Source organism: Saccostrea cucullata, unplaced genomic scaffold (assembly GCF_032062105.1).
Source record: "Saccostrea cucullata isolate Sc308-1 unplaced genomic scaffold, CSIRO_AGI_Scuc_v1 ctg818, whole genome shotgun sequence".
NCBI lineage: Eukaryota > Metazoa > Mollusca > Bivalvia > Ostreida > Ostreidae > Saccostrea > Saccostrea cuccullata.
In genome coordinates, this window is record NW_026921316.1 from 16,859 (window position 1) to 88,947 (window position 72,089).

Consider the following 72,089-nt stretch of genomic DNA (forward strand, 5'->3'; position numbering starts at 1 on the left):
TATACGACATTAGTGTTGGCAACGAGTACCCGGTTAACGGTTAACCGTCGAACGATGCGAGTATCGGTTAGTAAAATTGCTATTCGGTTACTTGGATAAAATGCATCTTATATGATATATAGCTAAAAAATAAAATGCTAATTTGTTTATCAGCGTACAAATAAACATTTCTCTTATTTTATTTACGGTTAGACTTAATGATCTACGGTTTCACTAATACGATTAATTGGTTTTCACACTAAATTGATAGCTTTGATTGCCAAGTCATAATTATCTCATTAAAAAAATTAACAAGATGCCGCCAAGGACGTCTATACATGTAGCTTGGAAGTATTTTAAAAGAACAGCTGATTCCATACCTGTAAAATGTAATTAATATGAATTGGAGTTATCGTGACTTCAAATTTCTAAATAATTATCTTGCTTGTTCTTGACATATATCGGGGGTTGAAAAGTAAAATTGATGAACGCCATTGTAAAATAGTGTGAAACATTGAAAATTTATTTTTCTTCTGATTTAATTAATCTCTTGATTATAATTATATTTAAAATTCAAGATATTGCTTGCGTGTTCTTTTTAAGTTTATAAATAAAGTTAATTCACAATACCTTTGTGTTATTTTAAAAGATGAGATGATTAGAAGATGAGATAAATGATACATATGAATAAATCATCCGAGTAACCGGGTACTCGATCGGAAGGTTGAGCGAGTAACCGGTTACTAAAAATCGTCCGATTTGCCAACACTATACGACATACATACGTACATGGTCATACAGCTTATAAGTTATTTTTATGATTATCTCCAAGGTGTTTTATAAAAAATATTCTATGCATTCCAAGTAAAATTTAACAGTAAAACCATGTCACATTAACAAAAATTTTATAACGCGCTTATTTAAATGATAGTGAAAATATTACCCTGTGAAGATTTGTACAAATTTTGCACCTCATATTAATTGAATTCATTTACAGATTAATTAAATATGATTGTTTTACTTATGCCGCCCACTAAAGACTAGTATTGTGCATTTAACAATCAGGAAGTGACATGTCCCTCCAGTTTATGTCATTCCTGTTACCAAAAAGAAAATGTTAAAATAAAAAGTATCTCAGTTTCCTAGAAACTGTTTTCATGATCCACAATATATCATCATTTTCTGTTGTCTCAACATGCTCAAGTTTATGAGCGCCATGATTTGAAAATGAGTAAAGAAAGGGTTCAAAGGTAGATAAGTTTGTCTTATTGGTAGAGTATAATGAAAATATGTCCTATCTGTTACCTTCATAATATGCAAGTACTGTTTAAATTGTTTATTCTGCTAAAACAATCAGATTAACTAAGTTACAAAAAACCTGTTTCAATGCCTCGATGATGCAAAAAGAGTACGTTATACTAACTAACTGGTGATTTATATGAGAAACGTCCATTAATATGGTAACAGTAAGGAAAACTGGACTTCATATCTTGAGTTTTAACAATAAAAACAATTACTTTTATTTTTCTAAGTAATATAAGTTTAATAACACATGTTAAAAAACTTCGTAAATCATATTGAAATAAGTTAGTGCTTCAAATAGTGCCATTATTACTTAAACATGCACTGTTGTAACAGAATGGACAGAAATTGTAACAGGAGGGACACATTATCCTGATATTTATATACCTATTTAAGTTTCATCATTTTTTTTTTCTTAAAATTATAAAAAATTCTTAGTTTTGCAACAGCGTAGAGTACCTTTAATAAACAAAAATTGAACTGAAAAATATTTTGATAGCACTTTACAATTAAATTCCGTAACAGGATGGACATAAATGTCTTTTATTGTCTCAAATTTGCCAGATTTGACAAAACTTTGTTTTTATTCTACATTTATTTTTCTTTTCCTAACCAATAAAGTTTTAAAAAGTCAATTTTTATTTAAAATGTAGATTTCATTGTCCATCCCGTTTCACTGTTTTGTCCAACATGTTACTGTTGCCTGAGTCCTTACTGTTACCAGTATATTTTCCTAATTTAAATTGCTTTAGCAGAGCACCTGTTTAAATAACTTTCTGTAACTGTTTATTCTAATCACAAAAATAATGTACAAATAAGTTTTTTTTTTCAACTATAGCATATAAACATTCCGCTATAAGGCTTTTCATGAAGAAAAACCCGTAGATTTTGCTTTTGTTTGGTATAAGTATATAGATTCACGTGCTTTTAAACGCTCTATATTAGATGAATGTCAAAAATTTTGGCATTCAATGATAATTTTTTCAGTTATTAACGGTATACAAAAGATAATTTGATGAAAATTTTGAAATAGAGTTTTACAACTCTTTTTATGAAAGTAACAGGAAAGACATTAAAGTTTAAATGACTAAGATAAAAAATCAATATTTTTTAAAAGAAATATTTTCTTTTATGCAATACAGTGGATTTTTGTAGTTTATTGCTATATTATTCAAATAAAGTTGAAAAAATCATAGTAAAACCACTTTCATTTTTCAAAAATATGTCATTCCAAAAATGGACTTTTTTGAAAATGACCCATATATATGTTCCCACCTAATTCCGTCCATTCTGTTTGCTCTATGAACTACAGATTTAATTTCTTGCACGAATCATTGATTTTAACTGCCGGGGAAGGGGGGCTATTAGCTGGGGTAAGAATTTTCGCTTGCTTCGCGTGCTAGATTGAATTTCTCTCTATTAAATTAATGTAAGAAATACGGTAGGTATTTACAATTAGAGGGCAAGCCAAATATCTTTTCTTTGCGTGGGACCCACTACTGCACTAATGCGAAGTTTCACGGCCCACTAGTAGCCTGATTGAGAAGAAGTTACGAACTTTAGTAAGATTTTCGAATTTTTTTAAATTTATATAGCCAGCAACCAAAGAAAGAAGATTACTTGGAACCCGACTTTGAAAAGGCCCTCAATTTGGATGAGTGAATTAGTTTTTTTGAAAACAAATGCTAATTAATGAAAAAAAAAATTGATTAATTTTTTTTCGTATTTTTGTCGAATTTCTGCTATATCACTCTGCGAATACAAGTTTTCTTAATGCCGTAACGGTCATATTCAATAAGTTACACTGTAGCACACAGTCTGTGTTACGAAACAATGACTGTAAACAAAGTTTTTCATCGATTGAATAAAAATTTTAAATTCTAACTATTTCGTTGCCATCGAGTCTCTTATGAAGGTGGAAGAATAAATTATTTAGGTTTACTTATTTTTTACATTAGAACTCGATACTTACATTCAACTCACAATATTTATCAATGTTGTTTATACTGCATACCGGTATTTAGAATAAATTGAAAGTTAATCTTACAATCATAGAGGCATGGACAGATAAAAGAATTTCATTTATTTTGGATACTTCTTTTTCTTGGGTCTTACTCCTTTTACTTTGAAAATAGACCCCGTTTTTTCAAGTCTCATTCGAAAAACATGTAGAAACAAGATATGTTTGTGAAACACTATGCGCCCGGCGGCAACAAAGTTCGAAAAAACTATTTTTAATATATAGATCACAGTCAAGGTCGTTGGTGTCGTTTGAAAGAACATAATTAGTGGAGTGTGCATACCAAATATGAACTCCCTATCTCTTTGTTCAAAAGTTATGACAAACAGTGGAAAAAGATATTTTTAGCATATAGGTCACAGTCAAGGTCACAAGGTGATTAACCTTCATGTCATTTTAAAGAACTTTATAAGTGGAGTAAGCACCCAAATATGAAGTCTCTATCTCTTATGGTTCAAAAGTTTTGGTAAAGGTTAAATTTGACAATAAACAAACAGAAAAACAGATAAACAGACAAACAGACAGGACAAAAACAATATATCCCTGGATCAATCGATCCGGACGCATAAAAAGCAACTATCTATAGGTTAGAAATGACGGATCGCAAGAATGGCCCGATCACAAATTCAATAATGTAAATTTTTTAACATTCAATGAAAAAACTGCCTAAAAATCACATATTTTGACAAATATTTCAAAATTAACATCACTGACACCACCTTTTTCTTTCATTATTTTAAACTACATAGAATCAGACATTAATCCATATCTTCCTAGTTTATGATCAAGGGTGTAAAGACGAAGACAATGTAGGGAAACGTACGTCTTAGTAGGTGTATTCCAGTTTTAAATTTTAGAAACACAGTGACAAATATCAAAATTATTAAAAGATCAACATAAACATTGAACAAATATAGAAAATTATTTAAAACAATGCAAAAAGGATATGGAGATAACGAGCAGTATTCAAGCTCAAAGTCCATAAAACAATACAAAACAAGAGCAGAGCATACACGGACCCCCGAAAATCAGAGGCGGGATCAGGTGCCATGGAGGAGAGAGCATCCGCCGTGTGCTCCTTGTCATGATCAGAAAATAACGTAAAAAATCCGTCGTCATTTCAGTGTATAAATAATGGACTAACAATAGGTATAAAAACATCTGTCAGCATTTGACTCAGTGATAAATTGTATTTGCAGACAAGGGCATTGTATCGACCATAGAACTTACGAAATGATGACTTTAAACAAAACTGTTGATATTCTGGTTCATCAACTTGCCTGTCAATAATTCATCTCGTTTTAGAAATTGTTCATACGTAGAGCATGCTCTTGCGTATCGAATCAACTAAATATATATACTGTAGACGTCTTCAATTTCACGTGTCTAAAATTTCACGGTTTGTTAGAAAGTTACCTTTCACGGTGGTTTTAATTTCACGGAGAATCGTTTGTAAATATTCAGGTACTATGACTGTTTCTAGGTAGAAATGACGTGAAATAATAATCACGATGGTTTAAAGTTCGCGGAAAATTCTTAAATCTTGAACATAGTGAAATTAAAAACACCGTAATGTTTTCCACTTCTACAGTATACCTTGTATGCAGGTGATGAAGGTATATTGCTGCATAAGTAAGGGAAGTCGACGATAGAAAAGTTAAAGTCATCACGTTTATCATAAAGCTTGGTTTTTAGATTACCATTAGTGTCTTTTTCAAGTAAAATATCCAAGTATGAAACAGAAGTGTCGGACTTTGTGGTATCTTTTATCTCAAGCTCACGAGGATATATTGTATCGACGTAGTAATGGAAATTACAATTATTAATTGACAGTACATCGTCGATATATCTAAATGTCGAGTTGAAGGCCACAGCAAGCGTTTTCTTCTTTTCACGCATAAGATTTTGCATACATGTAAATTAATTACAATTAATTTTAAGTGATTAAGGGAAAGGTATGAGTGTGCAGAGACCCGTATAACAAGTTTTTTTCCTCCTTTTTCTGAGTTTATGTTTTAAACATTATAATCTTATTTTAGATGCCGCCCCCATTCCACATTTCTGTATTGCTGTAAGTTTAAACACTGAAAAGTTAAAGTTTTTTTTTGGTCGAAAAGTCTACCAAAATGTAAGAACGCCCACACAAGCACGTGAAATAGGATTTTTAAAAATGAGTTCGGAAACTCTGAACAATTTAGGCTTTTATTTCGCTTGTCCGATTTTTTTAAGCCACTTCCTCCTCCCGACACTTTAAACAATAAAACTTTTTCAAGACCGACTGAATTTTTTAAAAATAACTAGCGAAAACTTGCAAGTAGTTATTTAAGTATGCATTTCAATACACTGCAATTGTCATGTTTTTAAATGCTGTACATATTTTACACACGGGTACTTGACGTTACATAAAATTACCGGTATATCATTTAGAAAAAAACTCCTTACCTATAGTCTACTTAAATATATATTTTTTGCATATACGAGGGTTGATCCAAAAGTAATGTCACTGTGTCTATATCTTTAATATTTGGCGTCATATTATCAAATATAATGCACCAAAAGATGCATAAACATAAATCTAATCAAAATTGAAAATTTCATTCAATAATGTTCAATTGAATTCATTTTATAGATGTTTAAAACATTAAACATAGGGGGTGTCGCCGCGTCACAACTAAACGTCACGTTTTAAAGTTAATATTGTTAGAATGAAAAAAAAACACATTTAAAAAAGCATCTAAAAAATCGTCTAATCGTCCAAGATTTTAAAAGACAAAATTTACGACATTTTCTAATCATTAGTTAAAAATTAAATGGCAGCATTGTGTTTTTTTCATCATAAACAGTATTGTTTATATCTGATGTATTGCATAAAGGAAATGTCGAAATGAAATGAAACACCGAAACGAGTTGTAATGTATTTTTCCTTCAAAATTGAGAAATCACAAGTAGAAACAGTTATGATGGTAAATCAAACTCGCAGAGGAAAGAATGTTGACAAGAGACTTGTTCATAGATGGTTTCAGAGATTTTGGGCGGGTACTAGGTAAATAAATGATCATTTGGGGACAGAAATGCCGAAAAGATAGGAGGTCGGTTGGAAACGTTCAATGGCGTCGACGTTGTAGTAAAAGAGATTAGTGGCAGTCTAAGTGATATGAGACACTTTTAAGTTTGTCGTATTGTATTGTTCAAAGAATTTTGATGAAGGATTAAATTATAGATAAAGTGTACAATTAGTGCCAATTGTTCTTAAAGAAAATAAAATGGGTGAATGTTTTGTGAATATCATATTTCTTAGTAAAACGATGGGAAGGCGTTTTTTAAAAGTGTGTGACGGTGCATATCCGTTTTATGACGTTATTTAGGTGCGGCGACTACCATAATCGCACTTTGTGTTTGATTCGATATTTTGAAAAGTATAAATCATCTTAATTTCATTTTTCCAGGACTGATTTAAAATAAATATAGCTTCCTTCATGTAAAATTTTGTTAATTTACGTCGACTAGGAGATATTTTATCGAAGTTGTGACATTACTTTTGGATCAACCCTCGTATAAATGTAATTTTTTAAAGGGTTCAGTCGTCGTAGAATTTGTTCTTTATTTAAGGAATGAATTTAATAGCTACCCATTTTTACGGTATAAACTGGGTTGGGACAGTTTACGCTTTATAAAACCGTTCCAACCCAGTTTATACCGCAAAATGAGTAGCTATTAAATTCATTGCTTATAATTTTGAAAATTAAAAATTTCATTCAATTGATGTAAGAAAAAAAGATGATTGTTCTAACAAAATGACATTTTTTTGCACAAAATTTGAATTTACGTCAGACGGATTGATATGTTTTCGACGCAAGTCATTGTGATGTAGACAACCGATTTTATACAATATAAAGTAAATTTTAAATCACATCCAGAATTAAATTTTTTTTCCCATTTTCTGCAAAAAGTGAACCTTTAGGCGGAAAGTATTTACACCTTTATCTACATTGTATATGACGTCACAGTTACGTCACATCATAGATTCAACGTAATAGAAAACTGTCACGTTGTACGTAATTTGAACTGAAAATCTGTACGGCAGCGAAAAGCAACGCATGTACGAAGAGAACTGCAGTCTACTGCACATTCATTCGACAGAATCATTTGAACTCACAATGCATCACTTGTATGGCGTTCTCGCAAGAATCGCAGCAAAAGTTCAACTAAAAGTAAACATGCCCTGATTTGATGAATAAATATTAAGGATAAATAGTAAACGAAACGTTCTTCATTTACTTTCAGCACAGTTCAGGGCCTGTTTTACAAAAGAACTTACGACTACGACTAAAAACTTCAGATTATTGTAAAAGTTTGCAAACTTAATAATTCTGTTTGAAATTATCTTATAAAATATCTTACCACATTCTTTTTTAAAAATTTAAAATAATTTTCGATATAATGTTAATAACAAAGTTATATGAATAATCAAACTTGGTAGTAAGTCGTAAGTTCTTTTGTAAAACGGGCCCAGGCTTCTTTTTGGAAAATGTAACTTACAAATGATAACAAAATCTACGCACGCCATAACGGTCGCACCGTCAACATATTATGAAAACAATACCATATATTTTGGTGGATAACTGGTTTTATTTTATAATTCATATAAAAAATGTTGCTTTGCAGTTCACAAATCATTGCCTTGCACTAACAAAAAAGTATGTCAAAAATGTTCAATATTGTTAAATTTTGCTTGAAATTTTTAACTCTTTTCTAACCTAATGGAGGCATATCTCTGGCATCGAGAAAAAACGCCATTTTAAAGGAACGTTTACACTATATTTCAGTAGGAAAATATTGATGTAACTTGTCGCCCGGTAAATAAATGAAATAAACAATAGAAATAAGTCTTGATCATAAAACCGCTTCGATGTGAAAAGGCATGTGTCTAAATAATGGAGACGATAGTCGAGAATACCGGTATTTTGAAAGTCGAATGAAAATCGAACAAAAACGATACCCTTTTAAACTTTATCAATTTCTCAAGTATTTAAAATTATGGCTGCATGAAATAAAGATCGAAACCAGACACATGCATCAACTATTTTCAGAAATATATTTCACTTTAAGAATATAAAACACGAAATGTGTTAAGTTCTTTTTAATACGATGAGTAAAATTCGATGTTCTAAAAAAGGGACCTGTCGTTTTTTTTCGATAGTAAATGAAAAATAACCTAATATATATGTATCAAATATGAAAAACAGATTTATTTCTAAATATTCACTTTATGGGAGAAAATATATTATGTATCTCGTTATTTATAAGGGGAAAGAACATTCTGATTAACAATCTTTTTACTGTTTAAGAAACCTTTCATTTTGAATAACTTCTCACATCTCAATCCCCATATACCAACACTTAACTTATATGTAAAAAGCAGCCCGGTCCTCTGGGCTGCAATAAAGCCTTTTTTGATTTTGAAGTAAAAAAGATTCACTCTTTTGCCTTGGGTCATTCTTTGATGAAAATTATTGCTGTTACCCCGCCATTTTAGGAAATACATGGTTAAAATAGATTAAACATTTTATATAGTGGACAGTTCATGTTGAAATCTATGACGTTTAACTCAGTTATTTAATGACGGTCCTTTCAAAGAACTCATTTGATTCATTAGTGTAATGTAAATTATAATGTTATTCCTTTTTTAGGTCATGACATATAACTTCGAAGCCAATGACCATTCACGGTAGCTCAGTCGGTAGAGCGCTCGCTCCGTGATCGGGAGGTCGTGATTTTGTATCTCGGCCGCGACTGACCTAGTCGTTAAAATTGGTAGCAACTGTTCCTTCGCCATACGCTCGGCACTTTGAAGTGAAAGCTGCGGTTCCTTCGGATGAGACCTTAAAAACCGAGGCCCCGTGTCAACGGCAGGCGTTGGCACGATAAAAATCCATCACTGCTCAATGTCCCTGAGTGCCGAGTAAAGGTCAAAATTTGAAGCCCTTCACCGGCATACTGTGACGTCTCCATATGAGTGAAAAATTCTCGAGAGGGACGTTAAACAATAAAAAATCAATCAATCAATCATCGAAGCCAATGTAATAATGTTTGGGTAAAATTAAGATAACGGCTATAGAAAAAAATGTCAAAAATTTGTAAAGACAAAAAAACATGAATAAAGGTTACAAGGAATTCGATAAAGAGTAAGACTACAGTAACCGTGAGCAATGAGATCACTAAATTATACCTCCGCCTCCTATATGATTATAAAGGAAAGGTCCATTTTTTAACTGCTCTTGGAAATCCGAATAGTGTCAGATCAAAACGTAATATAGGAAAGGCACAATGCCATCATATATATACAGAATCTGTGGAAGTATCATTTAATTTCATCCACTAGTATAGGAGGAGTTGCAGAAAAGAAATAGGCACCCTCCGATATTACAGAAAGAACGGTAGTGTCCATGTTTTGATCTGGAAAACCCAAAATATGTGTCCAATCAAAGAGAAAAAATAGAAGGTGCACAATAGCATTATGTAACAAAAATTCTGTGAAAGTCTCATTAAATCTCTTAATTGTATAAGAAGAGAGTACTCCACAGCGTAACAGACAGACGGACATACATCCCGATCAATATATACCTTTTCAAGTATAGGAACAATTTTGAGACGATTCTATATTTTAGAGCTTGCCAGTTCAATTTTTAGACGGTGTACTTGCCTCGCTTGAACAGATAACAATTGCCGAGGGAAAAGAATAAACACGGAAGATATTTTTTTTAAATCCACGAGTTTCTAAAACATTCCTTAGTCCTTTTGCAGCCATTTGTCATATAGTACGTTAACTCTGTTACATCTTTGTATTTCTTGTAAACAGGATCTCACAGTGTTTAATAGAAAATCAGCTGTCCAAATCAAATCAACAAAATTTATATATTTAACAGTTTCTACCCTACAGGAGAAATTCAACATGGATACAAAATTTTCAAAAATAGAAATAACATAGAAATATAGGTAGGGAAATGTACCAGAAAAAATACTTTAAACCTAGTTGATTAACATAATATAGTGATAGTTATTCCTAACCAGTTAGTCGGATGTAGAACAAAAATGAATGTTTGTTTCCGTCGATTTGAGTCAAGTAGGTGCTTGAAAAAGCAAGTCACAGGCCTAATCACTACCTCCGCATATACAAAAAAAAAAAAAAAAAAAAAAAAAATTCAGCTCGGCTAAAATTTTGACAAATATGGTTTATTTAGAAAGCTAACATATTCTATTTTTTTTTTATCTCATAACCATTCTCTCCAATTCCAGTGCTGAGATGTTCGAATTGAAAGGAGAGATTTAGGGATTATTTTTAGTCAGCCATTTTGTAATTTTATTGAACATTTAAGGAAACACTGCAATGGAAATTTCATGATATGTAGATCTAACTATTAGGTGAGTCATTTTCGTGTTTTTTTTTTGCAAAATGTTAAATTGAATATCATATATGAATCTATATTTCCGTTTAACAGCAAAAATATTTTTTTTTGAATATTTGTTGGAGTTATAATGAACGCAGTTAGGACATTACAAACAGGCCTACATTGTAATAATCGTTTGCTTCTTTTCCATTTTCGAAAGTAACTCCTTACCCGTTTTTGCCATCTTCTATAAAATTTGTCTAATTCAGAGGGGTTCTCTCTTCTTAAAAATGAATGAGAAAATCTAAAAAAAAAATATGTTCCTTTGAAAATATGAACTAATATTGATTTTCCCAATGAACGCCATCTTGGATGAAATTAAGAGTCAATAATATATGTAGATATTGCAATAAAAATGCTCCATTAAGAAAATGCTCCATTAAGAAACATTTAAAAATACTTTAAATTTATATATAATTTATGTTTTGTGTGACGAAACAGAACGTACGAGATGTTGACATTCAAATACCCTTAAACTGGGTGGTAACATTGGTATTGCTTAAAATATGGTGCAGAATATCAAACCAATTATCTATATACATGTACTCTATACTATATACTATCACAACACCAGGTAAAACCAATGAACAAAAGAGTTAATAAAATACATATTTTAGATAAGTGAAATGCAGAAAAAAAAGCTAAAGACACTATAACCCCACTCCATTACATGTATTTTGTTTTTAAATTGCTCATTCATTTTCATTTAGAAAGATATCTTTTCAACACATCAAAGTAAATATTCTCACTTTTAGTACTTTACTACTGTCCTGTCATAGAAATTTATTTTATTCGACTATTTCATGATTTTATATCCTTCGGACTAGGAGTGCGTTTTGCGATGTCTTATTTTAGCTTTAATGATCGAACGCGATGACAAATGTGTACGTATTTTTCATCAGATTCCTTTGTAAAATGTTAAATTGTCTTCACCAACATATTTGGCATAGGTCAGAAATGCTTTACACACAAATTTTCTAACAAAGCTGCATACGTATTAGTTTAGTGTTTTTTCTGCAATTCTACTGACAATGATGTCGTTTAAAAAAATGGAACAATCTTCCAATATGCCCGTGGGGATCCGGGTTAGAATAGTTCCTCATTACCCCCTTGCTTGTCGTAAAAGGCGACTAACTGGGGCAGTCCTTCGGATGAGACCGTATAAACCGAGGCCCCGTGTCGCAGCAGGTGTGGCACGATAAAGATCCCTCCCTGCTCAATGGCCGCAAGTGCTGAGCATAGGCCTAACTTTGCAGCCCTTCACCGGCAATGGTGACGTCTCCATATCAGTGAAATATTCTGGAGAGGGACGTTAAACAGTACACAATAAATCAATCAATCCAACATGCTTCCCATTTGCAGCTTGGCCCTGATATTAATAAACCACTTGAAGCTTTATGTTAATATTCATTTCGTTTTTTCTGACAACCTCACCTGTCTTATATTTGACGCATTCATTTCGTAAGTTCGATGGTCAATGCAATGTCCTAGTCAGGAAATACAATTTATCATTAAGTCAACTGCTGACTGGCGTTTTCCATACTTATTGTTAGTCCATTATTTATACACCGAATTGACGACGGATTTTCCTGTCATTTCCAGATCATGAGAAGGAGCACACTGCAAGTGTGACAAATCTGCAGGGGAGGCTTTATCCTCCGAATGAGTCAACAGTGACCTACCATTCAGGACAATATCTAAACATTTCAAATAAAAAAAGTTAAAAATCATTAAACATTGTCAGTTGAGGCATTTTAGAGTTTCGGAGTATGTGCACCAAAAGTAGATTGTTGTGACTTACTTTTGGAATCTCATAATGTGATGGCTATATCTGAACATTTAAGATATATGTATAAAATACTTTAAATCATCATTTAAGATATAAAACACATTTAATCATCACACTTTTCAGTTGATTTTTCTTGAGTTTTCAGAGCTTTTGTAAACAAAATGTAGGTAACGAAGACCTACTTTTGGAATTTCATAGTTTTATCTAAATATACATGATACTTAGAGGCTTCAGATAGAACTGATAAGTTGTACAGTTATTTGAAGTCAAGGCCCTTGGGTCTCATTTTTGAGAACTCTATGAAGCCATTAGCTGATTTGATAATAAAGAGGTGGGTTAACAAACTCCATTAAATGGCCCTGTCATTATCCCAATTACAACTGTAACTGACAAAGTCCATTTGTCCATTTCGAAAATAAACACAAAGTGGAGACTTTATGCTTTAATTTCCTTTAAAAAAGTTCCTTTAAGAGTCAATGTTTTGAAACTCAAGCTTTGGTAAACTGCAATCTTTCTTGAATTTTGTAAAAGATGAGTGAATTTGAGCATCTTCAACTATTACAACATTTTAGCCAACCAAGTCATTCATTTTTTTCATGGATTAGAATCTTCTGAAACAGTTATTTCATTATATAATAGAATGTTTTAGATAAAATTTTTGGGGTATGCAAAATATTTAAAAACATTAAATTTTTGGCTTTTTTTAAATAAATTGTCAAGATTTGAGGAACATTACACGTTAAGTCTTGACGTCATAATACATGAACAAAAGAAAAATTATGTAATTTTTATTTGATTTGCAGACTGCAGTCACCAAGGATCTAACTGAAATTTAAGTTTTTTTTCAACTAAAACTTAGCATTTATGATTTTTACGAAATTTACATTCTGTAATCTTGCGGATTCTAAATTTTCTATGTTACTAAACGCATCTAAGATTGTTCTTTGATCTATTTCACTTCCCATTTTCTTTATTTTTAGCTATGTCCATTGTCTTTACAAGTATTCATTGAGTACACGAAAATTACCTAACGATGTAATAATATTTTTCTGAATGAATGACAAACGAGGAAGGGTGCAATCGATTGCCATTCTTTGCTGTGCTTCTTTGTCTTTAAAACCCATTTTTAAGGAATGATTGCCTAGCCTTGTGTGTTATCTGTCCAACGAAATGTGGATCGAGAGGGTTTCATGTTTATTCTCGTATAAAGGGGATGCTATTTATTTTTGCAAAAAAAAGTTGTTTGTCAGTCAAATTTTATCTAGTGATTTATCAATATTTTAAATTCATGTATAGATAGCGTTTGGATCAGTTATACATTCTATGTGTAAATGGATCAATAATGTTTTCAATCTAAAGATACTTCGGAAGACTGCTTGTTGTATATCCCTCACTTTATTGTATGAATTGCATTTTAAATTTTTTTCATCGTGTGTTCGATCACATTTTTTAAACAGAAATAAACAGTTGGTTAATATTTAGGTTACAAATTCCCCATAGGCAATACTTTACATGTATATATTTCGAAATTCTATGTAACAATACACCCTACAAGATGTTCTTGACCTATACATAACATTTAGTGTCAAAAGGTTTTATAGGGAAAAAATCCAATAGAAATAGATACGAGCTGAGCTGTTATTTGAATAAAAGCAAAAGAATTTAGGAAAAAACTCAATGATTAAAAGGAAATCAAACAAAGCGCAACAGGAAACAGCAGGAAAGGAAAGAAATATATGGCTTAACGGGAATCGAACCCACAACCACTGCATTTCTAGTCAGGTCTTGCACTAACTGAGCTATCCAGGCCAACATCCCCTACCCATACCCTCTTTAAATTGTCTTTGCTCTCCAAAATTCAATCCATGCTTTAATTTGCCTCTGGCTGAACTTTCACATGCTAGATCTAGGACGTTCAGCGGTAGGGATTTATGCAACCGGAAGGGAGAAAGTGTAGGACTTTATCGAAAATCAAATACGGGACTTTCTAGGTACTATGCTTACTGAACTACAGGCCGATAAATTCGACCCAAACTATAATACGGGCAAATAGTTTATATTTTAGGTTATATCATTGCTTTTTATAAATATTGATATTTGTAAGTATATCCTTTCAATGTTTACGGATTTTTGATTTGCTAAATCATGACATGGAGCACTTGGCATGTGTAACCAGTCAGCAGGTGACTACTCCATCACATCTGATGTGCTTGTGTGCTCGACCCAAAAGCTGTATTATTTTAATAAACGTTTAAGATTGATTAGTGTTCGTTATCTTTATATTTCTTGCACTAAATCACTTTGCTACCTTTTGCATTGAAACACATGCTGATTACAACTGTACAGTAATATTTCACTTACATTGGTTGCACTGGGATTGATAAAATCTCCATGATATTAGTATGACATTTAACGTTTGTGACGTAAAAATATAATGACAACTCAGGTGACCTATTGCTATCCGTTTTCGTCCGTCGTCGTCCGTCGTGCGTCGTATGTTAACATTTGAACATTTTCAGCTTCTTCTCTAAAACCACTGAACCAATTTCAACCAAATTTGGTATACAGCATCTATGGATGGAGGGAAACAAAAATTGTGAATTTCATGATCCCCACCCCCTGGGTCCTAAGGGGTGGGGCCAAAACCACTAAAATTATTGCAGTCTTTAAAAATCTTCTTCTTTACTCCTAGACATCAAGCAGGCAAACTGTTGTCGTGAATGTAATGAGCATTGAGTCCTCTACCCAAATTGTGAAATTCATGGCCCCAGGGTCAGGGGTTCTAGTGCTAGGGCGGGGCTCTATAGATTATATAGTGAAAATGCATTATTTCTTTGAAAATCTTCTTCTCTGCTCCTGGGTATTAAATAAACTAACTAAGCACAACGTTATGATGAGTAAGAGTGCCTCTTCCAGATTTGTGAATTTTATGGCCCCGGGGACAGGGGTTCCGTTGTTAGGGCGGGGCTCTATAGATTACATAGTGAAAATGCATTATTTCTTTGAGAATCTTCTTTTCTGCTCCTGGGTATTTAATAAACTAACTAAGCACATAGCTATGTTGAATAAGGCTGTCTCTTCTAGATTTGTGAATTTTATGGCCCCAGGGTCAGGTGTTCCGGTGTTAGGGCGGGACTCTATAGATTTTATAGTGAGAATACATTATTTCTTTCAGAATCTTCTTCTCTGCTCCTGGGTATTTAATAAACTAATTAAGCACAACGTTATGATGAGTAAGAGTGCCTCTTCCAGATTTGTGAATTTTATTGCCCCAGGGTCAGGGGTTCTGGTGTTAGGGTGGGGCTCTATTGATTATATAGTGAAAATGCATTTATTCTTTGAAAATCTTCTTCTCTGCCTCTGGGTATTAAATAAACTGACTAAGCACATAGTAATGATGAGCAAGAGTGCCTCTTCTAAAATTGTGAATTTTATGGCCCCAGGGTCAGAGGTTCTGGTGATAGGGCGGGGCTCTATTGATTATATAGTGAACATGCATTAATTCTTTGAAAATCTTCTTCTCTGCTTTTTTGTATTAAATAAAGTAACTAAGTATATAGTTATGATGAGCAAGAGTGCTTCTTCCAAAATTGTGAATTTTATGGCCCCAGGGTCAGGGGTTCTGTTGTTACGGCAGGGCTCTATTGATTATATAGTTAAAATTCATTATTTTTTGAAAATCTTCTTCTCTGCTTCTGGGTATTAAATAAACTGACTAATCACATAGTTATGATGAGCAAGAGTGCCTCTTCCAAAATTGTGAATTTATGGCCCCAGGGTCAGGGGTTCTGGTGTTAAGGCGGGACTCTATTGATTATGTAGTAAAAATATACATTAATTCTTTGAAAATATTTTCCTTTGTTTCTGGGTTTTATGCCAATGATCCAAGTATATATATATTTATGATGAAGAAAGGTGCATCAAGCAAAGTGGTTTCTTTATGCCCCCGGGGTCAGAGGGGGGTGGGGGGTTACATAGTCTGAAAATAAATTATTGCTTTGAAATCTGCTCTTTGGTATTAATCAACCATTTTATGATAACATTTGCAAAATTTTGAAATATGTAGCCCATGGGTCAGCGGTTCCTTTAGGGTGAGTAGCACAACTGGGTATAAAGTGGAAGTGCATTCTCTCTTTTTTACTCTGATCTACCTCTGGGTATTAAGTAAATAGAGTAAGCATTCTAAGTTAAAAATTATGATAAGCAATGGTGCCTCTTTCAAAATTGTAAATTGTGAATTTCGTGGCCTCTGGTTTAAAACACGAACCAAATTCAATTGTTGGAAAGATGTTACATGATACTCAGGTGACCTATAACGCCCGTGGGCCTCTTGTATTTTCATACCTGCAAAACCAGAAGTGACAATAGGTTTTTTTCTCCCCCGTCTGTTTAGCTGTCGATCCATCTGTCTGTCCCTCCCTGCTCAATTGCCCGGATTTCCGAGCATAAATCAAAATATGCAGCTCTGGCAAGTGAAGGCGTCTCCAAATGTTTAAAACATTCTCGAGAGGGACGATAAACAATATACCATCAATCAATCAAAAATATTTGAATTATTTAAAATGCGAACTTTTCTAATTTACAGTTTTTGATTCCTTGTTCATATAATTTATTTAACTTTTTCAGAGACCTGTACATGGAAATGTTTCTGTCTATATTCTCTGCAATATCATTTCTTCTGATAGTAAGTATCAGCATTACAAAAACCTGATTCATTATTGTAAAATTCAAAAAATGAGTATTCCAGAATATTTGATAAAATACAGTTATGCAAGTTACTTTAGTAAATGCATAGTTGTTGGAAAGCAACTATCCCTCTGAAAGGTATAAAGCATGTTTTCCTGTTATTTTATGATGTTTAAGTAGATCGTCTTGTTGAATTATTAAATATTAGCCTTTCTTCAGTCATCATAATCTAAGCACTTCCCTTTTTTTACAGATAAATTCCATTACATGTAAACCGAAATGGATTCACGAAGTAGAATTTTGCCCAATGGCAAACAACCTCTCAGATTGGTTGAGAGCATCTGACTCATTAAGATGCATACACAATCTAACCTCAAAAAGTCCAACAGAACAATCACATGTTTACCATTGTCTGCCTAGTAGTTTCCTAAACGAATCTGTGGAATTTTGTGGTGTAAGTGTACCCGTTGAGAAAGGTAAGTTGGATTTATGTCTTTGCCAGTCAAAAATATTCTTTTGGTTATAAAATATCTACGTCAAAAACACTAGTATGAGCACACAAATTTCACCTATGCTTATTGATATTGAATAATAATTCTAAAAAGTAAAACCAAACATCAGGTTAAACATAGTTAAACAACAGCCTGTGAAATTAATTTTTGTATTCACTTATATATATGCATGGGTGCCAAATTGAAGCTAAATATTTAGCGGGCTACTTCAAAATTGCTATAGCTAAAACGAAAAATATGGCTGAAATATTGCGACTCGGAGTTAAACAATATAGAATACATCAACAATCACAATCGATGAAATATGCCTAAGTGAACATCACCCTAAACTTTTTTCCTATACGGTATCACTCAAAGGTTTGTTTCTCTCCAAATGATACTCATATGGAAAAGGGAAAAAGATGCTGCATAGTGTAAAAATTTTAGATCTTTAACGGAAGTCTGCAAAATTGATCTTTGACATATCTGTTTTATTTTTTCAATATATAACTGAAACAGACATTAAGTTGAAAAACTAAAAGAACACGTTTTTAGTTTTATTTAATAGTCTTTTTTTCAGTTAAGGATCGAATAAAATAAATCATTTTATTTGCAGGAAATTGTCCCATATACACGTATGAGTTCGGTGATAATGTCTCCCCGAATGCTAAGAGCTGTGAAAAGTTTTCTACTGGATGTCCTGAACAGCTTTATTTTTCAAAAATGGTTTATATGTGTAAGTATATTTCTATATGTAAACAAAAATAATCTTTTTTCCCTGCTACTTATCGTAAGGTTGGATTGGACAAAGGTTTTCGTAGGATGATGATATAGCATGGTCATATTATATGAATTGGACATTGTGATCCATGATCCTCTTATGTTAAAAGAAATGAGAAATACATATATCTTAAATAAGCAGTGTACGTAAATAGTTTTTGTTATATGTATGAACGGATTGAAATGATCCTTTCAAGCCAGGTGTATCTATATCAGGGGGAAAAATGCATTCTTGTCTTTCTCCTTAATCCTATAGTAATAATCGCGCGACATTAATCTATTCTGAACTATTTTTAAATACATTCAAATCCTTGAACTAAAATGCACTATTTCCTTTTCATTATTTAAAAGAGATCTAGATGACTTCAAATGATATATGTATATTGATCTTAAAAGATATTTATTAAAATTCTGTTTCAGACTCAGAATGTTTGAATATAAATAAAAGGTGTCGTTGCTACAGAGCCGATTCAAACTGTGCTGAGGAGTGGTAATGATTTTTTATAACAAATATATATGATTGCTTTTTGCATGTTCTCAAATTGGTCAATATCGAATCTTTGACCACAAAGCTAAACTAACTGATTAATCAAAACGCTATTTTAACAATCAATGCACTATAGCTACCTTTTTCAAATATGGGTTAAGATTACAAATTAAGATGTTATTGTTTCTGTAACTGTTACAAACATAGCTACGTATATACATACATTTCATTTGCTGTGTTTCTCAATCTCACCAAATACGAGATAGATTTGAGAGCCATTTTCATTAACACTCAAGCTTAGAAGTATACACCAATTAATTCGCTCTAAGTGACGTCATGTTGAGGTTAATGATATCTCAATAAAAATAAAATGTAAAACTTAAAAAAAAAGTTTATTTAAGAAATAAACAACAACGTTAAAAATTTCTCTGGGAAATGAACTTGGTTGATCACGTCCCGACCAAGTACTTTTCCCACAGATCTTTTTAACATTGTTGTTTATAGCTTACATGTATAAATACATTTGAGACGACTATTCCGAAAAAAATACAGCATGTTTTAACCGTTTAATTCCGTTATATATTTGAAGTCAAAGGTAGTTGTATCGACTGTTTTAATATAAATAACTTCGGGTTAAAACAGTAAGAGAGAATTTAGGCTAAGTAAAGTATTTAAACCATTTTTCACACCAAAGTAATATCTTTTGAACATCTGTTGAAGGAAAAATATCCATATTTGAAATTAGTTTATAGACCCGCAACCAGTTGCAGACATGATGTCATCTTGATCTGTGATTCGGTCAGGCTATTAGGCTATTACGTACATATATGACCCCCAAATAAGTTCACGTATTTTCTTTCCAATAAGTTCATCTAAGAAAAATATTTGCAAACAGTTATATAGTAAATTAACAAATGAACAGATGTGACACGTACATAATATGCAGGAAATATATTTTCTGATGTAAATGCAATGTTGTCGAATTTTGCTTACTTTAAAAAGGCACATACTTAAGGTATAATAAAACTATTGGATTATATCAAATAAACCAACACAATTGCAGATAAAACGTCAACTCGGTCCGATGTGCAAAATAATTTTATTTCAAAAAAATATTTAAGATAATTTCAGAGAAGGTAAAAAAAGAATCATCACAAAACGAATCAATACGTATGAAATAGAAAGTTGATCTGCTTTAACCACATAGTATAAAAAATAAAAAAAAAATACTGTTTTTGTTTGTCAGTATTTGAATTGGGATTTCTGTGAGTTTGATAAAATCTTCTGCGACGGCTTCAACATTTTTTCCCATAAAAAAACTAAAAATAAAAAACTTTAGAGTTCATCTTACTGTTTAACACTGCCTCTGATAATTGTAATTCTTCATTTGTCGTTTGTTGTCATGCAACAAGTTTACAAGAAACACGGGTTTCTTTTGAGATTTATTCAGAAGTAATAACTATCAAAATCTGCAACTGAGCATTAAGGAGACAAAGTGGATACATTTTTAATGCAATTAAGATGAATATAATTTTTACTAAAGAATAATAAAACATTGCATTTTGTACAATTGAAACTTATCGTAACAACGTGGACTTGAATGATATTCATTTAACCATATTAGGAAAAAAAAATTCCTCCTTTCAATATTCCAGGAAGACTAGATACTAGACAAATATGAAGGTTTTTTCAGATTAAGGACCTTTATTTACAATTACGGAAATTAGTGAAATGTACTTAAATAGTGTTTTGTTCCAGTTCAGAGAAAGACGTTGATCCATCCACCAAACGAACAAACGAGATCACAGCATATTATGCGACGTAAGTAAGAAATTGTAACATGGAATATCATTTGACAGAAAAGTTGCGATTTATCAAATGAACTTCCAAACATTTCATTGGTAATATTTAAAAGAACAAAAAGTTATTCTTATTTGGAATTAACTGTAATTTCATGAAATCAGGGTTTAAAATTAAATCTAAAACGTTGTTCTTTCCTAGGACTAGAATGAATCTATGTCATTGGATAACAAATTCAAGACGTATAAAGCAATGTTATTTAAAAATAACAGATAACATTATGTCTTTTTCATTTTCACTCTTTAAAGAAACTGCTAAATTTATATCATCCTCAAGATTGCGGTGTTGCTATTAAAGTTTTTATCGACGTTATCAGCAAAGAAGAAATGACTTTGCGCATAATCTAAAGTTCCTAAATTGAAATTGAATTTGTAAATTGTTATTGGTCCTTGTTTTCGTTTTGTGACTTAGTGGCCAAAGAAATATTTTCAGGTTGTTTAAACACATAGCGTGAACAACCTGTAATTTCTGTGGAAAGACAGTAAAAAAAATAAAAATAAACGTCTTTTTTTCACATAGATAAAGATTTGATGTTAAAGAAATTTTTTTTGTCAGATTATAGTATATAAATAAATTTATAAAGAATATTTGGTTAGTGGTGAACATGAAGATAATGAGCACAAGATGATTTAATTACAAATTTAAAATATCTATTCTCCTGTAACTAATATAGATAATGGGATGTTTCCTTAAGTACAATATTTTTAGCTAAATTGTTCGTTAGATGAATATTTCTTCCAGGTCAGAAATAATTTCCATGAGTACTACCCGAAGAACAACACAATATTCGACGTAAGTAGGAAGGTGTTTACTGATATGTAATGCTGGATTGAAACATATATTTTTCTTTTTCAAATTAAGAAAATGATAATGTATGAATTGGATTTGAAAGACGATACTTCCTCATTTAATCGACTGTTGAAATTAAATTAATTCATGAGTATCGTTTTGTTTTAGTCCATATCAAAATCAAGATCAAGATCAGGAAACAGACAATTCCACGTAAGCTTACTGAAATAGTGTTATACAGCAACAATTTCATAGGCAGAATAAAATATCATTTCGTCTTTTTTTCCATGTTGAATTAATAATACCAGTGCTTTCATCATTTTTTTATGAATCAAAATAATACTAAATCGTCACTACAATCTCCTAAGTGACATAGGTTCAGACAGGGAGACAAGACAAAATATCATCCAAGTATCATGGCATATCAAACCATATTTCAAACTATCCACTTCTTTGCCTTGCATGTTTCTTTTTTTTCGCTTAACACAATTTTAAACAAATAATAAAGACTGTAAAAACAAAAAGATAAGGTTTTCATGCAATATAGTTTTTTTTAAAATTAGATTATTATAAAACAACAATGTTGGTTACTCAATCATCACATTATAAATTGCAGAATTGTGGCGATTGCAATTTGTGTGCCGATTGTGATGATTTTAGCAGGGGTAATAGTATTATGGTACAGAAAAAGATTATCATCCAAAGGACCAATCGAAAATCAGAATTATCGAAAAGGTATGTTACTTGTATTTTACTATTTACATATGGATATATAATGTGCAAACTTTTCAGTACTGTGTAATAATTATATTGTGTTGAAGTTAAGAATTTATTCAAGTCCAAAAGTACAAAATCAAAAATTACATTTTTACACAAAATTCCCAAAATGAGCGTGAATTACAGACAAACTCACACACGTCTCATCTTTGTCAAATCCTCCCACATTTCATAAACGAACTAATGAAACAAGTTTAAAAATAGTAGTAAAGTTAGGGGAAAGTTCAATGACATTAATTTATAACACAGGAAGCAATTTGAGTAAGCATAACAAATTCAAAGAAACACCAGTCTAAGATCTGACCATAAACCTGATAACAATTATGAGCTAATAGCATCGATACCGCGGAATGGAGAGAGAGAGCTGTCAAGTTTGAGCAATTAGAAACACGTGCAGCTGTGCACTTTCCGAAGATCAAATAAAATAATTGATTTTCCATAATAAATTTTCAGCACATCAATTTAAATATTTAAACAATGCCGAAATCATAAGTATATCTAAGAAACTAACAAAACGGCTTTATCAAAAATATGCATTTATACGAATGTACACAACAAATGTATAATAGAGTCTCATACTTTTCAAACATTGTTCATATATGAAGAAGAAAACAGTACATATCTCAAAACACTAAACTTTTTCCTTTACTAATTGAAGCTGTGTAAGGGAAATATTTTTTAAACCCCATTTTGTATTAATTTCGAATGAAAAATACAAGATTTGTTCAAATATGTTGTAGACAAGAATTTTGTACGAACCCGGCCCCAAGATCATCAAGCATCTTAAGCTTAAGTCAAATTCTGTCTGTTGTATTAAAATTATGTTGAAGTATAACAGGCCAAAATCAAACTGTTTCCCAATATTGTTTTTGCAAACGTGTTGTTATTTATAAAATTAGAGAATAATTCAATAAATAATGAATATTTTACAGTAGATTGAAAATTTGACTTAAGTCTAAGATTGTTTCATGATCCTTGGGCCCGGTGTCATACGAGGATTGTTCAGAAAGTTCTCGGACTACCGTCATTGCTTTTATCTCAGTCATATTATAAACACATTTCACAGGTTTGTTTCAACAATAAATTTAAATGTCGTGTATCAAGTATATTATAAGCATACTAATTTATTTCAAACCTGTTTATAGTTTTAAAATGTGAATATGGGAGCGCATAGCAGGTCAAGATTAAGTAAAACAATATCAATACAATAAATTAAGTCTGTTTCCATATCCTTAGAAAATTGGCCCAAAATAAGAAAAAATTCAACGTTCAAATTAATTAATTTTCACATCCTAAAGTATTATTCCAATTACATCCTACAATATTACTCCAAATTATGACTTTTCTGCTTCGTTGAAAAGAAATCAATTTTCAGAAAATTAGCAGTCCTTATTAAAGGAGGAAACATGGATGACATTATAGAAAGTCACGTAGCAGCAATTAATGAAACAGTTTTGTATTGTACTCTGGAAATACAGAGAGAACACTGTAATTGCTGGAGAAAGCAGGAAATATGAACAAAAGCCAACCATGCGTGTTTGTTGCTTCACACATCTACAAAATAAATCTTTTTATTGAAATGATGTGTGAATTAAATTTTTTTGAAGATAATTACACTAAAATTGACATGATCTATAATATATTTTGAAAATATATTTTCTGTCATAATTTTTAAAAATTAATATCCATCGGTTTAAAGTTAAAATCTGATGAGTTGAAAAATGGCGACTGCAATGAATCAGAAGGCAAACTGGACTGTGTTCCAATATCGATTTGTGATTCAATTCTACAGAAACGTATGTCATAAATACTTGGTTCACATGGACATAAATATTTTCTGCCCATAGAATGAGGAAACAGTTTTCTTCCTATATAAACAAGAAAAACTAAAAAAAAAAAGACAAGAGGAACAAAAGCAATAACGTGCATTTCGATTTCTAAAGAAGTCGACAAATCCATAGAAACATTTTTTTCCGCATACAAGTATGATACATTCATACAATATGAATATTTTGTTCATGTATTTTTAAGTTAAATCATATCATATTGCTTGAGATATTTAACATTTATAACTTTACCCATTTAAATGAATAAAGACAATATCCTTACTTTAATTTTTATCGTTTCGATCGACCAATCAATCAATCAATCACTCAAGAGAGAGAGAGAGAGAGAGAGAGAGAGAGAGAGAGGATCTGCAATACATGTATCTGGCTCGTTGAACCCAGTTTATCATTGTTTTGCTATCTTCGCAGTACAGTTAAGGTGCGCAATGGAAATATCGACAATATGTTGTATCTAAAAATGTATTCATAAACCGGATGGCGATTTTTTTTTGAAATACATTATCTATATCGGATAATTGTAATTATGGTCAATAACTACACATCGAAGACGATTGTGCTTTATATTTAGACTTGTAGCGTGATGCGGTTGTCACGTGATTTTAGCCCAATTATTTGTTGTATTGGTGTTACATATAAATTCCACAAGTGCAAGGGCATAACCAAGTTAAAATTCCAAGTTTAGTGTAAAAATATTTTCAACACACATTTTAGTTTCTAAAAAATGCTACAATCCTATCTAAATTCTGCAATTTCATTGTTAAAATTATATTTGTATGATCGAATGCTGTAATTTTTGCTGGACAACGGCATGAGATATTGATATAAGGAATTTTTTTTTAAGATGTCATAAGATGCAGTACTTTTCAGATACTTTCATAGTTCTAAAGTTGAATTGTAAAAGCTTACTATGATCCATAAGTGATTGATTGATTGTATATTGTTTAACGTCCCTCTCGAGAATTTTTCACTCATATGATGACGCTACCACTTGCCGATGGAGGGCTACAAATTTTGTCCTATGCTCGGCACTTAGGGCCTTTGAGCAGTGAGGGATCTTTTTCGTGCAAGCACCTACTGCGACACGGGGCCTCGGTTTATACGGTCTCATCCGAAGGACTGATATCCACGTCCCGCAGTTGGATTCGGACCTGCGACGTAAGGATTGACCCCTTACTTAGCGAATCTAGAGCAGACGCTCTAACCACTGCGCCACGCAGGCGACGATCCATTAGTGTATGCCCCTGCTCTAGATCCCCCACATTTCCCACCGATGTGATTGCATATAAATGTAATTTATTTGACCAGTGTAAATTATACGTAATGCACAGAAAATTTATTAATAAAATATGGAATAAGACATCAATTTCAAGTTAACGGCTTATAGAATATCAGTGAATTATATTTTATCCAATTGTAGAATACATTTTTTGTTGAGAAAATATTACTTGATCTGTCTCTCACTGCATACAAACTACGTCACGTTTTAAGAAATGACGTTACATTGGCAAGTATATTGCGATCAGTGAATTATTTATAACTTCTTTTGTGGGATTTCATTACCGACAAACCATCACGCCGTAGTAAGTTTTTTTTATATAGTTTGATGATTTCTTACTGGTTAAATTAGCAAATCAACTCATTTTGTGGTATTATAAGGAAGTGTTATATAACGTATATTTTGTTTGATGTCATGGTTAAGTTTTTCCCTTTCAAAGTAGGCCCCGCCTTTTTTTTGGTAACCATAACTGTGCTGCGTTGTCTTAGAGAAACTCAAAAAATGAACTGAATATTTTCAGTTATTAAAACTTAAATTTTCTTATTTTACAGTTACGTATGTTCCCGAACAGGTTACATTAAAAAAAGGTGAGCAAAACGTAAAACCATCCTTGATGAATTTTATAAATTTGATATTTAGTAGCTTTTTATTGATTTAGCACATTCATTTCGAATCATAAGACCCTTTCTTTATTACAAATAATCTTATTTTCTTATAATGCCTGTAAATAACATTAAGGTTTTTATTAATTCTCGCCATTACGACATAAAAAGTTCACATCGTACATGTATTCCATGATAGTGAGGAGGGGGTTGCATAAAGATTGCCCTCGAGAGGTACAATAATCATGAGGGAAGGATCGAATTTTTAAGCCTCCCGAAAATTTAGGCAATGGGTTGTTTAGTATACAGAATCAAGGACTATGCACCAAAGTAAAAGAAAATCAAATAAACAGAGTAAACTTTCGTTGAGATTAATATGAAATGGATAAGGAATCTTAAAGAATACTTAAAGATTCGAATATACATTCTACTTAAATAAAAGTGTTGTGTTTTGCATGCGCTCTGCCTATATAGTAGTCAGGGTTTGACACATGTTGCACGAGCCGGAGGCTGGAAGTGGAATGACACTTCCGGTCTTTTCGACTGTATAAACACTTTTTTTTCCAGTTTCTACTCCTAACTTCTACTTCTAACCTCTAAGAAAGATCTATGGAACGGTTATTATTAACATATTGCAATTGTTTATTAATAATGTACGTTATATGAAATATTTCAAATTTATAAACGCGTACTTAACAACCAGTCTAAATAACCACTATTTCATTCATGTATGCTGAATTTTTTTCTTAATTTTAGATGAGGAGAGTACCGACTTTCCACTTCATAAACTTTTATGCAGCATTGGTAGAAATCTAAGAAAAACAAGTATTGAAGCATTCGTCTTTCATTTGAGTGGTAAGTGTTTTGTATTATGCTTATTGTAAAGAATTCTTCATCAAGGTGTGTGAGTGTCGTTGTCCTGCTAAAGGAAATACATTAATTTAATACTGCATTGTTCTGCTTTGACAACAGAGAAATTTAAGATAACCTTTAAGAATAATATTTCAAATTTATTTTGTAATCTTTCTATCCTTTACTTTACTAAAATTATAGGTGTTAAGTAGTATTATAAGTAAACAAAATTGAAATGGAGCATAAAAAGGTGAGAATAATATTCTGATAATAATTTTTGAAGATTGTATTAAGACTCTTGGTCTACCAACATTCACTTGAGCTTTGAGAGCAAAGTAACTTCTTCAACCTTTCAGTGCGTAAAGAAGAATATAGAGATAACGAACAGTGTTCAATCTCAAAGTCCATAAAACAATACAAAAGAAGAACAGAGCAAACACGGACCTCCGAAACATCAGAGATTGGATCAGGTGCCATGGATATGTAAGCATCCCTGCTGACCAGTCACACCCGCCGTGTGATCCTTGTTATGATCAGGAAATAATGGAAAAATCCGTCGTCAATTCAGTGTATAAATAATGGGCTAACAATTGGTATGAAAAACGTCAGTCAGCATTTGACTCAATGATAAATTGTATTTGCTGACAAGGTCATTGTATCGACCATAGAACTTACAAAATGATGACTTTAAACGAGACAGCTGATATTCTTGGTTCATCAAGAGGAAAGAGAACAATAGAAGCATTATTTTCGTCCTGGGCCAGACAAAAATTACCTTTTTATTAATAATACCTATAATATTAAAAAACCTTAAACTTTCAAAAATTGAATGACATTTGCCAAAAAATTCTATTTAATATGCAAATATCCCAGTTTCAGCGTCATTGGGTCGCTTTGAAGGACGGATTGTTCTCATATTTATTATATTTGAGAATACAATTTTTAAAAAATTATGAAGAAACAATTAACAAGTATTGGAACCATTGATTTATATTTGACCGTTTTATGGAAGGACCAAAGTTAGGTCAATGTCATTATATTTTCCTTGAAATTTTATACTCGTACTTATCATATCATGGCCATTTCTATTGTTTACAAAAATGAAGTATTTCCTTTTTACATAACAAGATGATACCACAGTGGGTTTATTAGATGATACCTGATCAATCAACAGGTTAAATATAAAATAAATGGTCAAATCGAATTTCACTGCTCTAATTTTTGGCAATACGAGGGCTATTCAGAAATTATTGAGACATTTACTCTCGCTACATAAAGGGAGGAGGTTCTGTACGTGTACATTATTTGGCCTATTCCAATTTTAGCGTAATCACTGTGCATGGAGTTGTGGCGTTATCATAAAGAACAACATATGGTTGTTTCCACTATCGGCATAATAAATTCGTCAAAAATAAACAATGATATCTTCAAAAATAAAGTGTTAATATATTTTGTACACGATCAGGTATACATCTGTTAGGTTTTTTTTTAAATATGTTAATGTTTTCTTAGCCGTATTCATGAATTAGCGAATTGTTGTCTGCGACAAAGCCGCTAAAAATGAAGCCCGAAGTACACATACAGTATATTAAAGAAATGCGTCAAAATTTTTTCACGAATTGAACAAAATTGCAAATTTTCAACTTAAGAGGTAAAATAGTAAAATTACAGATATGAACTTTAATATATGTTTATTGACCTGGAGCAGTATCACTACATCATTTTAACGTCACACCAGCTGTAGATTTTTCACACGCTAAATCAACCGGAAAGTATTAACTCTTTTACTGTCATTACATGTGACCTTTTAAAAAAATAAACTCTCTTTTCTCTTAAAATATTGCTGAAAAAATATAATGGGTGTGATTGTTTCCCCATTGTAAAATTTGTATTTAGTAGCACAGAGGACCTATTTTTACACCGTGGATCAAGGTTATTTAGTCCGTAATGATTGTTGGTCGTCCGGGGCCTATGATTTTAGTCTAGTTAAATTATCTTTAAAATAAACATATATACAGTCAAACCTGTATTAAGCAGTCACCCACGGGATCCATCAAAAGTTTTATGTTTAAAAAATCAACTAAGGCATTTACGTTTTTTGCATTCCTTTTGTTTTTGTAGGTCATTTAGTTATGAAAAGAGTTTTCTACAGCGCTACACATATTTTAGGTATAGTCGCTGCACCCTTGATGTCAAAGTTCATTTTGTTGTTATAATCAGGTTTATGTACTGTGCTTAAGTTTTTGATATGATCTTCGTAGTTCATCGAAACTACATTAAAATTCCGCGATATGAAATAGAAAAATGGATATATAGAGAGTTTTATTTAATCAAATTCTTACTGGAGGTCCACAGGGAGTTTGAACGTTGGTCTTAAAGTTTTTCAATAACCAATTTTGAGACTGCGCCAGGTACCCTTACCATTGACACATAAATATATACATGTACCACTATAAAGAAGAAATATTATTATACCTCATTATAAATATTCTAAACAACATGTTATCTGATTGGTTCTGGGTTTTTAACGTGATCGGTCTGTTAAACATCATATTTCCCGGCCGTTGGCACGCTTTTCATCGTATTCCACCTCTTCAGAACACGTAGTGTATTTTTCCGCAATATAGTTCTCGTTCGTTAAATGAAAACTCCCGAAAGAAGATGACGTCACGATAGCCTGATTAACGTTACAGAACTGATGATAAAGTGTTGACCAAATACTTAAAAACCAAAGGATTTTAAAGTACAACTGTAACTTTACGTAAAAATGAAAGTGAATTTGAGAGCGATGCCAAGTTTGAAAGTTTCTGTTCATTTCAAAGGTTTTGCATGTCTCGGTATAATTAACAATTTATTTCATGAATGTTCGGGAAACATGAAGACTTATTCAGCCAAGAAATATCATATTTCCCTCAGGCGAAGCCCTCGGAGAATATGACTTTTCTTGGCTGAATGAGTCTTCATATTTCCCTCAGTATTATGCAATAAATAAATAATATATCTGTGAAATATTTTTTGCTGTAATGAATTTTTAGTGGTTATCAGACATATATACGTGCCATTTTTTTTTTTTATCAAAAAGCTTTCATAGGAAAGAAAAAAAATCCAGGATGTCTCAGTAATTGAAGAAACAACCCTCGTATTAATAATTTTCATAAGGTTTATTTATATTTGATTTCTGTCCTATTTCAACATTTGTTGATAGCCAATGTAGTCATGTAAATATTAAAAATGATTAATAAATAAAGTCGCCTACTCTGACTAACTTTTATTTTTTGCAAAGACACCTGCGTGCAAATTTCTGCTGAATTATCTTTCAAGGTTTTTTTTTCATTATTATTTTGAAATTAGTTTCAATTGGGATGAGATGATTTCTTGGGACGAGTTCGAGAAGCTTTCTTATGTTCAGAAAGAACTTTTAAAATATAAAAGTTTCTTATGTACCTGTTATGTATTCCCAAGAAAACGATAAGTAATCACTACGTCATTATCTAATGACTGTTAAATGTAATTGCTCAAACAGCTCAAGTAAATTTTGCAGATGAAATGTACTTTTACGCTTGCGTTTTCTTGGATTATTCTTGTATGAAAAATACAAGCTAAATAGTATTTGAAAACAATACATGTACCATTTGAAACTCGAAGAAAGCTGATATTGGTCAATTGTCCAGTAATCCATCAAAGCGTTTCATTTAAAAAAAATATTCTATTTCTGTTTTGTATGCATTGCAAAAATTAGGGTAATTAAAATTGTTAAGAAAAAAAATGAAACCATAAAAGCTGTTTTGCTCTTTCCAAATTGAATAGACATGTAGATAAATGTCCAAGATAAAAAATAAATAGTACGTATTAAAAAAAACACAATTGATTCCATTTTAAAATGATGGCAATTCAAAAAAAGGTTATTCTATATAGAGATTAAGGGGGTTAAGAATGAGAGAAAATCCTGCAGATGATAAGGATTTAAATCCTTTGGTTGTATGCAAGAGCAGGGAAGTTGATTTACATACACTTCAGTGAACAGTATCAAGCAAAGTACCATGTTAAAAACGAGTGACTTCGACGAGATTTGTTATACATGAGCAATACTCTTGATGTTTTTCGTTTACCTGAAATGCTGTATTGAGCCTTTATTCATTTATACAAAAAAATTTCAGACCCAAAGAAAGACAAAAACTATCAACCGATAGATGGACTACCAGATGGCAGCAATGTTCTGTTACAGCTGCATAAGATGTACGATTTTACCTTGAACATGTGTCTACTGGAAGCTTTTTTAGATAAAGTAAACGAACATAAGCTAAAAGATCAATGCATCGACTTTGCAATGAAACACAAAAGGATTTACTATACAAAAGGAAGTGTTTGCAAAAAAGGTAAAGACATATTATTATAACTCATAATTAAGTTTACTTTTTTTCCATTTGATACTAGTAGTAGATACAGTATTATTTTGTTCTATACGGAGCAATAAAACCAATATACATGCGTATGTATTGCGACAGAGCCAATTTACTTTGAAAGTTGCCCTTTCATTGGAAGTTAAGACAGAACCCAGGTTCTTTTCTAAAAAAAGACATAAGGGAAACGTACTTTGTTGAAATTTTATTATTTTACTTTTTTTTATGTTAATCATAATAAATTCTAGTAAGTTGATTCGTCATGAGACTTAACGGTATATTCATGAATTTGTAAAATCTGAGGACAGTCTTCTTGATAATTTCATGAGCTTATTATACTACAAAGCTTTATAGTTCTAAAGTGGTACAAACGAGGGTTGTTCGAAAAGGTCGTGGCCTACTGTCTCATTTCTTTTATTTGGCGTCAAATGTTATCCAAATCTGGTGGAAATATTTTATCAATTAATTCAAATGATTTTTATTAATTCTTTTTAAGATATCACAATTTATTCAAAACTTATGCATATTTTAAAAAATGCTAAAAAATTGGGTCGCGAAGCAGGTCAAAATTTGACAAGTTACAAGAAGTACACTAAATAATGTCTGTGGTCATATTCTGTGTAAAATGCAGAAAAAACGAAAAAACAACCTAAAAATCAAATTAAGAATTGTTACATCGATTCGTACTCCTAATAATGGCTCAATATTTTGCTTTGTTGAAAAGAAATCAACTTGAGGAGATAGAAAACGACAAAAACGACGACGTTTTCAAAAGAATGGATATTGGATAATACTGTGTGAAATTTAGGTATTTGTCACAAATTCTTGATGCAGTTTAGTGTGCTCTGCTGGTACAAAACATGTTGATTTTTAAATGAAGTTGATTGATTTCTGTTCAATCGAATGCAATGAAACTTTACACAAGAACAAAACAAATACGTGTACATATTATATTGTGCTTATGTAAATTTATAGTGAGAAGTATAACCAAGATTGACATCGTCTACGAACTAATCGAACAACCTTTTGTATACCCTTTGTGGTGATCATCAAAAAATCATTTTACAAAAAAAGAAATTTGAAAATAAAACTCAGGAATAGAATAGAGATAAAAAGGACAATGCTCTTTAATTTGATTTATTTATACATATACACATAATTTGTTTTGTTTTTTGTTGTTGAATGTCCATCTCGAGAATTTTTCACTCATATAGAGACACCACCACTCGGCGGTGGAGAGCTGCAAATTTTGATTAAAGCTGGGCAACCAAGGCCATTAAGCACTTGGTCTTTTTCGTGCTTATCACTTATCACTTAGCATAAACAATTGGAATTAATGCCAATAAACACTAACTAGTTTACATTTTATCGATATTAAAAAAATCTTGCTTCCAATGCTTTTAATTATATATCTGTCTTTTTAAAAGGTTATTTTGAACTTGTTCTGCATCTAAACAAATGCATTAATGACTTTGGTGAAGGTGAAATAGATAAAATGCGAAAGCAACTGTCAGATATCCTGGATATGAATGACCCGGAAGACATTTTGTTGTGCGAAATATCGAATGGTTCTGTGCTGGTACATTTTTTGATAAAGGAAAAGTATCTTGGAGTCGTACTGTCATGCAACTTTTCCATTTTCAAGAAGTATAGTTTACAAGAAATCACTTTGATGGGAAAACGCATTTACCCACAGGAAATCACAGGTAAAACGTGATATCAAAATATAATTCCTTTCCAATTTACCTCAAATTTCACTCGCCATGAAATTTAGTATGAAAAGAAATAAAAAAAATCTCTACTTTTTTCTGTAGGAAAGGAATTGGATTTACCATCATCTGCCTTACTTAGGTAAGTTTTAATCGGGTATAAAAAATAAAAAATACACAACAATTTCGACATGTCAACGTACTCATCTGATTTTCGCTGAAAACGTGGGTGAAAATCAATTTTATATTGAAACAAAATTAACATGTTCAATAAATGGAAAATGAAATAAAACCTCATTAAAAAGATGAAAAATACTTAAAGTCCCATGCCAGTTAAGGTATGTCACTCATCAGCTTTTTAGAAAAGTTCACGCAGAAGCTTTAACTTCAAAACTACTTGTTAAAATTCAATTTTTATAACATATTTAAATTCAACAATGTAAATTTTTATAACATTCAACGAAAAAACTGCTCAAAAATCTACAAGGAAGCAAGGTTTATGAAGGACTATTTCTTTTGGTGGAAGGAAATTTAGCAGAAAATTCTGCAAATCTGCACATTTATAAAATTTAATGCAATGGAAATTAAGCCTCACATACTTTTACTCGGATAATATTTTCCGTTATGATATTGCTAAAAATATTTAATATAGATCTTAATTTATATTTTAAGACTAAGTTTTAAACCTTCCCTCAACAAACTTTTCCAAAAATATGAAAATATATTAAAGAAGTCAAGATCAAATTTACACCATTTTAGCCTGAAAATCTCATATTTTGACAAATACCAGCATTTCAAAATTAACATCACTGACTCCACCTTTTTCCTTCATTATTTTAAACTACTCAATACTTGTGACTGATCAGCACATAAGTCGTAAAAAGTATGATATAAAAAAAAATTGCATTGCCTATTAATTTTTTAATACCCTAAATATGTTAATTTTTAGTGCATAAAGGTCAAACAAAAAATTACGAGCATTAATTTGCAAGATTTTTCAATGATAAGTATTATTCAAACAATTTTACCTAAAATAAGATTACAGCAAAATTCGGTTAGTACGAACACGGATATTGCGAATTTACGGATTTAGCGAAGTCATCTTGGATCCCCAGCTATATAAATTTAATGAACTTCTTATACGGTTATAATGAATTACGGATATAGCGAAGTAATTTCATGGGTCCCTGTGACTTCGTTATAACCGACTTTTGCTGTATATATATTGCCATGCTTACATCTGATCAAATATAATTAGAATTAAAGTAATTAACTAAAGAGATGAAATTTAAGTGCAAAAACGTCAACTTAAATGTACCGTAGATCAGTAGGATGCACACTGATCCCCTATTGTCTTTGCAATTTTGAGTTACATTTTATGAGTACTTATCCAAAATATACTTCTCGAAAAATCCTTGATTTTACAAATTTCATGAGTGACTTACCTTAATTCAAAGATATTCAACATTTTCAGTAGACATTACAGTTTTTAGTTAATCTTCGGAGTCATAGTAAAGATGGACACACTAACAAAAATGTTATGCCAATATTCCAAGAAGCATCAATCTTATAAGTATCCTTCTAAGGTTAAAGACACTAAATTGAAATCATTGTGTCAATTGAATAATTTTGACTTGAAATCTAGTTAACCATTTTTCATTCCTTTTAGTTTCCATAGATACGACGCATCAGTTGACAATGGTTTTCCGAGGGGTGTAAATTTCAAATGTTACCCTCCAAAACAGGCACCATTTATTTTATTATACTGAATGTCTTATTGATTTAGGACGTCAGCAAAAAAAAAAAAAAAAAAAAAAAAAAAAAAAAAAACTCGTCGATCGCCTTTACGTTCATGTATAGAAAGCTTTCACACTCACCGGCTCACTAATCTCTTTATTGTTTGTTTGATACTCGAATTTGAGTCATTCATCATATAAAGTTTCGTTATTTCTGGCTCGCAAGCATGTTTCCTACACTCGCTAGCATGTATCGTCTGTCGTTTGTTGTTTTCAAGTTATCTATATCGGATGCAAGCTTTTTTTGACGTCAAGTTCATTCCGGTTCTTTCAAACGCGCAACTGATGTTTTGAGAATTCTACGGTGAACCGTACGCGCATAATTTCCACGTATGTGGCATTACCGTTGTGTTACCCGTTGCCACGTGTGTTACTTAGGCTCAGGGTAATCGAACAGATTGTTAACTGCGTCTAAACCAATCAGATTTTAGTATTTAACATGAAAGTATAATAAATAAATATGTCTCCCGATGGATTTCATTTTTAAATAAAAAAAAAAAATGAAGACAACGAACAATAATATCAATTTAACTTGCAATTTTATCCTTGCTTTTTTAAAAAAGTGTTCATTTACTGCAAAGGATGACTGCAATAAAGCCATGAGAATTGGGTCCAGGTGTTAACTTCATTTTTACATGTATATGTATTACATACATGTAATATCTCAAGAGCGGGTTTGGTGTACATGTATTATATCAAATGAAAGTATTTAATAATGCTGAACGACACCATCTTTTAAAACGGGGGTCTACTAGATTTGTCACATTTTCTATTATTATTCTTTGTATTCCACTTTTCTAACGACATTGTTTACATCGAGCTGCAACTTGTTCAAGGGTCTCATTTGCACAGAAATCGTCTCATTATGTGCTATCAATCACATTTTCTTAAGGTCTATCCTGAGAGCACGGAATTTTTGGAATATCACGAATCGATTAAACTTAGACATGCCCAATGGATAATGTTGGACAAGTACAAGATGCGACTCATATTTAATTTTTTAGCTCACCTGAGCCGAAGGCTAAAGTGAGCTTTTTTTTTTTTTATCAAAATTTGTCCGTCGTCTGTCGTTGGCGTCGTTGTCGTTGTCTATGTCGTAAACGTTTCACATTTAATTTTCTTCTCAAGAACCACGGGGCCAATTTCAGCCAAACTTGCCACAAAGTATCCTTAGGTGATGTAAAGGGGATTCAAGTTTGTTTGAATGAAGGACCACGCTCTTATTCAAGGCGACATAATTCAGAAATAGTGCGATATATGGTTAGTGTCTCAATTGGCCCCTTAACATGGATATCTTAATATTTTTTACTTTATATATAGCTTTAATTTGTACAGCTATCTATGCGACCTTTATTGGTCATTTTCATTTTGATCAAAATGCCGTTATTTTAGAAATATGACATCATAAAAATCACGTTTTCCCGCCATTTTAGCATATTTTGTATAAAACTGCATATTTTCAAGCAGTTTTTCTTTCAGAAAATATAGAGCGCAGCCTAGAACAAGATTTATATTTTTACCAAAGATGTATCTATTCAATACTAATTAGAAACAGAAAAATCATTTATGTTCTACACTGCACTCTATGTTTCCCATAGGAAAAAACATCAAGAAAAAGGCATATTTTTGGCTTTTTTGTTAGATAGCAAAAATAGCATTATTTCTCATGTCATTTACAGCTAGTGAGTGCATATAAATGTGAAAAATATATTGGAAATATTTCTAATATAATCTCTTCTACAAAATAAATATAAATAAAACATATCTGAATGTCATTCTAAAATGTTGATTTTTAGGGGGGCCAAAATTGGCTCTTATCATATATACTCCTTTGGTGATATGTTTTAAAAATCTTCTTCTCAAGAAGTGCACTGTACCAGGAAACTTGAAACTTTTAGGAAAGCATCCTCAGGTAGTGTATATTCAAGTTTGTTCAAATCATGAACCCTGGGGAAAGGGCGGGCCACAATGACCGATCAAAATTTTAAATACAAATATATGGGGAAATTTCTTAAAGATCTTCTTCTCCAGAATAGCAAAGACAAGAATGATCATATTTATCTGGTAGCATCCACAGGTAGTGTAGAGTCAGCTTTGATCAAATCATGACCCCCGGGGGTAGGGTGAGGATTCAATGGCCGATCTAAGTTTACATAGAAAGCCATGAATAGTCATATTTTAAAGGCGGATTTAAGGACAGGCGCGACGGGCGTGCGCCCCCCTTTTGAAATTCTTGTAAGTAAAATTTATGTGTCGATTATTCTAAAATAAGGAAAAAAAAACATAATTTCATTATTTGCAAAAACCTTTCAGACCCCCCTTCCAAAAGTACCTTGCCTTAGACTCACGATTGGCTTCGGTACAGCCGCCTGACATTCGGACTTCTACTGCCCCCCCCTCCCCCTTACGATATTCCTGGATCCGCCACTTCATTTATATTGAAACATCCTTAAGCAGTGTAGAGTGTAGATTCAAGTTTGTTCAAATCAGTTAAAGTTAAAATGTAAAAATAAAAAAAGCCACATGTAGTCAAAGAAGTATGCTAGCATCCTTAGTGTAGATTCAAGTTTGTTCAATTCATACCCTCTCCCCTTTAAGGATTGGTTGGGACCACTTTTGGGTTTAAACTTTAATAATAAACTGGTTTCTGTTTTTTCCAAGCTTTAGTGTTCAGGTGAGCGATGTTGCCCATGGGCCTCTAGTTGAATAAAGTCTCTAAACCATGGTCGAGTAAGCCACAGAATCAATAGGTCCTCGAGTATCAACGCATTTAAAACCAATTGATATTATAATCACTTTACACGTGACATTCTATTCCGTTCGATACGCTTTCATTAAACATTCCTTAGTGTTTGTCATCAGAAATTCCTATTGCGACAGCGTCTATAAATTCCAACCTCAATCTATTGAAGATGTTTGCACAAATTTTAATAGGTTGAGAAGATAATATGTCTATTATTTTATTTGGTATTTTTCGTAATGGGTGTTTTTCTTGAAAGATTTCTGATATTTTAAGTGCAACCAATAAGTTTAAGCTCATGTCGCCTCAGTATTATGGTCTGTAAGGTGAAATATCTACCCGATCCCTAAACACCTGAATCACTTTTTATTTGTGTACTTTGAATCTATAAGATTGTTCTCTTCTCCATTCAAATTAGCAGTGTAAAATATGATTGTCAAAAAGCATTATTTTGCTAATGTTTACATTCCACCTCAATGCAATTTAAATGTCTCCGCCTATTCGCCGGGAACATATATTGAAGGCATCTTCATGTTCTTTCTAATGCAATGTCTGTAATCATTGAAATATGTATAACAGAAATTAAGGCTTAACTATCAAACGCATATGCTTGCACAATAATCATCGATTAATTTAGCGATAAATTATAATTTAAAGCTTCAAATAAAAGGTAAAAGGTTCTAATAGGCGTCTTGATGTCCACTTGTTCTTTTTTATTTTCCTATTGATGCATTGCCAATGTCCATCTTGAAAGGTAAAATGTTAAATGCAAAATAGACAAAGAGAATATCAATTCTATTAGATTTTTTTCAGTTCGCCCAAAACAATCTGCCTACAAAACCATAAGCGGAAATAACGCAAAGGTGTGACTTTGACCTTGTCTGGGACAAAATAAATATTATGCTTTCCTACAACCCAAAATGCAATGACAACACAAATTATAAAAGAGTGAAGTTATTTCACTTTCCATAATAATTCTTGGTTGATCTCGATGCAAAATGAAATAACAACGCAAAATAATTCAAGTTTGTTGTATTTTGCGTTGTTATATCATTATGTGTTATAAAGCAATGATTCAGGGAGAATTGTTGCACACCATTATCTCTGATAAAATTTCGGAATCTACAAGAGGGTTTGAAATGCAGATAAAAATGTATTAATAGAGCATATAGAGTGCATGTAGAAAAAGCGACTAAAACATATACAATGTATATTTTTAATTAAAGGCAAGAAAAACAAGAAAGCCGGACTTATGCTTCAAAAGTGACATTTGAATTCGGACCAAAAGAACTTACAGCCCATAAACGTGTAGCAGAGGAAATACAATTGATATACAAATTAACTGGAAGAAAAAACGTAGCTGATGATAGCGTTTTAGTAATTCACCACACTGAGAAGGAACTGGATGAAATTTGCATGGCACTGTTCGAGTCTGCACCAAATGTCATCGAAGTAGAAGAGTTAAAAAACTTTGATAAGGGTATATGTTTGGAACGAATATTTTTTTTAAAGACTAAATGATAATCTAAGTAGATATTTAAGAAGTCTGTGTATTTAATGTTGTTTTCCTCAGTCGTGTTTTGTGTACTTTTAATTCATTTTCAGATATGTTATCACCTTAATATTTTATGATTCTTCTTTTAGAGTCACATTCGAAAAGCATAATCATTTGCAGTGTTGGTAAATATCCTATAAATGGGGTAAGATTGTTTATTTCCATTTTGTTTGGTTCCTCGGTTCGATTTTCTTTTTTTTTAATTAGTATTGTATATACGTATGCTTTTTAACAAAATATAATGTATTTGGAAAAGATCGAAATTTAAAACAAAAGAGAAAACAAATAATGGAGAGACAAAAATGCCATGAAACCTTGAACGATCTTATAAATGTTAATAAAAAAACATAGTCTTTTGTATATTACTCTTGAAAATCACCGTAATGCCTATTTTTTGGTTTACTCCTGTGTGTGTAAGGGATGGGGGTGCGGCAGTTATATTAATGATAATTTAATACTTTTTTTAACAACATTACATTGTTTTATTCAGGAATATCTTCGTTTCTTGCAAGATTTCAAGTCAGCTGAAAATCATTTCTTGTATACTTCCGAAAAAGAACATGTTAGAGAGGAACAGAAAGTGCTTGATATCATCAGTGCATTTGGAGGATCAGTTAAGAAGGGGCATATTTTGCACGCGAATTCTGACAAACACGATTTATTCAGATCGTACTGTAACTCTGTTGAAAACGATCTTGCAGAGCTCTACCACACAATTGAATGCAGGATAGGCAATAATGATGCAAACGTAATTAATATGGTAGCAATGAACATAGCAAAAATTGCATCACTTCAAAAGATTTTGAAATGTGACAATGACGAAGAAAAACCCTTTTCAAATGATTGTTTGGACATTCTAAAAAGGTTTGTTTAGTTAATTAAGTCAACATTAAGTCCATTAAAGGTGCTAATTAGTCAATGTTTATTTGCAAAACGGTTATCACAGTGATTAGTCATTAAACCATGCTAGCAATCTCATCTCTCTTAGTATTATTTAAAGAAAAGTGTAAATAGAAAAAAATCAGCACATGCTGTTTCTGTCACTTTACTTTTTTTTGTAGAACTAAAGAGGTTGGCGTTTTTGGTTACATCGTAAATCAGGATACGCTGCTCATTTTGATAAACGAAACAGGAAGCAGATCAGAAGACTTTTCACATAGCCTGAGGAAAATCCGAAAATTATTGATTGGAATGAAAGTGAAAGTGATCAGGATAACAATCCAGTCTTTGAAATCGGGTTCCGTGATATATACATACAATGGATTGATGGGAACTTTGGGAATGTTTGTAAATATAAACGAAAAAGGAAAAATGGTACAAGCATGTATAAGCAGTGGACACCTTCTTAAAAAAGATGACATTGCATACTTTGACAACGATGGAGAGAGAGTCAAGCTTGGTCATTGTATTTGGCCTGAAACCTACTACAATGACAGAGTATCGAGCATAAGCGTCATAAAATTGACTGATTATGCGGAAACCTTAATAAAAAGGCAAGTTTACGAACCAGTAGAACTATTCCATGGATCATTAATGGATCTTCAACACAGAAAAGTGTTTAAATACGGTGCTCAATCTGGTTTAACGTATGGATATATACAAAACGAAATAAATACAGAATTATTCGGTTATAAAAGAATGATTCTCGTACAACCCCAATTTCAGCGATTTTCTGTCCCTGGTGACTCTGGAGCCATAGTTCTTACAAAAATGAACGAAAAAAATGTTGCATTGGGTAGCGTTTACGGCGGAGAATTAAATATTTATGAAAACAAAGAACCAAAGCATATAAATGGAACAGTGGTCATTTGCCTTTCCGAAGCAATTGGAGATTTTGAGAGGAACTTACATACAAACATTAAAATTGTTGACTATTTTATTTAATTACTTATGTCGTATTATTTTCGCCCAGTTTTATCTTCCCTTTTTGAAATACTTCCATACATATTTGACCCGTTTCAAACTATACTGTATTCTTTGAATTAAGAAATAAAACGAGGGCGAAAAGTCCCTGTATCTATAGTATATCTTTATTGACATTTCTAAGTTTGTGGGATCGAGGGTTTGGGTGAACCTGTGTAAGGGGGAAGGGAGTGGGGGGGTTCTTGAAGTGTTAATAACAACAATTCAATATCTAAAAAATAGCATAACTTTGTTTGATTTTGGGCTATCTTCTTTTCCTGCAAGGTTTTAAGGCAGCCGAAAATCATTTTGTATACTAAGTAAATAACATAAAAAGTGGAACAGAAAGTGCTTCATACCAATAGCACATTTGAAATATCATTAAAAAGGGGATCAATTTTGAACTTAAAATCTGACAAACGTACTGTAATTCTATTCAGAAAGAACTTGCAGAGTTGAACCATACATCTAAATATAAGAAAAATAGATAGGATACAATCGTTATTAATTTTTGGTAGTAGTGAATATTGAAAAATGGCTTCACATGAAAGCATTTTAAATTGTGACAACGACGCAGAAAATTTTTTTTCAAACGAATGTTTGGACTTTCTGTAAAGGTAGGTTTACTAATTTTGATATTCTTAAAGTAATAATTTGAATGATGCAGATTAGTCATTGCACTCTCGCAAACTCTTTATCACAATGATTATTCAATACATCATGCTAGTGATCACATTTCCTATAGGATAATGTTAAGAAAAATATAAATAGAAAAAAAAACAGCAGTTGCTAATTATACCACCGCTCCGAAGGAGAAGGGCGGTATACAGTTTTACTCTTGTCTGTCTTTGTCCGTCCGAACCAAACTTTCGTCGCAGTTTTCTCAGCAACTACTCATTGCAAATGCTTGAAATTTTAATACAATCTTTTCTGAAGAATGCCATATAGTGGGATTAATTTTTGCACAAATCCGATGCCAATTTTCTGTTTGTCTGTGCGTCTGTCCGTTTCATACATATTTTTCGTCGCAGTTTTCTCATCAACTAATCATAGCAGATGCTTGAAAGTTTAGTACACTCTGTGTTGAGGCATGCCATATCGTGGGATTAATTTTGTTATGAATCTGATGTCAACTTCTTGTTTTTCTGTGCACCTGTCCTGTCCGTAATGGAGCTTGTGAATATTAACATGATGGTGTTTAATTACATCAGAGCGGGCTATTCATATTGAGCATTGGCTCACAGATTTCTTGTTTTATCACTTTTTCAATTGTTCTGTAGATCTAAGGAAGTAGGTGTTTTGAAAAATTAAGCTAGTCCCTTTTGTTAACATTTACAATGAAAATACATTTGGAGCTGAAAAAAAACATTAATTAGACAAGACCTTTAAAAGAGTTGGCTTCATTGGATATAATGTAAACAAACCAGAATATATTAACATGTTTAGTATCATGAAACCTACTTGAGATCTCTTGAAAAATTCTACACGATCAACATGAACATTTCCATTGTCTCTCAAAAGATATAGAATATATTTGTGTAAAGAAGTATAAAAGAACATATCCTTGCAATAATCATTATCATATTTTACCATCTTGTTTTCTGAATTTAACACCCCTTTCTCATAAAGTATGTTCAACTCTTGAAAATATTAATTACATTTTGGTTTTAATATTTATTTGCAACCTTTAGGCTCTCAATTTTGTGTAATGAGTATGCGAATCAATACGGCTTTTAATATTTTGATTGATTGATTGTATATTGTTTAACGTTCTTCTCGAGAAGTTTTCACTCTTATGCAGACGCCACCACTTGCCAGTGGAAAATTGAAAATTTTGTCTTATACTCGGCACTCAGGGCCAATAGGCAGGGAAGGATCTTTTTCGGTCTAGAACCTACTGCAAGACGGGACCTCGGTTTGTACGGTCTCATCCGAAGGACGTACTGGTCTCCACGTCCTACAGCAGAATTCGAACCTGCGACGTAATAATCAACTCCTTTCTTTGCGACTCTAGAGCAGACGCTCTATCCACTGCGCCACACAGGCGAGTTTTTATAGTCTGAAGAAAAAGTAAATTATCATTCTATTTTAATCTTTTTTCCATATCTCAGTACTCCGTCTCAAACATGCGTTCAATATTTTTGTTTTGCAATAGAGAATAAGTTTGTTGTTTCGTCATTCACACGACTTATATGGTAGGAGTTACACAAATTTTTGCCTGCTTTTTTGTTGAACATTGTACAATAAATTACCAGAAATACGAAAACATTCTTATAAACTCTGCTTTGCAAGATTTCTGAAAAACACTGTTCATGTAAATGCACAATGTAAATCAGTCTGTTTTTTTCTAGAAAATATGCATTGACGTACACTTCAGTCACATAAAACTGCGTCCTGTACAACTATATGTATAAGAGTACAGTATACGTATATAACGATTATCTTTTTTCTGTTTTTTTATTGTTGTAATATTAGTTACGCCTGATTTCAAATATTTTGCTGCAATATCAAGGATGGGATATTTTTTCAGCTTTTATGAAGGACATTAGGAATCCTGATTTTCAATTTCTTCATAGTTGACAAGTTTTAAAGAATCTATTAACTTTATATCACAATTGTTTTCTACAAAAGACTTTTTCATCAAGATAACTCTTTTTTATTTTTAGCAGACTTACGATATGTGTGTGAGGCAAGGATTTTAATTGGTGCGCTTAAACCATGCATGTACAGGTTATCTCTTTTCAGAGAAGATTTCATGAAAGAGATAGAGCAAATGACTGTTTGGAATGGCTAAAAGATTAAATAAAGACATTTGCTTTAAATCTATATTTTACGTGTATATAATTTTAACATCCTATACCTTGAAATTCTTACTTATTATAATCCATTTGCTGGATACATTTTCCCCTTTACATTGTAAAACTATGCAATGAAATACCATTGGATGAAATGTAAATTTACATTACAACATTTAGCATTTTTTTTTATTTTTGTCACAGTTTTGTTCAATTCTTGAACAACACGTCATATCAGTGAGTCAGTGATAACACTTCCAAATCTAGTTAATGTAATTTTTTGTATTTTGTCGAACGATATTTGACTGTGAAGCTGTCTTCATGAGACAACAGAATTCCGGGTAAATCCTTAACGTCATTTAACGACGTTCGATCCTGATAATTAAAGTCTTAAACTTTATTTGCCAAGTATATTTTTAGTTTCTACATACATAGCTTAATTAAAATTCAAATCAAAAAATGGGGGTCAATATGCTTCTTTTAGCGCTACAGTACATTAAATATGACATTTCTGCACTGAATTTTGTGTCTTAATTAAAAATTACATCTTCGACGTTTTCCCTCCAATATTTTTAACCAATTAAAGCATGAAACAAAATGAACTCTAAGTCTGTTTAAAAAGAGATACCTAAAACTTGTGACTAAGAAAAAATTCTAATTGCTTCGCATAATCAATAATTTGACCTTTCTGCACTAATAAAATGTCATTTTTCCGGCATTATAATATATACAATATACAAGAAAAATCATTTTAAAGTCTTACACTTTTTCTGATTTAAAGCAAAAAGGTAAAAGTTATCTTGAATATCTAGAAAAGAACATCAAAAGTGGGGGTACATTATGTAAATTTTCAGATATTACTAAAAAAGTGTGAATTTTATGTTAAAACTGGCTCAATTTTTTCCCGGATTTTCAGGATATATTTACTATATTTGTCACACTTTGTTGATAGAATTCATAAGAAATAATTTAAAAGATTTTTCAGAACCAGCATAACATATTTCACTGCAAAAAAGAGCTTTATGTGCAACCAGCATCGAAAAATAGGCATCCAAAATTAACAGTATAACAATAAAATTTTATACCATTTTCTCTCTGTTTAAACATGTATGTTTCTAGATTAATGTTCTTTATCCCATCCAATGGAATAACTGAAGCGTTCCCCTATCTCATTATTCAAATAATTCAAATTCAAGGAACATTTTATAAAATGTAAATTTACATTTAAAATATTTTCCATCGTTGATGTTTATAATCATTCTTGAAGAAAAGAACAAAACCTGCTGACAGATACCAACGATTGGCCAGGATATTTCTCTGACAGGTAACGGAACAGTATCAGGTCAACTCGCCACGAAGACAAGTCTCCCCATTTTAGGACAACTCGCCCCCATTATTTTTTTCTTGTTTATTGCAAGGGTAAAAGCCTACACACTAGTATTACAAGGAAAACCCTAGTTCATTGCAAAGCAATGAAAAATATGCCACTGGATGGCTTTCCTAGCCTTTTCAAAAGCTAACATAATGTCTTTGTAACGTACATTATTTGTAATATTGAAAGAAAAGGGGGGATATAGACTGAATCAAGATGTGATGTCCCATTTAAACCAGGCGGTTGGATTTTTTGTTTATAGTAGATAACGTTAATTATGAATAAAATGTTTGCTCTAGATTACAACCTTGTGTAAAATGCATAAAACGCGCCGACCGTAAGGTATGTTTTTTTTTAGCTTTAAGATTTCCTTTTTATTGAATGCTGTTTGAAACCAACCTTAGTCAAATTTTCCATAGAAATGAAAAATCTGTATCAAGTACAGAAAAACTCACTTTAATCTTCTGATTAAATGTTTGCAGAATAATGATATGATCTTTATATCTATCTGTGGCTTATTTTCAGTGTTGTTCATTTTCTTTTACGAAATACATCAAAATATTAACATTTTGCTCCTTTTAACTTATTGTTAATATTATCTATTGTTGAAAATGCCGCGTACATGCAGGTACATTGAATTATAAAATATATCGTATTTGCGGTACAGGCGAGCTGGTGGGTGGTTATACTTATATGTCCTGTATCACCAAAGCGGTACACTCAGGTGTGTTTACCTTTTTCTGACCAAATATATTTACAAGTTTCATACACTTACAAACGGTTTCTTCTTGATTGGCAAACCAATAATTGTTGTCAATGGGTGTTTCCAGCAAATATATACAAGCTTATTCAGAGAATTTGTCACCCGCTCAGGCAAAAAGAAGACCATACGCAGTCCCGTGGGATGGGGGTGGGTCTGTGTCGGATTCCATCCCCCCTGAATTTGTAGATTAATAAATCTATATTTGAAACAAATATAAAAAATAACGATATAGATATGAAGATTTGATTGCTTGTTCTGTATTTTGTGTATAGAAATTATTTTTATTTTAATGCAATAAGTATTTTGATACCCCGGTTACCCATCAACTGGTTAATTTCTTTCCATAATCCTTTCAAAGCTAGAACACCTTATCTTATCCTCCTTCAATGAGTAAAAAGTCTGTAAAACAGTTTGTCGTGTGTTGCCACCTTTGTGACGTTTAATAATTTGTTTGAAATTCTCAAAAGTATTATTAATAATGACATATAATTTTTAGCAGACACAAGATATCAAGATGAGAAATAAAACCAATTTTGTAAAGGGAGATAATCCAAATTTACAGTAATTACCACTTAGATTTAACAGAAAAATAATGAAAATGGGTCTGAAAACGCTAAAACATAAATTTTAACAACAAAGAAATGGCGGAGGCGGGGCGGCAGGAGGTAAATAACAAACTTTGAAACAACGTCCGTCCTCCAAGGATGTAGATGGGAGAAAAGGCAGAGTAACACACCGCATGGTCAGAATTTCATTTGTTAGATTTTAATTGGTCAGATTTTGATTGGTCAATCTCTGCCTCTCCTACCACGGTAAGACATGAAACAAAATTAACATTACAAAGCACAGCTATACAGTATTTCAGACTTTCACATTCAAGGAGGACACTTATTGATTACAATAAAAATTTTTAAGTAAACTTAAATTTATTTATTTTAATGCAATAAGTATTTTGATACCCCGGTTACCCATCAACTGGTTAATTTCTTTCCATAATCCTTTCAAAGCTAGAACACCTTATCTTATCCTCCTTCAATGAGTAAAAAGTCTGTAAAACAGTTTGTCATGTGTTGCCACCTTTGTGACGTTTAATAATTTGTTTGAAATTCTCAAAAGTATTATTAATAATGACATATAATTTTTAGCAGACACAAGATATCAAGATGAGAAATAAAACCAATTTTGTAAAGGGAGATAATCCAAATTTACAGTAATTACCACTTAGATTTAACAGAAAAATCATGAAAATGGGTCTGAAAACGCCACTGACTTGACCGAATTAGGAAAAGTTCAGACCCATAAAGGAAAAATAAATGGCAACACACCTCAAACATAAATCATACCAAAAGTGAGTAAAATTTACAAACATGGGAATAAACATATGTCCCGTAATGCAATAAAACAACAATTTGAATTCACAAGTGTCTTATGAGGGATAAACATATGCCCCCATCACAACCAAATGAGTTTACTATTCCTAGTGTATTATGTCTGTGGGTCCCAAGTATTAACGAATCACTATGTAGAATGTCCGACCCAGAAGGACCTGCTGTTAAGCTATTGCTTGATGTAGTGGAAGCATTATTTCCCCTTTCTCCCCCCATATTATGAACAGAGATACTCCCCTGATGTTGCAGTAATGGTTTTATCTCTGCTAACACCTTCTCCGTGACTGCCTTTTAATGGTTTGGGTTAATGCAGCCAAGGTTTCAGGAGGAACATCAAGGGGTTGAGTGCTGTATCGACAGCCACAGCATCATTGGTAGTGGACTCTCCAGTTCCGTTATGTGCACGTTGTGGTCTTTTCACCTGACTTGTTTTGGACTGTTGGGCTTTATTCCTTTTGCCTGGCATAATGCTGGTAAATATATACCTATATAAATTTAAAATTAAGGAAGAAGTATGTGTCCAATATATTATGTTATGTATAAATATAAACTGTAAAAGGCTTCGGCCTTAATTGACAATGAACAAGAATTGTAAGACCTCACTGTAGCCAGTGTAGGCCCCAACGTCAGAGTCAGTTAGCCTACATGACAACGTATTTGAGCATATTGATATTTAACATTACATTATATAACCACTTTCATCGCTCAGTACAATGTGTAAATCTAATACAACAAACTAGAAAGTGATGAACCTTTTCTTAGAATTAATTTTTTACTTCATTGATTCTGCCGCTTTTCGATAAAACACCCTGTATCACCTACAGTTGTTGACAAAAATTTTCCGGAAATAGAGTAAATAGTAGAACCAAAAGTGTTTTGGAACAGATCTGTATTTCCCGAATTGCCGTAAGCCAATAAAAGCACCCATTGTGCGACTGCAAAAGCCATTAGTCAACATCACTAAGCCGATGCTGATCAGTAAGAACTATCCGCCACATAAAACGAAAGGTTGACATAAGTTATAAATCACTACCTTTGAAGCCGACAACCCTCACACCGTGTCAAATTCCCAAGAAGGCTGTAGTGCCTTTCCCACAGATAACAACCTGTTCGGCTGTTGTTAATTGTTTTCATCACTACTTCAAACGAGGTACTTGAAGGGCTTGTAATGTATCTAAGCGCAGTTGCAGAACAATAAAACCTTAATAAATGAATAATGAAAAACAACTATTTGTCCAAGACTCAATATCATATAAAGGGGATAGCAAATACAAACAGTAAACTTGTACCTTCAAAATTGAAATGCGGATTTTTTTTTTTTTTAAATTTTTTATTATTATTATTTTTTATTATTTTAATTCTTCCATAATCTGGACCATTGAATCGAACATGATTAGGTAAATCAACTTGAAGTGAAATCGATATAAAAATCATCAAGGTAAAAGTGGGCCTAACATGAATTAAAAAACCAAAACGGCTAAATGTCAAGTACAAAATACTGCCTGAAACTTGTACCTAGGACTTGCCTAAAGTACTGTAAAAATTCACAATATTTTAGTAATCAACTAATACCGAAACAAACAAATTGGCAGATATTTTTCCAACAAATTGTTTTCTTTTTATACAGAAAAAGGATAAATCTGGAAGGCAACGACATGCACTTCTAGACTTATCAAATAAACAAGCGATGGAAAATAAAACGCCGGGGTAAAAGTTGAAACTAAAATGAAAAGACCCGCATGGGTACAAACTTGGCAAGTACAAAAGACTGCCTGAAACTTGTACTTAGGACTTGCCTAAAGTACTGTAGAATTTCACAATATTTTAGTAATCAACTCATACCGAAACAAACGAATTGGCAGACAATTTCCAACGATTTTCCTTCACAGAAAAAGGATAAGTCAATCTGGAATGCATTGAAATACATTCATAGACATCAAATAAAAACCGATGGAAAAAATCGCCATATGCATGGTAAAAGCTGAAACTAAAATGAAAAAACCCGAAAGGGTTTAAACTTGGCAAGTACAAAAGACTGCCTGAAACTTGTACTTAGGACTTGCCTAAAGTACTGTAAAAATTCACAATATTTTAGTAATCAACTAATACCGAAACAAACGAATTGGCAGACAATTTCCAACGATTTTCCTTCACAGAAAAAGGATAAGTCGATCTGGAATGCATTGAAACACATTCATAGACATCAAATAAAAACCGATGGGAAAAATCGCCATATGCATGGTAAAAGCTGAAACTAAAATGAAAAAACCCGAAAGGGTTTAAACTTGGCAAGTACAAAAGACTGCCTGAAACTTGTACTTAGGACTTGCCTAAAGTACTGTAAAAATTCACAATATTTTAGTAATCAACTAATACCGAAACAAACTAATTGGCAGACATTCTTCCAACGAATTTACTTCACAGAAAAAGGATAAATCTGGAATGCTTTAAAATACATTCCTAGATATCAAATAGAAAAACGATGGAAAAAATCGCCATCTGCATGGTAAAAGCCGAAACCAAAATGAAAAAACCCAAATGGGTTGAAATTTGGCAAGTACCAAAAAACTGCCTGAAACTTGTACTTAGTATCTGCCTAAAGTACTGTAAAAATTAAACCAACAACGAAACAATCAAATTTGCTGATACTTTTTCCAACCGAATTTTCTTCACAGAAAAAGGATAAATCCGTTTTACATTATTAGACATCCTAAATGCCTATCGTACTGTTAAAATAACAAAATGTTGTATAATTTCAAAGAATATCTATCTGAAAAATTGACGAACAATAAAAGTAACAAAATGGTGACAAACTTTTATGACTTAGATGTATATCTATTTTCTCGCTGAAATTAAAGCTCCCCTTATACTCCTATATAAATGAACATTCCCCTGACTGTTCAGATGAACTCCGTCGTGAACAAATTTACGACTGCAGTCTCCTTCACGGGGAGAAACGAAATAATTCCCATGTTCCCAAAATACGCAGTAACCCAGTGCTGGCAATGCATCTCTCAATATTGCGTTTACTTTGTCTGCAATATTATTGTACCCAAAACGAACACCAAATCGTGGCAATAATTTACAAACAATTATTTTTGCAACTTTATAGCGGCGATGCATTACCGATACCACAGATTCAATTTCTGCAGCTAACAAAGTAGCGTCGGTACTAGGACTAATATCGTTCTCCCCAATCATTAGAACAACTACATCTGGACCTAAAGCAAATACGCTCTCCATATCCTTAGATATTACATCACGAACCTTTCTTCCACCCACACCCCTGTACAGAACGGAATGCGTTTCTCCCAGACCAAGGCTCGCAGAATACCTAATGTCACCATATTTCAAGAATTCATGAAAACGACGCACAATTGAGTGTCCAAGAATGACAACTGAAGTTTTACTCATAGAAGACATAATGAAATAAATTTACTCACCAAAATCTTGATAAAATAAATAACAAACTTTGAAACAACGTCCGTCCTCCAAGGATGTAGATGGGAGAAAAGGCAGAGTAACGCACCGCATGGTCAGAATTTCATTTGTTAGATTTTAATTGGTCAGATTTTGATTGGTCAATCTCTGCCTCTCCTACCACGGTAAGACATGAAACAAAATTAACATTACAAAGCACAGCTATACAGTATTTCAGACTTTCGCATTCAAGGAGGACACTTATTGATTGCAATAAAATTTTAAGTAAACTTAAATTTATTTATTTAGAGTATATATATATTACATTACTGTAATGCTGATTTTATGAGTTTGTATAAGCCAGACTTCATAAATTTCAGATCGTGAATGCTATCATTTAGTGAAAAAAAAAGATTGATCGTCAGGGATTTGAACCTGGGACTTCTTACACGTAGAGCTAGTAACATACCACTACAACACGGAGCTGTTTGATTCAGTCGGAAATTATATGCAAACATAAGATCACATACATGCATATCTTTACGTTCGCTATTACCATAACCTTACACAATGTATGGTGTCTAAGCTAGCCATTATTAAACAATTGTAATAGACGTAAAAAGAATAAAAAGTCTGCCAACATTCTGTATTATACGTTATAACTCTGCACATGCTCGGTGCTAAAAATAGTGCCAGGCGACATTTAAGACAGTAAATACAAAAAAAAAACAAACAAACAAATGGGGCACTATAAGAGGGTTGAGAGAGGCCCTAGGGAGTTTTGGTATAACATTCCATTGCAAAAATTCAACAGGTTCTTGAGATACCGCCTGGAAACGAAAGCGTTATGACAGACATTGGTAAATTTATTGATTTAAAACCTGGACCTTTTGACCTTAAAATCAAGGCGGTTTTTTATTTAAACCGTAAGGATTGGCAACAATATCTTTCTCGTATTATTAATTAATGATCCGATATTTTTATTTATGTTTTACCATTTTAAAAATGATATCAAATAAAAAAGCATTCCACTAAAAACAAAAGAATTAGCTAAACTTTCATTGTTGGCCAATTAAGGACAGATGATACAAACTTTTGTCAAAGAATTTGAAATAAAAACTTGAGTCATGTTTAAATGAATAAAATTAATAACTTTCACCGCGAAGTCTTTCATTTTTTATTCAAATTTCCATAAAAATGGAATTTTAAGTGAAAAATATTTGTATAGATTAATAAAGATGGTTTCATAAGGGTAGACTTTTGAACATCACAGAAGGTTTATAATTTCTTTATATTCTAGAAAATTATTATTTGCATCATTTGCAATAAATTAGGCCCAAAATATATACCTATCCACTCATCCTTTTTATGTTTGTATCATCTGTCTTAAATCAATAAATTATATCCGTCATAACAAAACTCCCTAGGGCCTCTCTAATTCTTCTCATAGTGCCCCGCCTCATTTGATTGTCCCATTAAATGTCTGAGGGATCTGTTTTTTTTTTTTTTATATTTCAAATTAAAGATGTTGTCAAAGTAGTTTAAACTCCATACAAATCTCTTAGTTGGGGTTAGCATTAACTTTCGCTTTAGGCCACATCAATTTAATTTCTTGGTCTTCGGATTTTTGAAAGAAAAAAATGGGGCGAGCGAGCGATTTGAAAATTTTAAAATTAAAAAGCTGATACTTAAAAACTGAGGAGCGGTGTAAGTTGAAAAGAGGCGAGCGATAATATTTTATTTTTTAAAAACCTGTTTTTTTAAATTCATAGTGATTCAAGTAGGAATCATACATCATGTAAATGTCCAATTCACAACATTCAGGGATTAATCTAGGTTTTTGGGGAAACTACCCTTTCTGGAGATATTGGGAAAATCAGTTGGGGTCTGGGAACCACTCGAGCGAGTGCAGGGCAGGTCCTGCTGGGGAAGAAATCGAATTTCAGCATTTTTATGACCATTTAAAGTGCATAAAGTAGCAAATTAAAACCATATTTCTCATATACTGAAAAATTTTACTTCAAATTTTCAGTCTCTATGAAGGAAAAAAAAACATTTGAGGTTTGATTTTAAGGAATATATTTTCTCACGAAAGGGGGAAAATTAGATCTTCAGGGGAAATTTTCTCTAGGGGAAAAACACCCAATATTGGTAGTAAATATGCCCTATATTAATCCCTGGACATTTTATCTTTTACACCTCTTGGGCAGAATATTTTTCCCCCAAGTTCTAGGTCTCTGTGAATATTTTCACAATTCAAATCTTTGCAAGTTGAAATAAAGCTTGAATAACTGAATATTGTTCATAAAGAGCAGAAATATAAGGGTCTGTATCATCCAGAAGATTTTCAGTACTTTAGCATTGGACACACACACACAGGTAAAAGGTAGTGCATTAAAGTAGTTGAAAAATAATTGTGCAGTTTGTGGCCTCCTTTACTACTATTCCTGGATCCTCTGTGTCCTCTGGTACCAGGTATACTTATGATCCTCTTTTAAACGAATAAATAGCTCCTCCTATAAGTACAGCAACTTTCCATTATGAAAAAGCAGTCTCACAATATATCAATCTAAAATGAATTATAGCTTGTAGTTATCTAAACCTGCAATTCAAACCATAAATAGGTAATAAACCATCCCTTCTACTTAACCATCCCTTCTACTTACCTTCTTTCACTGTGTAGACACATCTGTGTTTTGACCACTCTCCACATACAATACTACAGTATCTCCAACTTTCTTGGTCTTAAACACTTCCCTGATTTTCTATCATCTTTGTCTTGACCAAACACCTATTAAATGTTTTATAAAATGTCAGATTCAAATAAGTTTTTACAAAGTTATGCCCTTACACTTACAGGAAAATAGTGAAAAGGAATGCAATTGACATTTCATTTGACTTAATATCACTGCTCACAATATATCAATCTAAAATGAATTATAGCTTGTAGTTATCTAAACCTGCAATTCAAACCATAAATAGGTAATAAACCATCCCTTCTACTTAACCATCCCTTCTACTTACCTTCTTTCACTGTGTAGACACATCTGTGTTTTGACCACTCTCCACATACAATACTACAGTATCTCCAACTTTCTTGGTCTTAAACACTTCCCTGTTTTTCTATCATCTTTGTTTTGACCAAACACCTATTAAATGTTTTATAAAATGTCAGATTCAAATAAGTTTTTACAAAGTTATGCCCTTACACTTACAGGAAAATAGTGAAAAGGAATGCAATTGACATTTCATTTGACTTAATATCACTGCTTCTTAATTTTTTATAATATCTATTTCATTAGGCCTGTAACAAACACTTCTGTATGATAGTTTAATGCATCATTTTATATACAAAAGATGCTTTAAACAAAGATACAAAGTTATTGTAAGTTTTGAGTTTTGTTTAATTGCACAAACTAACATGAAAGTGTAGTAGATATTTCAGAAACATCGAAATCAGCATTGTCTGCAAGAAAGAATTAGGCTTGTTGGTTTTCACGTAAGCGTATTTCAACGACCGAATCAGTGTCTTTCGAATAAACAGTAAACACATTTTTCAAACAGTTCGAAGAAGTTCCTCTTGTAAAATTTGTAACAATGTTTTTCATAATAACTCCTCCTTCCTGATCACTAAGTTTTACCACATGACAAGCACAGGCATTCTTAAATATATTCCTGCTAGAATAGTAATGAATACTGACAATCCGGCGCCAAAGATTTGTGATACAGTCAATGTAATTCAGGAATATAGACACTTGTGTTTTTGAAAGCCTTGATTTAAAACGCAACGGTGACTTGGAGAAAAAAAAGTAAGAGTCGAAAATGATGCGGAAAACGGAACAAAACATTCCGGATGCGGGAAATCTTTTTTAATATTATTTTTTGGAAAGTTATAAATTACGTGCGCGCGGGTCCGGCGACCAAGATATTGAATTGGTGTGGCCTTATTTAAACATTCAGAAATAAATTATTTGCTACAGATATTTGACAAAATTGAGATTTTCTCTAGAAGGCAGCTATTGTTATGTGATCAATCGAACGATTTTCATTCATTTTATGCATATGTAGCAATACATTTTAACTCCTATAAAATTATTAAGTATTGTTCAACATTCTTTCATTATACATTAGAATTTTTAAAGAATTTATGCCAACAAGATCCTTAATCTAAAAATAAAATCAAAAGTCTTAATTTTTTACGATATATCTTAATCAACCCAACACATATGGCATTTCTAATTAAATCTTTCAAAAGGAAAATAAATCTATCCATGAAATTTAAACTGAATACATATCCTTTAAATTTTAGATTGAAATTCAAATCAAAACCAATTAAAAGGGTAGTAATATCATTTATAGGTATGAGCTTAGATATTACTCAAAATTAATAACCTTTAAGTAGTTATCATCTTTCTGAACTTTAGATCAGCTTGCATTTTAATGTGTAGAACAATAGATGTCAATAGACATATAGTTGTGTTTTGACAGTATCAACATTCAACACCTTTATTTACGGGATTATTTATAATCACTTACTTCTTCTTATCAAAAAAAAAAAACTTTCTTACAAATATTTTTCCTGATAAAATTTCACAGTAATGAAAACTTTTTATTGATGTTATCTTTTTTGTTTCAATCTAGACTATTAAGAATTAACCCTTCAAAAGTATGTCAGTGTATTATGCTATTTTCTCTGTATTTTGGCGCCTCCGATATATCAGCTAAACATTCAAAAGGGATGCTCACTCTTCCATAGCACCTGTTCCCACGTGTGATGTTTTGGGTCGCGCCCCATTGACCTGTTCTACGCAAGGAATAATAAAACAAAATTAGAATTGTACGTGGAGGAAACGGAACCCTTCTAAAATCTAGATGATTCCGACGTTTCTTTCGGATTTCCAGAGCAACATTTGAATGTTTATGTACAAATCTTGCCCACTTTCAACAGTTACAACCAGGGTGGACTAATAGATAACTACTTGTTGATTAGCCTTTGGTATTTGGCAATCCAAGATATCATTAACAGCATATCAGACAGATTTAATGTTACAGAATCCTCTGTTATTAGAGCGGGTATATTGAAGAAGAATATACGAGGGTTGTCCAAAAAGATCATGGACAATGACGTTTTTGTCAAAATAAATGGTTCCATATTCATCTATTGTATATAAAAATATTTCTTATGAAACACCAAGTAAGAATGGTTTAATTTTTATTGAGGGAACTTACAGTTACCGCATCGTTATTCTTGACAGGAAAAACGATACGATAGGATGCACTCACGATACGATAGGATACACGCACGATGGGACAGGATACACGCACGATAGGATACACGCACGATAGGATAAACGCAAAACACGATAAACGCAAAACACGATACACACAAAACACGATAAACGAAAAACAGGATAGACCTTATAAACGATCTTCACGATAGGATAAACGCAAAACCTGATAGGATTGTTTCAAAATGCAGACGTTTTCTGACAAGACGAAAAGAGTATTTTGTTTAGTTACTGCAATATTTTAATTTAAATACTTCCAAAGCTCCATATCTAAATTATAAACTTCATTTTATTATTATATCTAAAAAAATTGAGACCAATGGTAATTTTACAAAAGTCGTTTATTTATGTTTATTTTTTGACAATGATTAAATGGATTATTATGAATTGGAGACTGTATTTTTTTTTTTAAATTTCTACTCAAGGGTGTGGATTTACGATTATATGTGTAAATGTTGAAATTCTCATCTTTAGGTTGAACTATGTCTACTTTAATTATGGAAATTTTCACATACATGTAATTGTTGCACAAAAATCCCTTACATACATTTATTCTAATGCAATTATTTTGTAAAGCACCTTTTGATTGGCTAATGCACTGCTGTTTGAAGGAGTAAAACAGATTCAACTTTCGGCAGCTCCCTGCTACACATTCGCGCATGCGCATTGAGACTTTCGCTTTCACTTTGGATTGTGAAAAAGAAAACACTTCGCACGCAGGATTGTGTTGAATATTTTCGCTGTGGTAAGTTCCTTTTTAATTGAATTTTAATTTTATGTCTCATGTAGGTCATAAATATAGCCTTTCTTGTTTCTTATCGAAAATAGATTCCATTTAATCCTTTCTTGCGCAAAAGATGTTAGTTTAAAGATGTGTTAGACAGTAATTTGAAGAAAAAAAATAGTTTGATCTGTTGATATAGCTATCGAAGCAGTGATGAATACACATCATTCATATCTGCATTATGTTATTTTACTCAATGTATCAGGTTCAGTACAACCAGTACATTAAGCTCATTAAATTGTACTTAAAACAGTACAACAGGTCCAGCACAATGTCTTGATTAAGCTATATAGCTTGATTTAGCTATATAGCTTTATTAAGCTATTCGGAATAGCTTAATTAAGCTATTTTATCACAATTTTTTCTCAAATGTTTTATTTTTTCAGCATGTGCAAAAAGTCGCACCTTGGTGCAATGGAAATATTAAACTTTGAACTCTTCTGAATACAATGCATGTAAAAATCACTCACCAAATTGTGTCTCCTTGAGCGACTTTGTACTCAATTTTTTTTAAAGTTTTGGGGCTATTGATGAGTGACCACACAGTTATTTCTTGAGTGAAATTATAAAGGAGGTCAGTTATGGCCAACAGGATAATTGATTAGTAACAGTTCAACACAATGTGTGGTAATCATACTTATCCACGCCTCACCGCACTCAGTAGGACACTCTCCCTTAGTACAGTTCCCCAAACAATGGAAATTCATCTTTTGCTTAAAAGTATTCAACAACAGCAATGTTAGAACTTTCTATGATTTAGGTTGTTCTTTTGATAGCCCAAAGTACATATATGAATAGTCAAATGCTTGCGACTTTTTTTTTTATTTCTCACTAAAAACGTTTTTGTTAGAAACTGCATATAAATAGCTTTATTAAGCTATTTTAAGTAGCTTAATAAAGCTATATAGCTTTATAAAGCTAAATAGCTTAATCAAGACATTGTGCTGGACCTGTACAAAGCTTATGATCAGCTGTTTTTAACATGTATACATACAGGCTATAATTACTAAATAGTAAATATTGCCAGTATTCAATAATACTCTTTAAATATCCATAAAAAATAAAAAGAAACACAATGTTACTTATGCAGAAATGTTCATGTAACACATGTTACTGTAAAAGTTACCCCATATAATATTATTGGTTAATTATCATTTTATGTGCAGTAAATGGTGCATCACAGAAGTCATGCTAATAAGAGCTAGTCGAGCACAAAAACTTATGCTTGATTGTGGATTAAATTCTCTAAATTCTTTCCTCAATTGTACAAAAGCTAGATTTCATTTCTGTCAACTTCTCCCATAATTATACCCCCCGCTTGAAAAGCGGGAGGGTATATAGTGATCGTTAATTCCGTCCGTCTGTACGTCTGTCCGTCCGTCCGTCTGTCTGTCCGTCCGTCTGTTACGCTTTGGGGTACCCATCTCTTATCCGCAACTCCTCTCATACCACTGAATGAAATTTGATGCAACTTTCACAGAATCTTTATTACATATTGCCATTGTGCACCTCCTATTTTACTTTTTGATCCGACGCATATTTTGGGTTTCCCGGCCACAGGAAAACATGGACTTTTTCACCAGTTATAACCATATGGAAGGCGGGGGGTATCATTTAGTGAGCTCATCGCTCACAGTACCTCTAGTTAATGTCTGCATGCACATAGCTGCAGCGAGTTGGTCTGTCATGTTTGTTGGGCAAAATGCATTTAATTTAATTGTCTCAGAGAGCTACAGTTCTGCAGCTATTTTTAATTATGACTACTGTAACAACATGTACAACCAGAGGGTTTTAAGAAATGTTACTAAATTTATTTTTAAAAGGATATATTCTCCCAGAAATGTTCTTGTTTGTAATAGTTACCCCATATAATATTTTAACCCCATGCATCTCCGTAGATGTTTCGAAGATTCTTCAATCTTATGATTGGTTGAAGTCTGTCACATGAAGGAGGTGGATTACTTATACCCCGTCAATTGTAAATCAATACACAGTCAATGTATTTAAGGAATAACTGTCTTATTTTTCGAATTCATGAAGTGATCAATGGATTGGCTTGTGTGATAATTTGCATAAACGCCGAAGGCGTTTATGCATAAAGTTATCACACAAGCCAATCCATTGATCATCTTCATGAATTCGAAAAATCTGACAGTTATTCTTTATATTTACATGCTTTGATTCCGCCAATCCACGGGCTCCAAGCCTGCTTCTCTCTGGGTGTTGTCCCGCCCTGCACGTGGTTTTTTTGGAACCGCGCCAAGACATTCATGAGGAAATCAATTACATTTACAATTGGTAATTTTATCTCGGACAAAGACATTGGAAATGTAAATATTATGTAACAAACACAATGTGACATCATAACAGGCACAGTTTAAGGGTGATGAAGCATGTAGCAGAGAAAAACATATATAAACCACAGATAATATGTACTAAATGTTTCATTGGTGGGGTAAATTTGTTACATAGTTTTTGAGTGACAGGGTATGGGATGATACCTGCTTAGTAAATTTCATACCTGATGTGGCTCCGCCTTACCAGGTATGAAATTTACTAACCAGGTATCATCCCATACACTGTCACTCAAAAATTATGTAACTAATAGTACCTCCTAAGTTGTCATTTAATATGACCAGTTTCTTCAAGTATCAACACATAAACATGGGGTAAGTCACATGTACGATACTTTAGTAAAATTGATTATATCTATGTCTTTCACCTGTTGTACAAGATTTGACTTATTGTACCCCCGGCTTGAAAAGTGGAAGGGTAAATAGTGTTTGTGGGGTCATTTAGCTGTAACGTCTGTCCATCCGTCCGTCTGTCTGTCTGTAACGCTTTGGGGTACCCATCTCTTATCTGCAACTCCTCTCATATACCACTGAATGAAATTTGACAAGACTTTCAGAGAATCTTTATTACATATTGTGCACCACCTATTTTACTTTATGATCCAACAGTCACATATTTTGGGTTTCCCATAGCAAAACATGGTCACTGCCATTATATTCTGAATCACCATGTTCATATGGGAGGTGGGGTATTATTTAGTGAGCTCATTGCTCACAGTACCTCTAGTTTATCAAGTTTTCTTGGTTATGAACATTGATAAATTAAGAGTAATATTTGAATCATTAAAGAGATACCAGAAACATCAATATTTTATAGTCACAAAGGATGCTTGACACTTTGAGAGATGTGACAACCCTGCACTAATAGTCTTATTGATATGGAAGTGGTTTGTTTAAAGACACTTCAAGAATTTTTCACTCATATTGATACATCACCGCTGAGCAGTCAGGGATCTTTTTCCTGCCAGCACCTACTGCGACACAGAACTTTATTTACATGTATATGGTGTCATCATGTCCCACAGTGGGATTTGAACCCATAAATTCTTTACTCTGTTAGTCTAAATAAAGCAGATGCTCTAAACCAATGTGCCATGCTGGCTACCTCCAGTGGAAGAATACATGGCATGGTTTGAAGGACAATATCCATCTGAAATCCCTGGCCAGTTCTTCTTTATTCTCTCCTTCTGTAGTCGAGTTTATGAATGGAACATTTGAAATGAAATATGGAGATTTTCTCTGTTATATGCAACTCATGTTCAACATTAATGTAAGAAAATAGCAACATATAATTTTCAAATGTTTAGAATTACAAACTTAATTGATATCAATAACTAAGGACTACAGTATAAGCTGCATGCATTGACTTTGTTAATAACTTAATATCATGTGTTCAAGGGAAGGGGGTCCAGAGACACACACCCTACACACATACCAAATTTGCAGAGCTATTAAATGTATATACTAAACCAAGTAAAAGTGACCCCTTTAGACAATTAGGATCCCTCCTAGAAAACAAGGATTTATGTGAAAATGGTATGGAAAGTCATAGGTATGAAGCTTTAAAAGTCAATATTCAACAACTCCCCACCCCACCCACAAAATACCGGGTAGGTTTTTCACATCTGGAAAAAAGTTTGTTTTTTTTGCTTTTGACTAAGGTGGACACTCCCTGAAAAAAATTCCTGGATCCCCTCCTGTATTTAAAAAGTAATTTCTTTGTTGCAGATGTGTTGTGGACTGAGGTTTTGTTCCCTTTCCTTGTGGCAGATTGCTTCGTAATTTTTTGTTTCCCGACAGCAAAATTCCTCCAAGTTCTCCTGTGTATCATCCAGCCATCAACGTGTAACAAGTTGTCTCCCTGTAATATATCTATCAAACTGCAGTCAAGTTAATTGCCCTGCCAGTTGAAGACCTCCTTGAAAAGCGGGAGGGTATATAGTAATCGTTAATTCCGTCCGTCCGTCCGTCCGTCTGTCTGTCCGTCCGTCTTTTACGCTTTGGGGTACCCATCTCTTATCCGTAACTCCTCTTATACCACTGAATGAAATTTGATGAAAATTTCACAGAATCTTTATTACATATTGCCATTGTGCACCTCCTATTTTACTTTTTGATCCGATAATATTTTGGGTTTCCCGGCCACAAGAAAACATGGACTTTTTCACCAGTTATAACCATATGGGAGGCGGGAGGTATCATTTAGTGAGCTCATTGCTCACAGTACCTCTAGTTTAATCAAACTTCATTTGCTGATTTTGTATACTGATGAGAGATATTCAACATTTTTGAACTTGAACTTTCCTTTGACCTTTGACCTCACTTTTCCTAAATCAGTGTCAAACATAATATGCTGATATATACTAAAAGAAACCATTTATAATATTTTTTTCAACTTCATAAGCTGATACATATTGATGAGAGATTTTAAACTACATCAACATTGTTTTAGTTGACCTTGGCATTTCCTTTGACCTTGACCTCACTTTAAAGAAATTAGTGTCAAACTTTATATGCTGATACATGTACATATTTAACTGCATCACTATTCAAGATATTCTGATTAATTTTCATACAACTAATACAAATTTTCATGTTGCATTACTAATACATGAATATCCTTGGCAGGGCATTCATGTCCTATGGACATATTTCTAGTTTTAATATTTGTTTTTCTTTAAATCGTTTATGGTACTAATAACATTATCCCTTTTTATTTAGCTCGAACAGAAACGAGATATATAAGGACTTCATAGAATTCACCAACATCGAATCATTGGAGACCCTGAAGCATTCAAGTACAAGATGACGAAGCTTAGAAAATTGTGTTGTCTTTTACACCATTTTCATGGATGGTTGCAGAGTTACTTCAGTTCCCATGACAATGTTGAGAAACCAGGACAGGTGAAGCGATGTACATCCTATATTAATGACAAGAACCATGTACATGTATATGTAAATCAGCTTCCCAAGTTTCATTCTTCATCCACTAAACGAATTTAACACCATTTTCCAGATCAAACTTTGAACATCTGAATGTTTTATATAATTATTGTTCATATAAATGTACTTTTAAATTAAATTTTTAAAAATGCCTATTGGAGATATTGATATTTAAACATTGTTGTCTTTTATCAAGTTGATGAAGTTAAGATTGGGTACTTGAAGGAGATGTTGACTTTGTTGAGGAAGTCCCTGGAGAAGTTTGTTTAGGCAATGATCATAAAGTCGACCAAGGACCCCACAACTGTGCCATCCAAAGACAGCAACTCCCAGCTGAATGACAACATCATTTCCACTGATGTAATGACAAGAGCCTACATGGTGGACCATGAGGATGAAAATCAATCATCATCACTACAGAGGTTTGTATTGCAGATTCCTTGTTAACTTGAGATTAATAAAAGAATATCATTTTGGGCCAATTTATTTGCTTGACATTTTTATTTATTTTTTGTTGATAAATGACTTCTAAAAATGTTTTTTAGGGCAGTAAGAAAATTCCACCATGCAGTCACATCAAAGATGCTGGTCAAATTTCTTTTCAAGGATATGGTGGTTTCCAGCCTTGGCTTCCTAAATCCAGCAAATGGATGAGATCTATCCCCAACTGCCCTAACCGTACTACAGTGCTAGCACAGAGATTCACTTCCCTAGTGCCCTAAGATCAATGGGAACAAAGGAAAGACAAATTCATGGACTACCAAGCAACTCCTGCTGTGGACCTCCCAGGTTTTATGGAAGACACAAGAGGAGATGTCTACTGCATGGGATAGGATTCTGGACAAAAGAAATAACATCACCTAGACACCAATGTTTCCAGTTACGATTGATTGATCAAACATTGTTAAACATCCCTCTCAAGAATGTTTCACTCATATGGAGACGTTACCACTTGCTGGTGGAGAGCTGCAAATTTTGTCCTATACTCAGCTCTCATAGCAATTGAGCAGTGAGGGATCTTTTTCGTGCCAACACCTACTACGAAAATAAGGTGTCGCGAAAATATAGTGATTTACAGTATATTGTACCAAACTCCAATGCTGAATGTGAAGGAGTCTTCTCTATGGTGTAGAAAATACAGACAGAGACCCCTGCTAGTTTTGACAATAAAACAATCAGTATCCTACTTACCACCAAATTAAAAACAACAGTGTAATCTTGTTAAACCATTAAAGGACTCACTCCAGTCAGCAAAAAAGGCTTGTCTTTCATGGAATATAACAAAGACTTTGGTTCTTTTAAAAGTATAGTGATTAACTCCTTTACTGTTTGTATCTTGACTGTTGACTGAAACTATCTATCCTCTGTTTTGCATATTCTTAACTGCATTTTAATGGTACATATTGGCAGATCTAGAGGGTAGAGACTGGACTTCCCTCCTTATTTTCCAGAGAGAGAGAGAGAGAGGGAGGCGGGAGAGATATGTTTTTCTGTAATGGGTATTTTTATATTTAATTTGTTAAAATAAATAAAGTATCCAAATCTCGGCCTTTTCTGCTCACTATAGAATGAGTACTGAGTATTACCTATTGCTAATAGATACCCGTTATAACTTCACTACCTTGGTCTCGGGCCCCGGGCCCACACAATGTCACTTGAAACTTATAAGGATGTCATGAAGGATTATTATGTAGAAGTTCTAGAAAGAAAAATGATCTTAATTACCATAATATTAGAAACATGCAAGATTTCAACATCAGAAGATTCTGGCGAAACTTAAGCTATAACATTTTCTTCTAAAGTAACTTACTTACAGGAATATGCAAAAAAGGTTATTATAAGGAGTATGCTAAAGATAAATATTTTCTCCATATATCGGTAGTATGAAAGTATTTTAGCCAATGAAGACAAAAGGTATAAAAGGCCCCCATAATATATGGAGGGGGAGGCTCACTTTTTCTGAGAGCAATCTTTTGTTGAGTGTACTTTTAATACACAAATTTAGTTCAGACGCTGCTCCCTTACGGCAGCTTTTTGTTGCTGATCTGGGTCAAAATATGCAAATTCCAGCATTTGAAAGAAAAAGATGTACTGAAAAGTAAAAGACCCCCCCCCCACATACCTGGAAGACCCTTAAAAAAAAAAGAAGCTGGATTCGCCTCTGGTTTGTGAATGTGATTTGTCACCTATCAATTTGTGATGATGTTCTTTTAGTTTTATAACGTTCTTACCTTGAATTACAATAGTAATACATAATTAAAGTAGTTAGATTTCAACAATGCAGTATAATGTTTTCATGTACCGTATGCTACACGTACTGTATTTTTATTTATTTTTTTTTTTATTAAATTAAAGAAAGTATACATTTGTTTGACTTATTGATTTATTAGACATGTTAGAATGCTTTGAATGAAATCAGAAAAAAAAAATGCTCAAACGAAGAATATGTATCATAAATATATATGATAAAGAATAATTAAGAAATCAATACGGAAAAGGCAATATGATTCAGTTTGGACAGAAGTAATTAAAATGGGGGGGGGGGTGTCTTTTTTGGAAAACAATAGACTACAACAAGTTTACAATCTGTTTTGGCTTGAAAGTTCTTTATCATTTCAAAATGTGAAGTCTTCACAATGTCAAGGTTTTGTGATATCATGTCTCTAAAAGCAGAAGCATCACGGAACTTGACATGCACCGTGTAGATAGGGTTCTGAAGACTTTTTGGTTCATCTGTTTACTTTGCTTTGGGGTGGGAGTGGGGTATGAGGAGTTTTTCTCGTTGCATGTGTACATCCTTTGTGTTTAATGATAAGCACTAGCGATATAACCCCCCCCCCCCCAATCAGACTAGGTATTTTAATCAATTAGACAAAACGTTGGTACAGTTTGAATTTTAAGAACGTTTAAATCTTTGTTATTCTAGCTTTTTTCATTGAATAATGCATAAAATATAATAGCATTGAACATTCGCGTAAATAGGCGATTGCACGAATTATATGCGTACAAGCATTTATTCTTACTTTCGCTTTGAGTGTTACGTGACGTCATAATTACGGTCACATGGTGTGCAGGGAGCTGCCTTTAGACTCGTTCGAGTAAAACGAGCATTAACGAGGCAGGAAGCTTTTACATTGTGACGTCATAATAGAGCGACGCAGAACACAAACCTCCGTGACGTATTTCATGCAATAAAATTCATCAAAATAAGATGTAAACAACAAACAAAATGCATGGATTGCATTATAATGGGAATATCTGATCTTCTAATTTGATAATTGCGACCGTTAATGCTGATTTAACGGTCGCAAACATCCGCTTTACCGGTAAAACTCAGTTTGCGACCGTTAAATTAGCATTAACGGTCGCAAATACCAAATTAGAAGATAGTTATTTCCTAAATTATATACCGTTTCTTACGGGAACTATTATAAATTTATAAAACTCTATAAATAGAATTATTATTTTTAAAAAAATATACATTTGTACCAAATAAATTTATGTACAAGTATTAAATTATTTTACGGAAGAAATTTACGCAATAAATTAAATATTTGTATTTAATGTCTTAAGCTTACAATCTGCGGTGTATCCGAAAATCGCGATTAAATATTTAAATCTTAAAAAAACAATTACATGTAGAAGACCGGCCGAAAGAAAAGTCCAAAGAAATCGGCTTTAAAGAACCATATCGTTCAAGAAAATTACTTTCCTGAGTAAAAATTAATATAATGGCGCTTTTTATTAATACATGTAAACCGTGTCAACAGAATATGAATCTGGTACAACTGCACATGTACATATGTACGTTTACGCTAAGCTCTCACTTATGTACATTTAAACATTTATATATCAGCAGGCATGCCATGGAAAAGTTCTTAGGAATAGTCTTAAGATATGACTTAAGAGGAGTCTTAAGACAAAGTTTAGGATGGTCCTAAGACACTTCTTAAGATAGACATAGAAGCTCTCTTAGGACTGTCCTAGATAGGATAGACTTAGGAGACTTTTAAGATGTTTCTTAAATATTCTAACATGAAATATTACCTGTATTAGATATATAAATAGCAATTCCGGGGACTTTGTCTGTTTTTATGCAAGATAAGAGATGGAGTATCTTGAGAAAAATTTCATTTTCATGCTTCTCCCCCCCCCCCTCTCTCTCTCAAGTGATAGTGATTATGGAAATATCTACATTGTGAAAAAGTATTGAAAAACTTTATAAATACCATATCATACTTCACTAGTTGTTAGATAATTAGTTATATGAATATAAATTATTTTTTTAAATACAAACTTGTATTTTTTTTCTCAGAGAGTATCCCGTGAAAAAATCTCGTGCTTCGTAGCGCTATTATTCTCATTCACTCATAGGCTTTGAATAAGATCCATTGTACAATGTAGTAGTTTCAGACTTCAAGGTACACACGTTACAGCAATGAGCAGAAAAATGAACCCAAACTTTAGTGAAATGGAGCTGCAAATATTTTTGGATAATGTGGAGAATAATGAGGAAATAATTTTTTTAGCAAACATTCATATGTTGTAACCAATGTTTCCAAAAAAAACGAGTTTGGGAGGGGATTTGTGAAAAGGTGAATGCTGTGTCCTCGGGACACGCTAGAACGGTTGAAGAACTTCGAAAGAAATGGTCAACCTATGCCAGTGACACGAAAATCTCTCTCTCTCTCTCTCTCTCTCTCTGGCAAAGGAAGAGGCAGTCACGCTTACATGCATAAACTTTCTCTATTATTTTTTTAAATAAGTGTTGATTCTCTGCTGTCTTTATTATTTACATCGGGAAATACCAAGAAATACAACAGATTGACGCAATACAAAGGCATTAAATTCTGACCATGTATGTACTTAGATCTTCTATAGGTATCTCCTATCCCACCGTTTTTCCCCATTAAAAACAATTGGTTGTATATTTTTATCTTTTTTGAAAGGGCTTGAAAAAATCTTTTCAATGAATTAATCTTTAAATGCATACATGCCAATCAATGCAGTCAATTTAGAATCTGCACTACCTAAGAATGTTTCAACATAGGTTTAAGCTTTTCTGCCCATGCCAGGGGAAAAAAGAAGCATACAAAATATTCTACCTTTGCTAAATCAGTGCTGCATTATGACGTCATAGTAGGCAAGATGACGTCAATTTTAGAAAACAACGTTTCGTAATCTTGGTATCTAGAGATGGTAGTTTACTCTCGAAAATGATTAGAAACGTGTAAACATTAACGAAATAAAATGCTTTTATTTTGTTAGGCTGTAACAGTCATTATGATTGAAATCTACCACTGATGACGTCATATGTGTACATCAAGTAACTTTGAATTTGATCATGTCGTATAAAGAGAATTTGGCTAAGACGGCATGTTCAAAGATGCGTAAAATGGAGTTTAAAAGGAAATATCGGAAATATTGTGATAAATTCATATGAAGTTCAATTAATTGAACAGGTATGCTATCTTATTTTCATCGATTATATTCTCTTTAGAAGATAATCACCTATATTACGTATCCAGGTTGGCCTATCGTCCGTCATTCTTGACCAAAAAATGCAACATAACAACAATAAGCTGGAAACTTCACAACATACGATTTGTACAGATTGTAAGTTTGTGTTTTGACAAACTTGAAAAGTGCTGCTTGAATCCCGAGTTAAGTATTATTGTACAAAAAATCTCGATTCATATGTATAAAATTCAAAAGAAAGGGTAAAGTTTCTTGCGAATGTGTGTAACAAATATTTTACGGAGAAGATAGTGGGATTCTAGCAGCACATTTTGACAAAATAGATGTTTTTCAGCTATATTACATACTTAAAGAAATTATCAAAATCCGGGGTATTGTTGTTCTGTAAGCCTTTTTATTAAGGAATATTTTGCTATTAATAGAAGCCACGTGATGCCCTGGCGGATATGCACGTCTTTGCGATAGACACGCTTTTATCTGTATGCAATAGTTAATGACTGATTACGTTTTTCAGTGGTTTCGGTAATTTATTAAACAAAATTTTCTTCAAAAAGTCTATATTTCCCGAGAAATTACTTATATGCTTCCTAAACATACCCGCGCAGTGGATCTTAAGAAGAAGTCGAAAATATGAAAAGTTTGCATACGGACAGACGGACGGACGCACAGACGGACGGACGGACGACTGACAAAATGTGATCAGAAAAGGTCACTTGAGCCTTCGGCTCAGGTGAGCTAAAAAGTAGGTCACCGTGACCGGTGAGCGAAAAAGTAGGTCACCGTGACCTTCTTTTCATTTAACATGATGTGAAGTCCTAAGATGTATAAACTTACAAGATTTAATGATCCTAGTCCTTATAGTAAGCAAAATATAAAGAGTTTTATAAATTGTAAATTTAGGTCAACTTTTAAGTGACCTTGAAGTTTGGTGAAAATCTGTCTGGTGGTTCTGGAGAAGAAGATTTTTTAGCAAGAAGTACTTTTGGTTTTGTTTTCCTGATTATCTCCCCTTGTTTTAGGGTCCCAACCCTTATGTTGGTATAAATGGTAGCCATTGGGCCAAAGATACCCTGTGACAAATTTTACACTGATTGTCCAAGGGGTTCTTGAGTTATGGCCCATATTCAGAAAAGTTAACGCACACCAGACACCGCACAAATGGCCATAAGATTAGCTTTTTGAGTCTTTGGCTCAGATGAGCTAAAAAGGAAGGTCCAACTCCAAGGTCAAGGTCAAAGGGTCAAAGGTCTTGCTATCAAATGAAAGGTCTTGTCACAAGTATTTAAAAGGTAAAGTATAAACGCACTAGCTCTAACCCTTTCAAAATCATGGTCAAGGTTTGCTTTTTTAAAAGTAAGTCAAACTTCAAACTCCAAGGTCAAGGTCAAAGGTTCAAAGTTCTTGGTAACGTATGACACTCCTATACATATCAACTTCAGGATACTATACGGTAAAATTAGGGTGATTTTTAACGAAGTGATTTTCGTTGTAACCTATCACAAGATACGAAAATTCCGAAGTCCATTTTTATTTTGAAAGCAGTTGTCCCAAAAAAATCCATAAAATGAGTGATAACCCCCCTTCTTCAATCCTCTACTTAACAAAATAAATATGTATTGTGGGGTTCGTTCTTGAACAGTTTGATTAACTATGCGAAAAAGATCACTAAACCTTTTATTTTGAAAAAAAAATCATTTTTCAACGTGGACATTATAAGTTATTAATGCTGTGCATAACCAAATAAACATTAAAACGCACGTGCATCATGCATTACCATTTCCCAAATACTAAAATTATGAACTTTAACATTGAAATAAATGAGGTTTTGTTAGCCAAAAGCAAATATATAAATAAACACATTTCTACACTAAATTTTATAATTGTGTAACTATGTACACTGATATTCAGAATTTACAAATATACCTTTTTTTTTAATAAATTGCTAATTAAAAAGAAAAAAAGTCCAAACCCGAAAATCCTATATCTGTTGGGGGTGGGGGGATTAGCATCCAATAACTTTTTTCAAGCACAACCACTTATTCTTTTCCCTTTGACTACACTGTCATGTGCCTTTTGAGAGGGGGGAGCTACACCAATGTCACTTTTTATAGGCCTATATTATGTCTATCTTTGCAAAAATGGTAGGGGGCTAATCATCCCTTGCCCCCCCCCCCCCCCCCCCTCCGGTTCCCCCAACACCTACAGCTTAAATCATAGTTTTGATAACCAAGTCATAAACTTGTGTTTTTATCCTGTTGAATTAATAACCGGTTTCATGATCAAAATTCCACGACCCGACTCAGTTTTCAACGGACTAGGGTCCAAATTCAACACCTTTGGTCTCAGTATTCAACGTTGAAAATTAACCCCGGGTCATTTTCGACCCAGTTCAAAATTCAACGTTACACCGGTACTTACTACGACACATAACTCCGATTAATACAGACCCAAAGGATTGGTCTCCACGTCCAACAGTGGGATTCGAACGTAACGATTCGACGTAAGGATTAACTCTATATTCTCGATTCTAGAGCATAAGCTTTAACCAATGTGCGAAGCAGGCGATTCTTGAAAAGAAGAACAAATAAACAACGTTACTGTTTAGGAGCCTAGTAGTTCATTTTAATTTCTATCAAGGAATATATTCCATTTCCTGCTTTATGAACTCTTTGTATTATGCTTACAGTTGTACAATTGTCACTACTGTAGATCACTTAATTTTCGCGACACCTTATTTTCGCGAGATATCCATTGTGTCTTGATTAGCGAGACAAAATTTTCACGAATCATGGTTACTGCTCTATACAATCTTTAGGAATACTATGATACGCGAGAATTAAATTTTCGCGAGCACACAGTCTCGTGTAATTAAGCGAAAATAAAGTTTTCGCGAATAAAAAGTGATTTACTGTATTTTGAAGAGCTATATACTTTTTTTCAGACAAGCCGCAGTTGGTACTTCTAAATTTCATGGACCATATCGTTCCAAACAACGATCTTGTAAACATTTTCAAATACCCTTGTGTGGAAAGAAAATGCAAATTAGTATCAGAGAAGCTACAAATGTCCGACGGAGATATTCTACCAATGGCAAACTACACAAATGAAACATTGCCTACTGATAAAAAAGACGCCCTGGCTCTGTTTAACATATGGAGAATGGCATCTTACGGAAATGATTATATTGAACAGAAGATACAAGAGAGAAAAAATCAGTCAGAATAATTAATTTTGACAAAAGAAGTGGGTTCCGGTAAATTTTAAAATGTACGGTAAAAACAAATATTGATAATACTGATAATAAGTATTTATATATAATCTAAAATAGGTTGCAATGCATGTCCTAATAAAATATCATTTATTCCTTTTCCAGACCATTCCATAAGGAAATTAAAATCATTCTTTCCAACTTATCCTAGGAATGCAGTTTCTTGAAAAGACGCAGGAATTTTGTAAAATCGAATTTGAATCTATTAAACACTTTGTTTGATATAAATGACTTTTTTCGTTCAAACATAAATTCAAGCCTACATCAATAATATATTTTTTTTTCAAATACTTTTCATACGTACTCCTCTGATATTCTACTAGGTACCGTATAACAGGGTGCTAACTTTGTAAAAAGCCGATAACTTTTTAACTGCCAAATTTGCACTCTTCATTATGATTACGGAATAGAAAAAAAAACACTTAAAACCGTAATTAATATGTTGTTCATGTAATGTAACTTTCAAGTTATATTGTACCTTCTCAAACATTTGAATTAATCGGTATCCATGCAGACCTATATTAAACCTACTGAAACTCATCTACGAGGGATGTCCCGTAAAATAGTAGAAAAAGTGCTTTTGACCAAATGTAATGAGCGCACTAAGCTGAAATTTTAAGGAAATGTTTATTGATCATATTTAACTGCATTATGATTATTTTGATGATATATTGACAAAAAAAAAGATTTCATAATTATGTGAACAGGGTAGGGTCCTATGGCGCACCGTAAATACCAATGTTATATTAGAGAATACACAAATATTTATTCAAAAAAAAAGTTTCAAATTCATCAAATTGATATACAATTATCTTAATTCGATTCCACAGTCAATTTTGTCATCTTTCGATAAAAAAATCAACGAATTTGGTGAATGTTTGGCAGCTTCCCGATTATTCAAAATACGAAAGTAGTAAACACAACAAAAACAGAAAATAGGGACAGTTGATACCATTCTAATCACTTATGGATACCAACTATCTGTAACATAATCCCCTTTCGTGTTCATGTTCTTCTCCGCCCTATAACTATAGTCCTGCTGGACACGTTATTACAGATGATGTAAATATAGTTCGGAATTAGGACCTTAGATCACTTATTTTAAAAGATCCTAAATATAGGGAACCCCGATCCTTCAACTGGCGTCAG

The 72,089-nt window shown here is 32.7% G+C and overlaps 1 protein-coding gene and 1 long non-coding RNA gene across 2 annotated transcripts; both read left to right on the forward strand.

Moving 5' to 3' along the window:
- The first annotated feature begins 10,670 nt into the window (after window positions 1–10,670).
- LOC134259692 (uncharacterized) lies at window positions 10,671–41,091 on the forward strand. The gene is made up of 18 exons (XM_062742285.1): window positions 10,671–10,723; window positions 17,165–17,222; window positions 17,478–17,700; window positions 18,332–18,451; window positions 18,916–18,985; window positions 20,741–20,803; window positions 21,584–21,634; window positions 21,800–21,844; window positions 22,248–22,366; window positions 26,083–26,118; window positions 26,890–26,988; window positions 31,143–31,361; window positions 32,813–33,091; window positions 33,200–33,236; window positions 38,857–39,110; window positions 39,275–39,330; window positions 39,676–40,049; window positions 40,247–41,091. Exons 2-18 carry the CDS (start codon window positions 17,175–17,177, stop codon window positions 41,067–41,069), a joined length of 2,916 nt encoding a protein of 971 aa, XP_062598269.1. The 5' UTR covers window positions 10,671–10,723; window positions 17,165–17,174; the 3' UTR covers window positions 41,070–41,091.
- A 15,645-nt stretch (window positions 41,092–56,736) lies between these two features.
- Window positions 56,737–62,855, forward strand: LOC134259697 (uncharacterized). The gene is made up of 4 exons (XR_009990397.1): window positions 56,737–56,858; window positions 61,973–62,155; window positions 62,391–62,616; window positions 62,740–62,855. It is a non-coding gene; the product is annotated as an uncharacterized LOC134259697 (long non-coding RNA).
- The last annotated feature ends 9,234 nt before the right edge of the window (window positions 62,856–72,089 follow it).

Coding starts and splice junctions, on each gene's coding strand:
- LOC134259692 (XM_062742285.1), top strand. CDS start 17,175: ATGGAAATGTTTCTGTCTATATTCTCTGCAATATCATTTCTTCTGATA. Junction 33,092..33,199: donor TTACCCACAGGAAATCACAG/GTAAAACGTGAT, acceptor TTTTTTCTGTAG/GAAAGGAATTGGATTTACCA. Junction 33,237..38,856: donor CCATCATCTGCCTTACTTAG/GTAAGTTTTAAT, acceptor TTTTAATTAAAG/GCAAGAAAAACAAGAAAGCC.